Below are 71,299 nucleotides of genomic sequence, written 5' to 3' on the forward strand. Positions count from 1 at the left end.
AACCAATAGTGCCATTAACATACACATGTACTATCTCATGTTGTTTTTCTGCCTGGATACAGGTGGGTGGGACCTCCTGGCCACAGCAGTACTTTTTTGCACTGAGGTTGACTGAGTGGTAAAGAGAATAGGAGGTTGACAGAACTACCGGTATCTCCCTCCCTAAACTAACTTCAAATGGATTATGGAAAGATGCAGGAGGGAAAAAGAGCGTGGGTTTGAGATTTTGGAGGAAACTTTTAAAAAGACCGGCTTGACGTTTCACTGGGTAGGGCTAAGCCCTGCTTGTCCTGACCCAGCAAGTCACCGATGACTTTAATCAGGAAATAGGAGAAATGAGGAGCGGAAACCAAGCAAGAAACCAAAATACCAGAATTCAATAACGGCAATTAATTTCTAGTCGCGTTCCAAAGGCGAGTTAACGATGCACACTAATAACTTGGGATTTATCGTCAGTTAACGATGCACACTAATAACTTGGGATGGCATGCCCACAGCAGGACGGGATCCTAATTCTCAGCATACCTTTGAATCCACCATCAGTGCCCTAAATAAGAATCTCAAGCGTTTCTTGGGCAAACGAAGCCGCTGCCTCAAAGGGCAACTCCGGGCGCGGGTCAGCTAATATTCCAATGGCACCAAGGGATGCAGCCTACAACGTCCTCGCACGGCTTGTCCTGCCGATAAACCTGCAGGGAGATGCTGCTCCTGTATTGCAGACACGATGCATCCTCCCCAGGCACTTGCTCTATGCAGCGGGGAAAATGGCCGCTCAGCTTTTATTACACAACACGGTAGTTTGGGTGCACGCCCATTAAATCCGTAACTACTTTGGGTTATGGAAATGGGGATGACCGCACGCGTTATGCAGCCCGAGGCCTGACATTACTAATTCTTAATATCGATATGATGATGCCAATGCGCCGCGCATTTCAGGCGCTCCCTCGGAAGGCGCACGGTTTGCACCTTAACACCGCGCGCTTGCACGAGAGGAATCCCCCCCCACTGTCCACGGCGGGGTCTTGCTCCGCGGCGATGTGCGCGCTCTTCTGCACGCTTCCCTGCGAGCAAGCCCCGCGGAACTTAACGCGGGGAGCAGAGGAGCGCGCGCGCGCCCTCGACGGTGCGCGCAGTAGAGCGCACGGCGAATGCGCCCAGCCGCTTCCAGCCACTCCTCCTCCTCCTCCTCCCCGTCCGCTGCGCACCGCATTACGGCCACTCCGCCTCCACGTCCATTCGCAGCAGCCAATCGGGCTCCCGCGATCCGGATGCAGCGGCGACTCCGCTTCCAGCCACGTGGTGCGCCCGATCCCCTCCTCTCTCCCCTCCCCTCCGCGGCCAGTTCCGCGGCTCCTCCCGACGTTTCCCCTCCGACGCCGCGTCCCTGAAGCCGCTTTCCGGGGAGGGTCCGCGCGCGCTTGTGTGCTTGGATCGGCGTCTCTGCGCTGCCGTGCGCGCAGCCAGCAGCAGCAGCAGCAGCATCCCCTCGGCTCGGTGGCCCCCGCGGTGGACATGGTGGGCTTCGCCGTCCCCGCAGAAGTCAGCGTGCTCCTCCTGGACATCGAAGGCACGACAACACCCATCGCGTTTGTCAAGGTGAAGATTTTGGGTGGGTGGAGGCAGAGGGAGCAGAAAGGCCCCGCCGTCGGGTGCGCGTCTGGCACTGTGGGGTTTTTTTGGGGGGGGGGGTGTTGGATCGGGCCGTCGGAAGCCGCAGCCTGCGCTCCCCCAACTCCCTTGGCGCAGGTGAGGCCGCTTTCCCTTGCGAGTAAACAAACGCTCGTGCGCATTAGCGATCTGTGCGCCTCCCCACATTCGCTTTCCTTGGCTCGGGTATGTATGGCAGTTTCCTCTGTAATCCCATAACGTTTAGCATCTGCGTTTAGGGAACCCTGGAAGCATAGAGAAAGATATAATAAAGCAACCTTTTAAGGAAGTTGACAGTAGCAGAATGCTGAGTTTTGTTCTGTTGATCTGTGAAAAGCTACCGATAAGGTCTATAGATTTGTTGGCCTGGGGTGCATCCCAAACACACATGGTAAAAACAGGCACTCCCCACCCCCTTTCTGCAATTGTGCTGTTTTATCTTTAAGACAGTTTTTGGTCTAGGATGATGGGGAGCTTATCCAGTGCTATTTCTGGAAAAGATTTCACTACTTTGTGACTTAATCTTGAGGGAATGTGGAATTAAATGTAAGTACTTTTACCAGTGTGTACTTTAAAAAAAAATCCTTTCCATGTGTGCATCTCATGGTTATAATAAAGCAAATTTTGTAAATACCATTCTCAGCTCCATTGCCAGATCTGTTAGGGTAATAACCACCCAAAATTTAGTCAAGAAGACATGTTTAAATTGTAAGCCAGGGGGGGGTTTTGCCCTAAAAAATAGATTTAAGCAACTTTTTGCTTCACTCAGTTGCCGGAGATATAAACAGCACAATCCTTTGCATCTTCAGAAAGCCATTCTGATCAGTGGGGCCTGATCCCTGGTAGGTGCGTTCTAGGCTTCCTTCCTAAACTAGCTTACCTGGGAGCAAGCGCCCCTGCATTTAGCAGGGGTTGCTTCCAAGCAAACGTGCATGGGCAAGTCCTGCAAATTTGTAGTCCCTAGGTATCTGCTACCGTGTTTCTCATATTATAAGACATGTCTTATATTTATTTTTTCCTCAAAAAAACACACTATGGCTTATTTTCAAGGGATGTCTTATTTTTTTCCTCCTCCTCCTGCCGCAGCCGGCATTGCTGCTGCGCCTATCACTATGTCTTATTTTCGGGGTATGGCTTATATTCCTTGAATGCTTAAAAATCCTGCTATGGCTTATTTTATGGGTATGTCTTAAAATATGAGAAACAGGGTAGGTATTTAATATCTGCTAGGTATTTAAAATGCTTAAATAAAAGCACACATTCTACTCAAGTAAAAACACCAGGCAGGCCCCACAAATAACTCAGAGATGCATTTTAAATAAAAGGACACATTCTACTCATGTAAAAACACGCTGATTCCTGGACCGTCCGTGGGCTGGATTTAGAAGGCGATTGAGCCAAATCCGGTCCCCGGGCCTTAGTTTGCCTAACCATGATCAAGTCCAACTCCCCGCAATGCAGAAATATGCAGCTGTCCCATATGGGGATTGAACCTGCAACCTTGGCGTTATTAGCACCATGCTCTAACCAACTGAGTGGTCCGTGCCTGCCATAAGTGTACTGTGTTTTAGACCCACAGACCCTGTCCCCACTGAGCTCAAGCACATTGTAACTCAAATAATCACATATCCTTCCCGTTTCCATATGCTTCCATACCCCCCACCCCTCCCTCTGTTTTCTCTCCTGCGTCGTAGATTGTAAGCTCCTCAGGGCGGGGAATCTGTCTTCTCGTATTTTGTGCTCACATGCATATGATGGCATACACATAAATAGTATTGTTGCATGTGCTTTTGGAGCAGGGACCTTATTTAATTGCATCAAGCACTACTGCCTGTTGTCAGATATATAATACGCATACACATGTTCATAGACACATCCAGAGAGCTATTAAACAGAAGGGGCAAAAGGCCATGAAATGCAAGTACAGTATGTGAGCTTCCTGTGTTTCTTTGCATTTCTGGCCTCTGCAATTTGCATCATTTTTCTTTACCCATGTTTATAAATTTGCCAGCAGAGAATAACACACCTGCAGAGGGTTATATAAATCCACAAAAGGTGATTCTACATCTGTAAGATGACGCAGGATTCTCTTTCAGTATGGTGTTCACTATAATACTGCCGTTAAATGTCACGGTGGAAGACAGATACCTCAGTGGTAAAGCACCTGTTTTGCATGCATGCAGAAGGTCTCAAATGCAGTCCCTGGCTTCACCGAGTAATTTCCTCTGCCTGAAACTCTGGAAAGCCAACTACCCACCAGTGTGGACATTAAAGTGGTACCTTGGTTCTCAAACGCCTTGGTACTAAAACAACTTGGAACCCAAACACTGCAAACCCAGAAGTTAGTGTTCTGGTTTGCGAACTTTTTTCAGAAGCCGAACGTGCTCCGTTCTGAGTGTTACGCTTCCATTTTGAGTGCCACGCTTCCGTTTTGAGTGCCACACTTTCGTTTTGAGTGCCACGCTTCCGTCTTAAGCTGAGGTCTGTCTGTTTTTGCTATTTATTTTGCATTTTTGTTTTTGCGGCTCTTTTTGTTTTGTTTTTGTGACTGTGTGGAACCCAGTTCAGCTACTGACTGATTGTGTGTCTGCAAGTACATTGTTTATTGCTTTCATTTTATGGATCAATGGTTCTCGTTAGATAGTAAAAATCATGGTAAATTGCTGCTTTTAAAAGTCTGGAAAGGATTAATCCATTTTGCATTACTTTCTATGGGAAAGCGCGCCTTGGTTTTGGAACGCAGTTCCGGAACTGATTAAGTTTGAGAACCAAAGTACCACTGTACTGGACCGTGTGGACCAAGAAGGACACAGTAGAAGGCCTGTGTTTCCTAGGTGAAGACATTTGGGACACAGCTTCTATGTCATTAAAATTTTTAATAAATACCCAAAGGGACTGAAAGCCCTTTATACCCCTGCCTTTTTTTAAAGTAGAAGAAACACTTCATAATCTTAAGAGTTTAGGGCTGCTATTTCTTCTGCTCACACTCCTGCCATATAAACGCGAGTGAGCTGAGAGCTGTCATCTCAAATACTTAGGAAATTAGGTCAGTTACACAGTAGGCTTCCTACTGACACTGTACTGTGTTTTGCCTTAACACATACACACAGAGAGAAAGAGAGAACTATTATTTTTGTGCCAGAAATGATCTGATGCTTTCTGGTACCTCCTATTAACTTTGTTACCTCAAATGAGTCCCCAGCTTTGCTAATATAATGACTGCTATGTTTCCCGTTACTTCTGTCCTCTAGCGCTGGGTTTCTCACATTTGGGTCTCCATCCGTTGTTGGACTACAACTCCCATCATCCCTAGCTGACAGAGCCAGTGGTCAGGAATGATGGGAGTAGTAGTCCAACAATAGCTGGAGACCCAAGTTTGGGAAACCCTGCTCTAGCAAAAAAATGCCTACGTGAATAGGCATTAAGAGGAGCTTGTTGAGGGGGAAAGAGGCCCAGGAAAGCTTATTAAAGGAGGCGTTTATCCTTTTGAACCAAATTGGCCTTATTTATTCTCAAAGTAACGTTACAATTTTGAGGGACTAGGAGTCTCTTTTGAGAATACTTTTTTTTTCTCCACGTTGATTTTTGCAGCATGAGCAGCATGAACTTGATTTCAAGGCTGCATCATTTGTCAATTAGCAGGTCCATTGCCCCTGGACATGAACTGCAAATGTCAGACTTTTTGTTCTCTGTTTAATTGGCTGCGCCCAGTCTAGAGGTTCCTTAAACTGGCACTTTTTCTGATACTCAGCAATAGCAGCTATAACACCTTGTCTCCAGCTGTCCTATCGGAGCTTCCATCCCAACACTCCCAAGAAATATCCCGAAATGCAGGCATCTGTATTGATGCATTATTTAAACATGCATACAAGCATCCCAAGAGCAACAGTACATAACACAATACCCATTTGATTAGGAGCAGCATGTCTGCAATCCTGTGCAATGTTTCCCGGGAACAAACTCATAGAATCATAGAATCATAGAGTTGGAAGAGACCACAAGGTCATATTCTTGACATATGCCTGTCAAACCTCTGCTTAAAGACCTCCAAAGAAAGAGACTCCACCACACTCCTTGGTAGCAAGTTCCACTGCTGAACAGCTCTTACTGTCAGGAAGTTCTTCCTAATGTTTAGGTGGAATCTTCTTTCTTGTAGTTTGAATCCATTGCTCCGTGTCCGCTTCTCTGGAGCAGCGGAAAACAATCTTTCTCCCTCCTCCATATGACATCCTTTCATATATTTGAACATGGCTATCATATCACCCCTTAACCTTCTCTTCTCCAGGCTAAACATACCCAGCTCCCTAAGCCGTTCCTCATAAGGCATCGTTTCCAGGCCTTTGACCATTTTCGTTGCCCTCTTCTGGACACCTTCCAGCTTGTCAGTATCCTTCTTGAACTGTGGTGCCCAGAACTGGACACAGTACTCCAGGTGAGGTCTGACCAGAGCAGAATATAGTGGTACTATTACTTCCCTAGATCTAGATGCTATACTCCTATTGATGCAGCCCAGAATTGCATTGGCTTTTTTAGCTGCTGCATCACACTGCTGACTCATGTCAAGTTTGTGGTCTACCAAGACTCCTAGATCCTTTTCACATGTACCGCTCTCAAGCCAGGTGTCTCCCATCCTGTATTTGTGCCTTTCATTTTTTTTGCCCAAGTGTAGTACCTTACATTTCTCCTTGTTAAAATTCATCTTGTTTGCTTTGGCCCAGCTGTCCATTGAACTCGGTGGTTTTTGCTTCCGACTGCATAGCGTCAACTTGTGAAACATACTGAGTTTCACAAAAAAAAAAGTTCATCCAGCTGTGGCTTTAATTAGAAATGCAAGACAACCTTGCAAAGAAACGTTACTGCTTGTGTGAAGCCGTACCCCCATTAAATAAAAGGAAAGACGTATCTAGCCTCTGCTTATCCTTTTTAATTCTCTGTACTTATGCATCATAGGCAAACTTGAAAACCTCATTATTGCCTCATTCATTTGCCAGAGGAAGGAGGGCCCGCCAGTCAGCCAGGTGATCTGGCAGATGTTGCCATCGTTCCTATGAGTCACTGCTGCTTACAGAGAAGGAGAGGGTTTTTGGGAGGTGGGGAGGTCAGCATGGTGCAAATGCACTGCTAGCACCAATCCAGCGCTCCTGCCATTGCATTTTCACCGCGCCTGTCTTCCCACCACTTCACCCCTCTCCTTCCCAGGAAGCAGCAAGGCCTCTGCTGGTCAAGTGAGCACTGCCCCAGCACCCCGATCCGCTACTACTCTTGGTTAATTCTCCATCAAACGATGCATTTAACCAAAAGGCACACTTGAACAGTTGCAGTCTGAAGGCTTTGCACTCTCATGCCCTTCTGTAATACCAGGAATTGGAACTAACAGGGCGAGGAAGAGCACGGGAAGCATGTGTGCTTTGTCGTTTTTAAATGTTAAGAATATCAGTTAATTGCAGCGGCACATCGCCTGCTCATAACTTTTTACAGTGGTACCTCGGTTTAAGAACAGCCTGGTTTAAGAACTATTCAGTACTCCGCAAAACCTGAAATAGTGTTCTGATTAGCGAACTTTACCTCGGTCTACGAACGGAAGCTGAACAGTGGAAGGGCACCGGCGGCAGGAGGCCTCATTAGAACGGACTTCCGGAACGGATTAAGTTCGTAAACCAAGGTACCACTGTATTGCAAGAATGACGTTCAGGCCAGACCTAATCCCCATTTCCCCTTAGAATAGTGTTCTCCCACCCTTGGGGTCTTCAGCTGTCGTTGGACTACAACTCCCATCACCACAGGAGCCTGGAGTCCAGCCACAGATGGAGGGCACCATGTTGGCTACCGCTGCTCCGCGTGCCAATGCCCTATGTGAGCTAGCAACACGAGTAGGGCTGAGGTCACTCTAAAAATGGAAAGTTTCCCCCGGGCAAGGGGTGGGAATACAGTGGTGGAAACATTTCTGCCTCGTTGTTCAGGTAGGTAAGTCATTTCGCTTTTTGTCTTGCCAGGATACTCTGTTTTCCTACATCAAAGACAACATCCGAGAGTACCTTCGTGCACACTGGGAGGAAGAGGAGTGCCAAGAAGACGTTGGCCTTCTGAGAAAACAGGTAAAGTTGTTTGTCATCCCTTCCCTTCCTTTTCTTCTTCTAATAACAATGCTTTTTATTTTTTATATGCCGCCCATCTGACTGGGTTGCCCCAGCCACTCTGGGCGGCTCCCAACAAAATACTAGAAACGCAATAAAACATCAACCATTAAAACAAGGCTGCCTTCAGATGTCTCCTAAAAGTTATGTCGTCCTTGATCTCCTTGAGATCTGATGGGAAAGCGTTCCACAGGGCGGGCGCCACCACAGAGAAGGCCCTCTGCCTGGTTCCCTGTAGCTTCAGAAGGCCTTTGGAGGTGGACCTTAGTGTCTGGGCTGAGCAATGGGGGTGGAGATGCTCCTTCAGGTATTCTAGTCTTCTCTTGCTGCAGTCTGGACACCAGGTCTAGGAGAAAGTCACGAGTACCGATGTTAATCGCGGCACATCGGTAGCAGGAAAGCACCTCTGGCTGATACTGCAGCAAGCAGGAGATGGACCCTGAATCTGACCCAGCTGGGCTCTTTGAAGTAGGAGTCCCTACCACTGCTGATAACATTTTCTCACCGTTTCCCAAAGGCTGAAGAAGATGCTCACATGGATGGAGCAGTGCCCATCCCGCTGGAGACAAGGGATGGAGAGGAGGAGGTGGAGCGCATCATCCAGGCCGTCATAGACAACGTCCACTGGCAGATGTCTTTAGACAGGAAGACAACCGCCTTAAAGCAGCTCCAAGGCCACATATGGAGGGCAGCGTACGAAAACGGCCGCCTGAAGGGAGAGTGAGTATCTAGCGTTTATGACACAAGCGGCCAGTGTGCATTATTGCCCCATTGCTTCTCCCCCCCCCCCCCGCCCTCCAAACAAACATAAGCACACATTTAGAGGGGATCTGCACATGAAAGCAGAAAACATGGGGCTTTGGCCCTAGCAATGGGCAGACTTGCAGAATCAACTTCCTGTTTGTTTGGGTTCTTTCTGCTGAAGCCAGGTGCAAAATACAGACCCTTAGAATGAATGAATTCTGAGTTTAGGGGTATCATGACTGAGTGGAGTATCTCGAGTATCAAGACTGAATGGACACACACCTATTCCTGGTCCTTCCCCCACCCCTGATTTCTTCGTTTCAGCAGCATACTTTAGAATGGGATTATTCTTCTTGTTGCTGTTGCTGCTGCTGTTGTTATCATCCAGTGTTGGGATGGGTGTCTGTATACATCAGGCATCCCCAAACTGCGGCCCTCCAGATGTTTTGGCCTACAACTCCCATGATCCCTAGCTAACAGGACCAGTGGTCGGGGAAGATGGGGATTGTAGTCCAAAACATCTGGAGGGCCGAAGTTTGGGGATGCTTGGTATACATCTCTTCATAATTTAGAGACCCACATAGAACCATAGAATTGTCAAGTTGGAAAAGACCCCGAGGATTATCAGGTCCAACCTCCTGCAATGCAGGAATCTCAGCTAAAGCATCCCTGGCAGATGGCCATCCAGCCGCTGCTTAAAAACCTCCCTGGAAGAAGAGTCCACCACCTCCCGAGGGAGACCGTTTATTATCGGAACATTTTTGTTCCTTTAATTCTAAGGCGCATCAGGTGCTCTTGCGCATTTGTGGAATGTGACTGTCCAGCAAATTCTGCACACAAATAAGGCGAGCACTTCCGTTGTCTCTTCGAGATATGTCTCTAGGTTGCCGTCTCATGTATTGCCATTCCCCGTCCATCACAGGTTCTTTGATGATGTGGTTCCAGCAGTTAGGAAATGGAGAGAAGCAGGGATGAAAGTTTACATCTATTCCTCTGGGAGTGTTGAGGCGCAAAAGCTCTTTTTTGGGAACTCCACAGAAGGCGATATTTCCGAGGTAGGCACAACGCTTAAAGGTTTGTCTCCTTTCTTTGTCTTTCCAGCTTCTTCCGCCCTAAAACAGTCTCACTTCCGGCTTCTCTCAGGCGCAGCGTATCTGTTGGCATTCACAAGATGGAGGATAAGGCCATCAAGTAACCTTGATGGTTATGTTCTGCCTGCACTATTGGAGACAGCTTGCATTGCCGGGGGTTGGACTAAAGGGTACCTTTCCAATGCTGTGATTCTATGTCCTCGAGACAATAAGATGGGCAGTGAAGGAATTAAGCGGCAGACTGGAATGTTCCAATTCACACTGCAGATCAAGGAATCCCCACCTCTTCCATGCTCCTTTATTTAGTAAAAAAATTTGAAATATACTTGAAAGCGGAATACAAACACAATGGGGCTGAACTAGAATGCTTCTCTCTGCTGTGCGTTTTAATTTTGTTGCATTGAGAATTTTGGAAACGTCTGGGTGCCCTGCGATTTTACTGAAGAACACAAGGTTGACTTGCATTAAAAATCAGGGTGCTTGTAGAATTTGTACTGTTAAAACGGAAAGGGGTCGAACCATCGCAAGAGGTGTTGAAATTTTGGGAGGTTGGATAGTTACAATGGAATTGACTCGGTGGTGGGGTGCACATTTTTATTCTTATTTATTTATTTATGATTATTACTTTGTCAAAATAAAAGGAATAAAAATGAATGTATAAAATGTAAATAAACGTGATATATATATATATATATATATATATATATATATATATAAGCACAGTGCAGAAACCAAAATGCAAAATACTATTTAAAAAAATCCTGACACCTAAATCAGAGTTGTTGTTGTTGTTTTTTAAAAAAGGGTTCGTATCTTCTTGCAGCATGAAGTGGTACAGTCTGTTTTTACCCCCACATTCTGCTCCACATGTAGACAGAGCCTAGAGGGGTCTTCGCAATCTAACCAAGACTCGTAACTTCTGTTAAATTTTGCAAACTGGGGAAAGTAACCGGTTTTTCTGCAATCGAGCAGTGTATAATTTTTATGAAATAAGTAGAAGACGCATTAGAAACTATTCTATATAATCACAACATCAATGAATGCAAATGTCAGTCCATAAGACATAAAACAGAACAAATGAGCTGGCCTAATCTAACGTCTTAAACTAAACAACATTGGGTTAAAGAACACACCGAGCCGACAAGTGAGAAAAACGACAGTAATACAAAAATGAAAGAAGTGCATGAGAAACTTTAAGCCTCTCCTTTAAAAACAAAATGTCCTTCCTGAATCTTCCAGCTTTTTGATGGCCACTTTGACACCAAAATAGGCCCGAAAGTGGACAGCGAGAGTTACCAGAGGATTGCCGCAAGCATTGGGTGTTCCACAAGCAACATACTGTTCTTGACGGATGTCACTCGAGGTAAGAGAGCAAGTTTGGTTGTTGTGATCCTTATCTTCTCATAGGTCTGCCCAGAAGCTGTTCTCTGTGAACTGCATCCATTTCAAGCACGATTATACTGATTTTAACAGTCATGACAACCCCCAGAGAATCTTGGGGACTGTAGTTTATTGAGGGGTGCTGTAAGTTGCGAGGAGAGTCCCTGTTCCCCTAACGGAGCTGTGCTTGTCACAGCTATAGTTCCCAGAGTGTTTTATCCATCACTAGTATCGTGAAGCCTGTTAAATTAACGGGTGCTAGAACGGGAGGAGGAGGAGGAGCAGAGACGGAGGAGCAGCGCCGGTGGCAGCCCAGGAGAGTCCTGGCTTGGGTGAGCCCGTGCAGGGAAAGAGGCCCCTCTCAGGCTTTTCGGGGGGACGGGGACACTCAGACACTCAGCCTCACGATTGCACCGCCCGCTCCGCTCGCAACACCCTCCCCCCTCCTCCTCCGCCCCGCGCGCACTCTGCCTCTCTCTCCGCTTTTCCTTAAGCGTCACAGGCTGGGAGAAAAGGGGTGTAAAAGACAAACTCGCTCTCCTGTGGTGCCCCGCGGCTGAGCGCAGAGAGGGAGGGAAGGCCGCGGCCCCGCTGCTCTCACGGGCCAGGGAGGGTTGTCAGGAGGAGGAGGAGGCGGACCAAGATGGCGGCATCGGGCTGTGGGAGCCGGACTGGGCCCCTCGGCATCTTGCTGCTGGTCGCCGGAGGGGGGGGGAAGGGGGGAAAGCAGCCTCCTCCTCCTCCTCGCGCTTTAGCGCGAGCGCAGTGAGGCGCTTGTCCGGCTGGGAGCGGCGGTTGGTGGCCGCAGGGAAACGATGGGCGTGGGGGGGGAGCGCGCGCGTGTGTGTGTGCATCCAGTCCGTGTCCAGTCCCTGTGTCCGTGGGGCACATGCGCAGTAGTGCGGACACAGGGACTGGACGCAGAGACACGGGGACTTTATTATATAGGATTCCTTCTTCCCAGGGCACTCTGGGAATTGTAACCTGGCAATGGCTTGTTGTTTGCCACCATGGTCTCCTTTAAGAGGAAGGGTGAGATATAAATGTGATAAATAATCATAATAATATACAGTGGTACCTTGGTTTACAAACAGTCCCGTTTACAAACACCTCTGTTTACGAACGCCGTGGACCTGGAAGTGTTTACATCAGGTTCCGCGGCGTCGGATGCGCAGACGCGATCTGTGCAGCTCGTGCATGCGCAGAAGCGATCTGTGTGCGCAGAAGCGCTCTATCGGCGCTTCACGCACGTGCAGAAGCGTGCCTTCGGGGAGCGATTGCCTCCGTTTACGAACACCCCCGGTGGAACGGATCGCGTTCGTAAACCAAGGTTCCACTGTACTGCTTATTGCCACTTAGGCTCCTAATAATAAACCTGCTCAACAACCAATCAATGTTGACAATGCTAGTTTGGATGGCTCAATGGTCTGACTTAGTATAATGGGGTAACTGTGCCCCTGAAGGACCAGGTGCGCAGCCTGGGAGTCATTTTGGACTCACAGCTGTCCAAGGAGGCGCAGGTCAATTCTGTATTCAGGGCAGTTGTCTACCATCTGGTACGCAGGCTGAGTCCCTACCTGCCCGTGGACTGTCTTGCCAGAGTGGTGCATGCTCTAGTTATCTCTCGCTTGGACTACTGCAATGCGCTCTACGTGGGGCTACCTCTGAAGGTGACCCGGAAACTACAACTAATCCAGAATGCGGCAGCTAGACTGGTGACTGGGAGCGGCCGCCGAGACCACATAACACCAGTCTTGAAAGACCTACATTGGCTCCCAGTACGTTTCCGAGCACAATTCAAAGTGTTGGTGCTGACCTTTAAATCCCTAAACCAGGCACCCCCAAACTGCGGCCTTCCAGATGTTTTGGCCTACAACTCCCATGATCCCTCGCTAGCAGGACCAATGGTCAGGGAAGATGGGAATTGTAGTCCAAAACATCTGGAGGGCCAAGGTTTGGGGATGCCTGCCCTAAACGGCCCCGGTCCAGTATACCTGAAGGAGCGTCTCCACCCCCATCATTCTGCCCGGAAAGATGTTGCTGGCCAAAGCTTCCAGCACATGAGCAGTAATAAGATGTGTATCTGGATTCACCCCCTTCTGATAGATTATTCTTGCTCTTTTCCCCTCAGAGGCAGATGCCGCAGAAGAAGTCGACATGCACGTGGCGATAGTAGTCCGGCCGGGCAACGCGGGCCTGACGGATGACGAGAAATCTTATTATAGACTCATAACCTCTTTCAACGAACTCTTCTTGCCGTCCTCCACTTAAAGAAGCGAATTTCTGTGTTTCTGTTAAGAAAGGAAAGAAAGGATGATGTGGGAGCGACGCCTGACCAAAATCCTCCTTGTACTATAATACGGTAGTTTTTTGCTGGTGACATGAATTTTGGAATTGAGAGCATTGGGATCCTTGGCCTTCCAGTGACAGGAATTTGAACCCGGTGTGGTTGGGACATCTGCTGGTGTTGCAGGCACACCTTGGACCCAGCGGCTGCAAAGCCCTGGTTGTCAGCACAACCTTGCTTTGGAATTGCACGCGGAAGTCATGCAAACCACCAGGAGGATGTTGTCCATGGAAGGCCTTCTCGAGACGAAGGGGGCTGCCTAAGTTTTCCCGCAGCCACCGTTCATCTCCGGAGGCTCCTGTGTAGGAGATCCTCGCCGTGGGTTGTGGCCAGCATGTTTACCTCAGACACACATTCCCTTAGCTTCATTCTCTCCTGCAATTAATAAACAAGTCTTTTAAGTTTTTTTTAATGTTCTTCTGTTTTCGGTTTGCAAGCAGGGGTGGGGAACATCAGGCTCAGGGCCAAATGCAGGCCTTGGGATTCTCCTCAGGCCCCGCCCCTTCCTCTGGCCACACCCCTTTCTGGTTCTGCTCCTCTGGTGCGTTTTATCTAGCTGGAACGTGCCCCTATCTTGCTTGTCTTAGTGAAGGATGGAAAGATTCAGGGAGCAGACACACAACAGCCCCGTGTTTTGCATGCTGGAATGTAGCATGCTATGCAAAGGTCACATTGTTTGCTCTGCTTAAGAGTTAACTAATCCGCTGGGGAAATAAGGTACTGAGAGGTTTGCAAAGTGAACTGACCTGCAGACCAAAAGCTGTAAACACTTTTGAAGGCCTTCCCAGGTGAGGCTTTCTGTGCCAAGGTGGTGCAATATTTTGCCCACCCCCATCCCAGCGTGTTTTGGGAGATCTGTACAATGTTAGCATAGCCAATGTATAGATTGGTGGGGTAGGGAAGGATTGTATTTTCCTTTTACTTTTGATGCTGGGCAAATACAATCTCTCCCCTTCAGCTAGTTGAGTGTTTCGTGCATTGCCGCTGCAGTCAATTGGACAGTACCTGTGTCGTCGAGGCCACAAATCACACCAGTCATTTCTCCCTGTGACTGTTGAATTCCCAAAATTTCATCTCCCCCCCCCCCAGACGGTTCACCCCACTGACCTCTTTCAAAGTCTGCCATGTCTTTTTTGAGTCGCCAAGACAGGAGTGTGTATCGCCTCAAATTCAGTGCGCAGCTGTCTCCAGCCGAATAGATTGCTCCTTTCCGTTCTGCGTGGAAGAGATACAACTTCGTCCACACCGGACAGGGCGAATGCTGAGAGAAAGCAGTGTCATTTTCCACACAAGCAACCACTTCCTTGCTTGTAAGTAAATACTGTCACAAGGCACTGTAACCAGGGCATTGTATTAAAGGCATATTTTTGCAGCTGTCTTGGCCAGTATTGAGCAGCTCTGTGTCTGGCCAGGACCTGGGTGGCAGATGGCCTGGAACACCTATGTCTTAAGATGGACAGAATGCAGAATATAACAGACCGCAGCACCCTCATTGTAAATTTCAAACACTGTGATACAACCTTTAGTGGTCGTGGCTTCTCATCGCCACCCAAAACCATCAGAAGTAGAGTTTGTTAAGTTTTCAGGAGACCCCGTGTCACCTCGCAGAGTGACAATTCCCAGAGTTTCCTGGAAAGGGGGATTGATAGAACAATTCTGGGAACTGTAGCACCGTATGATTGTTAAAGCGGTATGATGCTGCTTTAATAGTACCGTGTAGATGTGGCCATAAGTATAGCAAGTTACATTCACATCATGTTGTAGGACCAGGGGGCGGGCAGGCTCTGTCCTAGGGAAAAGTCCTACCCTATGCAGAAGCCCAGAACAAGGCTTTGGCCTCTTCAGGTATTTGAAAAGGGCTGTTAGAAACAGTGCGCATGAATATGTGATTCACCCTGATGCGTAAGGATCCCAGTTCTCGCCACAACCATTGCATGTTGGGAAACAAAATATTTCCACTGAAAGCCACGTGCAACCATTTTAGCAATAAAGCTTCTTCCTCGAGTAGCGATGGGAAGCGTCCCTTTTGCTGCAGATCTATTTAATGTCCGTGTGATTGTTGCCTTGTAATGCATGTGTTGTCTTTAAACAAATCTGTGGCCGAAACGGAAGACCAGCAGCCATGGCCCCTCTGTCTGAACTAGCTTCACTTCCGCCCATGCACTTGTGGTAAATAAAGGTTTGTCTTTAGTGTTTGACAAGCACCTGTATAATGTTGGTAGTTGCAAATTTGACCTCTGGTAATCTTTCAAAGCACACAAATGAAGGGGGACACTCTCTAAACGAGGGATCAGGGAACCTGGTGCTCTCCAAATGTTGTTTGACTCCAGCTCTCATCAGCTCCAAGGAGCATGGCCACTAATCAGGGATGATGGGAGTTGTAGTCAGGTTCTTAAGGTAAAGGTAAAGGTACCCCTGACTGTTAGGTCCAGTCATGGATGACTCTGGGGTTGTGGCGCTCATCTCGCTCTATAGGCCGAGGGAGCTGGCGTTTGTCCGCAGACAGCTCCCGGGTCATGTGGCCAGCATGACTAAGCCGTTTCTGGTGAACCAGAGCAGCGCACAGAAACGTTTACCTTCCCGCCGGAGCGGTACCTATTTATCTACTTGCACTTTGACGTGCTTTTAAACTGCTAGGTGGGCAGGAGCTGGGACCGAGCAACGGGAGCTCACCCGGGGATTCAAACTGCTGACTTTCCTATCGGCAAGCCCAAGAGGCTCAGTGGTTTAGACCACAGCGCCACCTGCGTCCCACAGTCTTAATTTGCCCCAAATAGGCAAGAGGATGAACAGAACCTGAGAGGCTATTATTTTGTTTGGAAGCATTTTATTTTAAACTAGTGTCATTCAGCCCGTTAAGTAAACGGGCGCTAGCTGGGTGGGAACGGAGGGGAAGCCCTGGGACCGCGCAGGCGTCGCCTCCGTCGCCGCCTCCACTGGTGGGGATGTGCGTTGAGGGCCCCAGGCTCCCCCTGGGTGGTTTGCTGTGGCGGCGGGCGGGCAGTGTGTGTGTGTGTGTGCGAGAGAGAGAGAGAGAAGCGAGTGGGGCTTCTCTGGGAAGGATTGAAGGAAAGAAGGAGGGAAGGAAGGAAGGTAAGAGGGAGCAGGAGGGAGAGAGGAAGGAAAGAGGGGAGAGAAAGAAGAGTGGGAAAGAAGGAAGGGAATAAAGAAGGAAAGAAAAAGAAGAGGGAGAGAAGATAGAAAGGGAGAAAGAAGGAACGAAGTAGAGGGAAAGAAAGAATAAGAATGAGGGAGAGGAATAAAGATGGGTGGGAAGGAAGGAAGAGAGAGAAAGAAAGAAAGAAAGAAAGAAAGAAAGAAAGAAAGAAAGAAAGAAAGAAAGAAAGAAAAAGAAAAAGAGGGAGCCGGAAGAGCGAGGAAGAGGGGAGAGAAAGAAGAGTACGAAAGAAGGAGGAGGAGGAGCCGAGGCAGGAGGAAGAGGAGGAGGCTTGCCGGATCGGCGCCCGGCAGCGCCGCGTGGAGAGTCCCGAGCCTCTGGGACGCAGCAGTGCTCTGTAGCACTTTGGATCCTCCTCCTCCTGCCATGGTTCGGCGCCTGGAAACGGCTGCTGCTGCTGAAGCACCGACAAAGCACCCAGCAGCGCTGCGTGCAGCGCCCTGAGTCACGGCAAGAGGAGGAGGATTCAAAGTGCTACAGAGCACTGCTGCGTCCCAGAGGCTCGGGACTCTCTGCGCGGCGGTGCCGGACGCCGACCCGGCAAGCCTCCTCCTCTGCCTCTCCCCTTTCTCCCGCTCTCATGTTTGTTTTAAAAGGCCGGGGCGCCTCACCTCATGCCAGCCTCTTGCTGCGCTGCATTTCCCCTCAGCTCGCCGAGGCCCAGCCTCCCCCGCCCAAGCACCGGCCTCGAGTAGCGCGCTCCGCCCTGTTTCCTCTCAGCGCCCGCCGGCTCTACCATGATGTGACGGTTGGTCAGCCGCATGTGGCGATGCCCGCTTGCTGCTGCTCGCGGGGGGGGGGGGGGGCGTCCGCGTCCAATCCCTGTGTTCCTGGGGCACATGCGCATTAGCACGGAAAACGGGACACAGGGAATCTGGACGCAGAGAAACAGGGACTTTATTATATAGGATACATCAATCAAAGTCCAGCACATGCCAGTTTAGTTTATGAAAGATGTGAGCTTAGATATATCAAAGTGAAATCAACATGAAATGCATATTGGGGAATGAAAAATCTACAGGAAAGTGGCTGTTATATGCAAGATTAATCTTAATTGCAACTAAACTTTCCCTACCTAAAGTCCACCAGCCTCTTCATTTAAAGTTTACTACATAATTCCAGCTGTCCTAACTCCATGGCCTTTCACTTCAAGAAAAGACTATTCCAGGAAACGGGCTCCTGTGGTTTTTGATGCATATTGCTAGAGATTAAGTATGGTGTCCAGGATATAAAACCCACAAAAATCCAAACATAAAAATCAAAGAAAAATGTTTGACTTTGCTATTTTCTTTTTAATCTCACCTTGGAGCAGAATGATCTATAAAAGAGATTTTTCAAAGCTGTCTGTATAGGCTGAAGCTCTGGAAAAAACTAGTTCCATGTCATAATCTAAAGGAACAGTTCTGATAAAGGAAAAGTAAAATCTCCCCAAAACAAGTCACAAATATTAATCAGAGCTGTACAAAAGTTATGTGGAGAGCTTGGCACAGAAAAACCTAAACCAGCGTGAAACTATTGCAACCAGCTAAGTTTCATTCTCTGTGCTTGTTCCAGAGAAGTTACACAGAATAAAAAGTCATTGGAAGAAGTTGCTTGTGTGAAATAGAAATAAAGATAAGATGGAGGTCAGAGAAGAAATGGAAACTTCTCTCTATACAACACCCTCCAAAATGTGTTTTCGGCTCGGTGATTGGTTCTGTATTAGTGAATTACAAGTCATGGGCAGACACCCCAAACAGTTTACATGATCCTATCCTGTTTGGGGCCCAGTGCACAGAATGCATTTTTAATTTGGGCAAGAGACGCACATTTCATTTTTTGATAGGGAGATTTTGTTAGGGCTAATAAATTCAAGACGGGTGAAGAGATGTAGGGCCAAATAAGTCCCTCCAGGCCACACCCCTCCTACCCTCCTAAGTATTTTTTCTGGGTGTGAATGTGGCTGACGCAGCCCAGTCAGATAGGTAGGGTACAATTATTATTAAACTCCCATAATCTCTCTCTCTTGCCTAGATGGCTCTATACTGTGTCAGACTACTGAACCCTTTGTACTACAGGGGTGGGAAGCATCAGGTCCAGGGCCCAAATGTGGCCCTCCAGACCTTACAGTTTGGCCCCCAGAACTCTCTCTAGGTCACCCTCCTCCTTTGCTGCCACCCCACCCAACTTTTCCTGGGCTATACCCCTCAACCTCTCAGCTCAGCCCCTCGACCTCCTCAAGTGTGATGCCTCTTGCTCACCTGGATGAAGGCTAGAGAGGGGCTTGTGACACCGTGTCAATAGGATTTCTTTCCACTGCAGTACGTTTAGGATGATGGCTTTAGAAAGTAGATACTTGTACAATCATGTCCCTCTCCTTTGAAGTCTCAATAGAATCACTTCTTCACACGGTACATTGTTAAAGACTACGGAGCTCGCTACCACAAGCCGTCGTGGTGACCTTGGATGGTGTCAGAAGTGGATTAGACAGGCTACCACTGGCTGCTAGTCACAGAGCTTGTGTAGAACACGAGTAGGACGAATGCTGGATTAAATGGGACTTTGGTCGGGACTCTTCTCATGTTCTTAAATATTAAGACTTGTAAGCTCTTTTGAGCAGGGGACAGTTCTCTTCCACCATGTCAAGTATCCTGAATGTGGATGGCACATTTGTCGCTCATCCTTGAAGCTGCCTATATGCTACATGAAAAGGAAACATTAGCAATCACATCAATCTATTATAATCCCTCTATGGTTTTGCCTTTGGCCTTGCATATAGTCCCTAGGTGGTATCTCAGAAAGAAACACAGTCTTTGGTCTGAAAAAGTTCCCCACCTGAAGTAAAAATAAAATAAAATTAGCACCTCTGCATGCAGCTGCAAAACCTTCAACACTCTCTTCAGTGTGCATACATGTGTAATAAATACTCACGCTCTCCATAAAAGAAATTTATTTAGTGGTCATGTTTTAGTGTACAGGAATTAAGTCATTGCTCAGCTGTTTTGAAATGTGCCATAAGAAATTCTTTTAAGAAATGTACAATATATCACCCAAGAAGCTTGAATTTCAGCTCGAGTGGTTGCATATCAGGAAAAACAAAAATGAAAAACCTTTCACAAACGGATTTTTCATTCCAATAAAATTTCAAAATATAAAATGATACAACGTAAAACTTTTTTTTAAAAAAAAACCAACATCACGTAATATTTACAGTGAAACACATTTGAACAGAAGCCTATTTTAGCTATGTGTATTTGTGTGCATCTCAGTTGCTGTATGCGTCTTCCCCCAGCCGTGTATAAAACTCATTTGTGTGGGTTTCACCTCTTACAGGCCCTCCCCCAAACCTACCTTTCTACCTATTGAGGCATTTGTGTACTTTACATAGTGAAGTGGATTTAAAAAAATTTAAAAAGGCAAAATAGTCCATGTCCAATAGCAGACTTTGGCCCAATGCAATCATAGGATACTGTCCCATGTTTTGACCATGCATTCATTTCCAATCATTTAACTTGGAAGCCCTGAACCAAACCCCATGCCCGTCAGCAGCAGGAGAAAAGTACTAAGGAGTGTTGGCTGCATTTATTTAAAAACGTAGATAGTCCGTGGGTGAACTTCATTCCTCCTCCTCCTAGCCAGCAAAGTGTCACCTGCAGTATTTCAGCATGGTTCTGAAAACCACAAAAGCCCTAACATTTAGGGGAAAGGTGGTACCCCTAACCCCTGAGTTTCAGGAGAAGAGTGAGAGGTCCCCTCTCCCCCTCTCCCTGATGCGTTAGTTAGTAGGCGGCTGCTTCGAGGATTCCCAGCTTTCCCCCTTCCAGCAAGGCCCCTCCGCTTTTAAAAGGCGTGTGCCCATGCATTAAGGAGGGAGGAAATGCAATAGCAGGCTGCAGCTTGGGGGTAACCTCTTAAATCTGCATCTGAAGCAGGAGACCTAAGTAGCTGTGGCTCCTCATCTTCCTTCCACGCATGCATGCAGCTGATCCATGCCTGCATCTTCAGAGACCTGCTTGCTGCGATTGGCTGGGTAGGGGGTGGGGAAGGTGGAAGGAAGGAACGGAGGTAGACAGACACTAGAACAGGCATCCCCAACCTTTGGCCCTCCAGATGTTTTGGACTACAATTCCCATCACCTCTGACCACTGGTCCTGTTACCTAGGGGTCATGGGAGTTGTAGGCCAAAATATTTGGAGGGCCGCATGTTGGGGGCGCCTGCACTAGAAGCTGCAGCTTCCATGTTTCCCAATCGAGCAACAAATCTAGAAATGAAGGACCTCCCTAGATCGCAGGGACTGACACAGGCTGGGAGCAAATTCCCTGGTGCACTAGGGATGAGAGTGAGGGGAGGCAGCTACCTTTTCTGGGAGCCCTTCCTGCAGTTCAAAGTTTGCATTTAGGGGGGAGTTCAGGAAGCTGATGCACAGCCAGGCCTATTAGCAACAAAGGTGCCAATCTTGTTCTGTATTGCAGCTGCACCAAGGAATTTACAAGACCTTTCCTAGGCTCCCTTAGGGTGGGACTAGACCTCCTAAGGCGGCCCCACATCTCTTTGCTGCCTCTTGCAACCTCCATAACATGACACAGAATAGGCTGTGACTGCGTCTTCGCCCGCTTCTGCCGGCCAACGATGAGAGGTGCCTGGGGTAATGCACAGGCTGGTATTACGTTGCAAAATACATCATGAGGAAGTGGGGGAAAGAGGCACAGAGGGTGGTGGCAGTTCTGTGTCTCTTAAAATGCCTAGATCTGGGGGGGTTGGGGGTGAATACTTTTTGGCAACTTGTAGGCGTGGAAAACGAACAAGTATTAAAAAAAAGAAAAGGAGGAGGAATGGGACCAGGGGTTCAACCATGTGTCTACAGGAACCTAACGCCATGACAAAAGGAAAGAGAGAGTCCTCTGGGTTACACCTGATCTGTTTGGTACTCGGACGCTTCGGAGAGGCTTTCGGAAAAGCTGAGGAAGTTCTCCTGGTACTCGGAGCAGATGATCTCGAAGCGGTAGTGTCTGAACTCCACAGCAAAGGAGCCGAAGTAGCAGAGGAAGCACATCACCATTCCCCACTGTATCCGCGCAGCGTGCATGTGGAACTTCTGGGACATCAAGATGAAATCTGGAGAGGCGTCAAGGAAAAGTGCGCAGGAACAGAAAATGTGGACAAGGCTGCCTTACAAGCAGAGCTGTGTCAACGCTGCGCTAAAAAAAAAAAACATTCGGCACCCAGGCAACCCAAATTCTGCATCAAAAAAGTAGAATTCTGTGAGTTGTGTAACTCAAGTCTCTTATTTTGCATCATTTATTCTTCACAAGGTGCGATGGGAGGGTTGGCCCTTTTCATAACCCATTTGGGCTTTGGTATTCCTGGGGAATTCACTGCTGAAAGAAGCCAAGTAGGGGAGGGGGCCGAGTTTTTCTCCCCTTCCTATGCATCCCATTGGGCATTAAAACAGATACTCCCCGCCCCCTTTGCAGATACCCACCGGCACACTGATCCATCAAGAGTTCATCATACTTTCACAATGCTCATGTAAGGACATTTCAGGTGACGTGAGTTGTTGTTTTTTTACCAGACTCAACTTGCTGCTGTTGTTTTATTAGAACCTTACCTCTGTCTTCTGAGAACTGCATTAGCCGGAAGAAAAGAATGCAAAAGGGATAATAAGGCTGACAAGTTTCCAATGCTGTGTGTATGCACAACAATGAGATAATAGATGAGAAAGTAAAGCTAAATTTGCATGTGACAATGAGGGCGCGTTCATAAGAGAGGGATGCTGGACTCGATAAGATCTTATCCAGCAGCCTTCTTCTTACACTCTTAGGTTATGTTCTTAAAACAGAGCAGTTACTAAAGGGTCACAGAGTATTCGTATTATGCACCTTCCCTTGGTCGAAACACATTTTTCATGAGGTGACTAATTTGGGACTTGCTCAGTACAATCCTATACCGTACATACTCAGAATTATATGCATTTCTGCCCAGAAGTAAGCCCCACTGTATTCAGTAAGGCTTACTCTCAGGGACGTGGGTACAGGATCACAACTTAAGGCACAGAACTGCATTGAAAATCCAAGCTTACATGCTTGGCATACAAATCCCGCCTGCATCAAACATTAAATTTTAGCGGAATTTTTAGTTTCAGAAATGCATAATTCGAATGAGCTCTGGGGATCAGTGTTAAGATTGCATTTCACAGTACATGTGTCAATATTAATAACTGCAATGGCAAACTTTAGCCTCATGCAAACAGTTCGTCATCTGGAAACTCTAATTTATCAGATCGTGAATTTCCCGACCTTTGAGACGAGAAGTTTGTTCCTGGAGAAAATGTGCAGAATTAAAGGATACAAAGGACGACGCAGAGGGTTATCGCTGCCGACAAGACGACTCGTGGGATCCCAGCTTTCCTTCCTTCATTCTTCAAGTTTACTTTGAGCGTTAGGGCAGACTGAATCCAGCAGGCCAGGGTGCCGAAACCAAACGTCAGGGATGTGCCCACATTATGGATTTCTTCATCGTTCGAAAGCTACAAAGACAACAGAACTGGTGGCCTTCCTTGATGTGATCAATAGAAAAGACTCTTGCCCCCCAACCGCCAGATGATTCTGCTTTCCATGGTTCTGCTAAGGACCCAAAGCGAACCTGGTCATACGGTCACTGCTGAACTCAACATGCGTGAGAGAATACCTTGATGTGTGGATGACTTTACATTTCCCTCTCTCCTTCAGGGCTGATGGCTCATAGGCACGCCTAAGGTGGGCAGGTGCAAAAGGAGATGGAGCTCCTGCACATTTAATGGTTGAGCAGAGGAGGCATTTTCAGCAGACGTATCTTATCATACAAGTTACACCTTCCAAGCTTCTCTCTTTAAAAGGTTCGGGAGCCCTGTCGTCTTTTGCATCTGACCACCCGAGACATGCTTTGGAGTAAAGAAGGATGGAAGAGAGGAAGAGGAAGCGGAAACACTTCCACCCTTTCTGAAGCAGATCAGAAGAGACAACTAAGGCGTTTAAAGCACCCTCCCAAAGAATCCTGTGAACGGTAGTTCAGCCCTCACAGAGCTACAATTCTCAGCACCCTGAACAGCACCCAGGATTCTTTGGGGAACAGAGAATGTGCTGTTCCACATCCTCTCCCGTATCCGTTCTGGTTGGCACCAATAACAGGTTGCAGGGAGTGGCAAGCTTAACATGACCTATGGGCCTCCTGTTGCTACTAATCCACCAAAAAGAAGAATTCTACATGAAATGTATGTACTTTCTTTACAACAGTAGGTGGGTTTGGGATTTATAGGAATGGCAGGCTCTTACGCAAGTGCTAGTAAACCCTGCACACCTCAGCACAAATGCCCTGTTCTCTTACAAATGTGCAGTTTCCTTTTATGGATGTATCTTTCACTACCTCACATCTGCCAAATAAATCATCTCATCTGCCTGGAGCAGCCTGGGCCCTTCTATTAAGTGACTCCTAAGCCGGGCTTCTGCGGGCATCCGATTTTGGCCCACGAAAACACGGCTTACATTTATTCCGTGACCTGCAGGCACCTTGGACAGAATCCACGAGAACTGAGCCACTAGCTGTGTGGGCTTGATAGGTCTTGCCCTTCTCCCATCAAGCTGCGGAGCATGCAAAGATCCGACGACATTTTAAAGGCAGCTTGTAATGCGGTGTGCTTGAGGGCTGCTGATCTTGCTAGGCACACAAAAGACAGGATTCTCTCCTACTTGCAGCACGCCATCATTTCAGGGATATCAGGATGAAGGGCCTAGTCCTCCCTGAGAAGGGCTGAAGGTTGAATGATCTATGATTCTACGTTTCTATACGAGACAGGGAGGGAGTTGAGAAACATGAAATTCAAAAGGAGGATGGAGACAGCCTGAAAGGGAAGCAGCTGTTTGGGAATACTGAACTTACAGAAACTGCCATCTGGCGGCCAGATGAAGCTAGGCAGGAGATCCTTTTAAAGCAGGGAGGGATCCACTCTGCCCTTCATGCTGAAAGCACATGCAATGCACTCTTCTTTAGAGTGAAGAGCAGCATAAGATGGGCAAAGGTGCACTGAGATTTTGTCAGGTGCAAAATCTTGGGAATTATAGGGACAGAACTACCCGTGTTTCTCCTAAAATAAGACACGTCTTATATTTATTTTTCCTCCAAAAAAAACACACCACGGCTTATTTTCAGGGGATGTCTTATTTTTTTAAAATTAAGTATGGTACAGCGATCTACATTTATTCAATTATAATTGTGTGTTTGCTTATTCCCTAATTGGTAGCAGTCCTAAACATACCTTACTTACGGTACTTCAACTATGACTCACTAAGCTCACAGTAAACATTCATAGGATCCATCTCAATTCTTGTCACCAGAAGCATTTCCCCCTTCCCTCGGCCTTTTGATCGCAAGGAACGTGGACATGAAAGGTTTCGGAAGAGGGAGGGGGGTCCTGCTTCGGTGGAGATAAACTCTCTCACGCTTTCTGAATGTGGCAGGCGCGCAAAAACTAAAATAACAGGGGGGGACGGAGCGCGCGCGCGCGCTCAGCACCAAACTGCACGGAGAGGGACGGTGCAGCAACACAAACGGTGCGGTGCGGTGGGAGGGACACAACTAGAGCCAGTGGGATGGGAGAGCTGCTTCACTCCTCAGCCATACCCGGCTTGCAGAACAGAGCGGGTTTCTGGTCGAGCAAGCTGCCGGCACCCACCGGGCAGCCAACCACGTCCCTGTCTGCACACACACGCTCTCCGGAAGGCGGGCGGCAACTGCTATGCCACGGCCGCCACTTCCTCTTGCACTGTCTGCGCTTCAGCGTGCAGGACCCGATAGACGCTGCAGCGAGGAGAGGAGGCGGTGGCATCAAAGGGGGAAGAGGAGGAGGAGGCAATGGCCTCCTCCCTTTGCAAGGCTCCTCGGAAACCTGGGCATGAGGCAGAACCTCGGGCCCGGGAGCCGCCGGCCGGCACTCACCAAAGGGAAAGGACCCGCGTCCCCTCGGCGCGCCGGTAACGCGGCTTGTGTGCCTGTCAGCTGCACGGCTGCTGCCCCCATTGGTTGGATTCATTCACGCCGCCTCCGCCATGTTCCTGGGGCGCCGCACAAGGCCGGCCCGGCAGCGGGACTGGGGGCAGCACTGGGGGCTTCCGGTTCCCTCCGCCTTTGCAGCCTCCTGACAAGGGAGCGGAGGGCGCGGGCGGTGGCTCACTCACTGTCTCCGCCGCTACCACCATGCTGCGGACCCAGCTCGGAGGTTTTGGAAGAGGGAGCGGGGGCGGGAGGTCCCGCTTTGGTGGAGATAAAAACTCTCGTGCACTCTGAACGCAGCAGGCGCGCAAAAACTAAACTACCGGTAACTAAACAGAGGGACGAAGAGCTTGCGGGGTGGCAATGGTGGCGGGGGGCACCCTCAGGAGCTCTAGCCAGGGCCGTCTTAAGGGAGGTGCCGCGTCCAGCCTAGCCTCTTCCTTGGCGCCCTCCAAAACTGCGCCTATCAGTATGGCTTATTTTCGGGGTATGTCTTTTATTTTATTGCCTCGAGAAAATCGCGCCATGGCTTATTTTAGAGGCACGTCTTATTTTAGGAGAAACACGGTACCTAAAATGTATAGAAACGTATTCATGTATGCGACTATAGCGGCAAGAATGCTACTTGCCCAAAAATGGAAAGAAGAAGAAGTTCCAGCAAAGAAAGAATAGCTACAAAAACCTTATGGAGTACTGTATGCAGAAATGGTGAAACTTACCAGAAGAATAAGAAATCAAGATAACAAACTTTTTTACAAAAGAATGGAAATGGTTTATTGAATATCCATGGATAAATTGTAAACAGATAAAAACATTGGCAGGATTATTGTAATAATCTGCAGTTTCGTAACAGTATATATTTAAAGAAGATGAATAAACGAACAAATTAAGTTAATTTGGATATGCAGAATATGTTAAAAATAAATTTAAGGAAAGTGGGGGAAGGAAGTCAACTTTTGAAAAATGTAAAAATGATTGTAAAATCAGTGAAATGTATAAATTTGAAGTGTGTGTGTAAAGAAATTTTGCTAGGTGGGGAAGAGGAGTCATTTAAGAGTATGGTAAAAGAGAAGGAAGCCAGAGAAGAAGGGACATTATCGTCGTTTAGGGCACCGTTCTATAATCCCCGAGAACACGGCCCAGAAGCCATAGGATACAGGAGATCTCTCCCTTCACCCACAGAGAAGGAGGTCTGCAGGCGGTGAAGGAGTTCTGTCCTTGACCTGTCTTTAACTTCCGCCCCCCTTGCTGCCCTGCTGTTGGTGCTCCAACAGCCATAATGGCAAGGGGTGTGATGGGGCAGAAAAGGGGAGGTTTTCGGAGCCACTGAACCCAGAATGCTTGTTCCTCTGACACACAGACAGAGAGAGAGAAAAGGAGGGGAAAATATTCCAGCCCTATAGCTGGCATACTAATTTCCTCTGCAACTTTCTCCTCCCCACCCTCCATCCTGATCAGTATGAGGTCAGTAGGGTTTGGGGTTTAGAGGTTCTTCCAGCACAGATACTACTTTCCCTATCATAATAGAATAGCTCTGTTCTAGACATTTACTGTAGATTATTATTAACAGGCTATTGAACTAGAAACTAATGAGACAATGCCTTAATTCAGACAAACTAACAAAACATGGCTGTTTCACTGTTTAATAATTAACAAACGAACAGGCCATCGTTTGTGGTGTCACAAGAAAAAGCAACAGTGAGCCTTGTGATCGCATAGTGTGAAAGGGAAGATTATCTGATGGGGGACAGATTAAATCTGAAGGCACTCTTGTTATCTGGAAGCTTTTAACATGTGGTGTTCTGTCGTATTCTTGCATATTCTGTTGGCAGCCGCCCAGGGTGGTCCATGTGAACTTAACCAAGTTTCACATTTTGGATTCTGTTGCAGACCTGACATACGTTTTAATTTGTAAACTATTTGAATCGCCACATTTGTAAACTTCCTAATGGCTCGTGGCCGAAACAAATAACCGGATCCGGGCAAAGTATTCTGTATAGATGGGGAACTGGCAGGTTTCCAAGATGTTGTTAGAATCTTAACTCCCATCACTGAAAGCCAGCACAGCCAGGGATTATGGGGATGTAGTGTGTGTGGAGGAATTTGCTCGTACTTATCAACTGCAACATGCGATTGCATGTGCTTGGATTCCACTTGGAATGTGACAACAGAACAGTGGTCTAGAAACATTAAAAAGACGCCCGTATATGCAAGGCACAGATCTGTGGGGCAGAGCACACCTTTTGCATTCAGAATATACCAGGTTCGACCCCTGGCTTGTCTAGTTGAAAATGGCAGATGATGGGAAAGACCTCAACATGGGACCTGGAGAGTCACTCCCATTCAGGACAGACAAGAGGTAGGGAAGATTTTTCAGTCGAGGGCCACATTCCCTTCAGGGTGCCCTTCTGGAGGTGCAATAAGCAATGGTGCCAGACTACTAGCCATCTCATTCACAATGGAAGACTCCTCCGAACAAAAGATAGTGATCAACTTTTAGGAAACTGTTAATTTCTCTTTGTGTTTAGGAATTCACACATGGGAGGGGTAAGAGGAGGACTAGGAGAGGTGTCAAAGGTGCTCAGATTTCTACCTTGAACCCTCCCTTTTTGTGAGGTATTGATTACGTAGCTGTGATGTAGGAATGATGTATTTTGGGGGTGTTTCTTGGTGATGGAAAAACTGATAAAAGTGGAGGTTCTCTTTTGTTCCGGGTTCCTTCCTTGTTCTCCTGCGTGAGGGGAAGGACCCTGTTGCAACAGCAAAAATAAAGGCTTTGCTTCTCAAAATTCTCTGGTTGGCCTCTGTTATATTCTCCGACCGATGGAGAACCCCATAAGGGCAGATTTATGCTTATTACAGAGGCCAAATGTCAGTGGCGGGAGGAGACAGAAATAAAAGCAGCAGAGCAATGGGTGTAAAGGATGCCTTTGTAGCACAGGCTAGTTTGTACTCTCACACCTTTCTCTATCCTTCATCCAGGCAAGTAAGAGGCATTATCAAGAGACCACAGACACATTCCAGCCAAAAAATGCTCACGGAAGGTGCAAAGAGGTGCTGGGGAGGGGAGTGGCTTAGGGAGAGAGTCAGTTATTGGGGAAGATGAGAGAGAGAGAAAGAAAGAGAGAGAGAGAACACACACAATACCTGGAAATTGCCCAGTAAAGTCATTCCGAAGGAGGCCAAGCACAACGCCACCAGGCCAATCACATTGAGCCAGGGATTCAAAACTTTTGGTTTTAGCTGAATAAAGCGAAGGACAGCCACGACAAGTGCTGAAATGAGGAACAAGAATGTGACACTCATGCGCAATATTGACTCCAAATGTCAATATAATTCTAGCTCCAAACAGGTCTGCGAGACAGGTTTACAAATGCACCCGCCACAGCCAGCAACCATGGCTATGGAGCTTGAGAAGCCCCAAAGGATCCACCCTCTTTTAATTCTGGGGCAGCGGACTTGCAAGAGCCTCCCTCATAAGTTATTTCTTGGTCAGTCAAAAGCAACGCCACCCGGAACAATTAAGATCTGATAGGACCCTAGAAGCCTCTCTCCCATTAAACATCTCCACTGTGATTGAATCTTGCCTACAAAGGATGACCCAGAAGCAAAGGCAGCCAGGCCTTTGGTACTTTTAACAGTGGTGTAGGAAAAGGAATTTTGGTAGCTCTAGTTTACATACCTGCCAAACTCCCTTCTTCTACACATAGGTGCCCTGCACTCCTTTGGATCTGGTCACCCTATATTTGAAACAGCATACCATAAACTTTTGTCAGAACAGTCTCCCTTGTATATATATGTAGACCGGAGGCAGCCAACAATATTTTGGACCACAGCTCCCATCAGCCCTAACTGGCATAGCCAATGGACCAAAGGCCATTCTTACACATCCCAGGTAACCAGGTGAGCGCAGATTTATAAGCCTGCTATAGGGCTACTACAGCTCAGGTCCTAACCCTAGCAAAGAATTGCTGGCCATCAATCAAAAGAAGGGTTGCAAACATTATACAGTGGAACCTCAGTTTACGAACACCTCGGCTTACGAATTTTCGGTTTACGAACGCCGCGGACCCATATGGAACGGATTAATTCACTTTCCATTACTTTCAATGGGAAAGTTCGCTTCAGTTTATGAACAGACTTCCGGAACCAATTACACCCATGCTTCGGGTTAAGTACGCTTCAGGTTGAGTACTCCGCGGACCCGTCTGGAACGGATTAATCCACTTTCCATTACTTTCAATGGGAAAGTTCGCTTCAGTTTAAGTACTCTGTGGACCGTCTGGAACAGATTAATCCACTTTCCATTACTTTCAATGGGAAAGTTCGCTTCAGTTTATGAACGCTTCAGTTTATGAACAGACTTCCGGAACCAATTGTGTTCATAAACTGAGGTACCACTGTATAACAAATGGTACATTATCATCATTATTATATGCATAAATCACATTATCGCTGTGCTCACACACATGCAGGATTTAAAGCAGTAGAAACTGATATCAAGTGTCATGCAAATAAAAACAAATATTGCCTGAAAAATGAGATGATTAAAAACAAACAAGCAAAAATATACAGTGACTATAATGTTTCAATATCTGGGTATTTTACACAACCTTTGCATAAGTTATTTTATAGCAGGGGCGGATAACCTTTTTTGGGTTACGGGCCTCTGAGGGGTACATGTCGAAGTGAGCAATGGCTGAAGCGCAAAAGAAGTATGGGAAAACAAATGTTGTTATATTGTTGTTGTTACAAATTTTGGTGGTTCTTATGAGTGGGTCACAATTTTAAAAAACAGACTTTTTTTTTAATAAACAAATTTTGAGTGGCCTTGGGAGGCCACAAAAAATCTTTCAGCATTGCAGTATCACATATGAGAACCTATTGGAGCATTCTGTAAAAAAATGTTTTAAATATAAATGGAAATGTTTAGATGTGCTTTAATGCTACAAAAAAAATCATTTGGCATCATAGCATTACAAATTTAAAATGACAAACTTCATTTTGGGCAGGTCTCAAAAGCCACAAAACCTCTTGCGGGTCTGGATCTTGCCTGCGGGCCATGGGTGTTAACCCCTGTTTTACAGGCCTAGTTCTCAGAGGCAGTAAATATGTTGGAGCAGCTTTGAGGGGACATGGCTAAGTGATGTTGGGTTGGCCCCCAAGAACATTATCCTTCCCACAATGGGCACATTGATCCCTTCCCAGAAGGTTTACTGACAGTGGCAGATAGCAGTGCTGCAAACTGCCTGAAATTTTAATTAACAACGCAGTGTAGTGTCGCCCCAGGGCATTGTGGGAAATTTAAAATGGCAGCCAGCTCTGCTGCTAGGTAAACCCCACACCCAGGTAGGTGTCAGAGCTTGTGGGCCATGCCCAAAGATGTTAGATGCTGATGCCAAGCCTAAAACCTGCATCTGAGCTAAATACCTTGAGATTAGGTAGGGTTTACTATGATTGGTTGCTCCTCCATTAAAAAATACCCTGCATGCAGAAATCCAGCATGTCAGGAAGAAGGGACTCAGTCTAGTCTTCTACCTGACTTTCTGTGTTGAAAGATTTTAATTCTTTTTATGAAGGAGAAACCCCCCACATGACCTTCAGTCTCAATTTGTTCAGCCCAAACACCCCTCTGTGAGAACTAAGCCATAACAACTGCAGATTACTGGACCTCGCCTTGACAACATTGACTGAGCTGAACCTGGTGATTTCGCTGACACAAATTAGAAGAGACGAAAAATGAAATAAAAGAAGAAGCCGGACATTCTCCATGCAACGCCTACCTAGAAATGCTGCCATGTTCATGACTTGGCTAAACACACAGCTTGCAGGAGGGGCGTCACCTGCAATACTTCAAAAAATATAACGCGTATCATTGTAATTCAACTAAGCCTGCAACAGAGATGCATAAATCAGTAAAAAGGGTCCGCTGCTTTAAAATGGGTCTTATTGGGTGGGTGGGAGACATGGGGAGAGAAAAAAAGATGGAAAGTGACTTCATTACCTTATATAAGGAGGTTTTTGGGGACCTTCCTTCCTAAGGGACGAAAAAGGAAATGAATCAGACACAAGTCAAAACTGCAGGGCTGGTTACTGAATGTTACAGAATGTGATTTAGTTTAGAACAGGAATGGAGAACCTGTGTGGCTCTCCAACGGTTGGACTCCAATCCCACCATCACCAGCCGGTCAGGGATGACGGAAGTTATAGCCCAGGGGTTCCCAGACTACGGCCCCCAGGCCGAATGCGGCCCAATTAGCCTCCCAATCCGGCCCGCGATGACCGCCGCCGCCCGCTCTTACGGCGCGCGGCGCGGCGGCGATCTTCAAAATCGGCAAAAAATCGCCGAAAATCCTTTGTGCGCATGCGTATGGGCCTCTCCCGACCCAGAAGAGGTCATTTCCGATGCACTTCCGGGTCGGGGGAGGCCCATACGCATGCGCACAAGCGATTTTCGGCGATTTTTTTCCAACCGTGTGCGCATGTGCACGGGCGCGCACTCCCCCGCCCTCCGGCCCGCTGCGCGCGCACTCCCCTGCTCTCCGGCCCGCCGCGCAGTCGGCGCGGCAGGCACCGGCCCGAAGCCCGGTAAGTCTCGGGACCCCTGTTATAGCCCAACCACATTTGGAGGGGCTGATGGTTCCTGATCCCTGAATTAGACCTGCCTGCAGTGACAGATTCCCTCTACCTAATGGGTGTGTATGTGTGTGGGCAACACCAAACCATTTGCCAAATTTAAAAGGGCACCGGTGGTGGTGGGGCCACAATCTGAGTCAGTCCAATCTGCCAGCAGGAGTGACAGCCAGCAGCAGCAATGCTAGTGGCCTTCCATTTGATGCCTTGGTTGCTACTGGGCAATGCCAGGCAGGGCTGACCAATCCATGAGGCAAGGTGAGGCTACTGCCTCAGGCGGAAGAATCCACAGGGACAGCAGATCCCAATGTAGATCTTTATTCAGGGCCAGCCCAACCAAGAGGCAAGGTGAAGCAACTGCCTCAGGCGGCAGAATTCACAGGGGCAGCACATCCTAATGTCATTCTTTCCCCCCTTGTTCCTGGTGTAGATCTTCCCTCACCTCTTCTTCCCTGACATGAGAGGGGTCCACCTGAGGTGCCAAAATGTCTTGGGCCGGCCCTGACACCAGGCTGCTTCGGACAGTTGTCCCAGCTGCGACTGAAGCTGTAGAGGCAGGCAGGCAGCAGCAGCAGCACAAGGGACAGCCAGTAGGGAAGGGTGAGTAAGGCTGTTGTGGTCATGGATGGAATGGGGGTTTCCTTGCTGGCCTTCCCCTGCATGCTACCTAGGAAGGCAATGAGGCAAGGTTGTCTCCTGCTTCCCCCACCTGGGCAGGTGCTTCTGCTGTTCTGTTTTAAGCTGTCATTTTAATGGGAGGCACTCATTCAGGCCAATGCGGGGTTCATTGGGTGCAGTAGGTAACCAACACTGGCTCCATAGTCTGCACCACTGTTTTGCAACTGGCTGTAGCTGGTGGACTTCTGAGCTCTGGTTTTTTAAAAAGGCAAAAGGTGGCTCATTCGTGCCTGACCTACTCTTGCTTTTAAAAAAGAAAGTGTGCTAGTAGTACATTGCAAGAAAAGGAAGGTGCTATTAGCAGACTGCAAAATCAAGTAGAATAACTTTCAATTCATAAGGAACTCTGCACTGTTTCCATTCATTTCTTTTATTGCTTCTATTTACATTGCTGTTTGGGGGATAACACCCTAGGCCAATGATGGCCAAACTTGGCCCTCCAGCTGTTTTGGGACTACAATTCCCATCACCCCTGACCACTGGTCCTGTTAGCTAAGGATGATGGGAGTTGTAGTTCCAAAACAGCTGGAGGGCCAAGTTTGGCCATCACTGCCCTAGGCTATTAGCCGAGAGCATCGCTGTGTAAAGTCAACCAAAAGGATTACCATATATTCCGACGTATAAGACGACCACCAACTTTTCCAGTTAAAATCTAGAGTTTGGGATATACTCGCCGTATAAGAAATACGACCCGGCGTATAAGATGACCCCCGACTTTTGAGAATCATAGAATTGGAAGAGACCACAAGGGCCATCCAGTCCAACCCCCTGTCGAGCAGGAAACACCATCAAAGCATTCCTGACAGATGGCTGTCAAGCCTCTGCTTAAAGACCTCCAAAGAAGGAGACTCCACCACACTCCTTGGCAGCAAATTCCACTGTCGAACAGCTCTTACTGTCAGGAAGTTCTTCCTAATGTTTAGGTGGAATCTTCTTTCTTGTAGCTTGAATCCATTGCTCCGTGTCCGCTTCTCTGGAGCCGCAGAAAACAACCTTTCACCCTCTTCTATATGGCATCCTTTAATATATTTGAACATGGCTATCATATCACCCCTTAACCTTCTCTTCTCCAGGCTAAACATACCCAGATTTTCCTGGGTTAAAAAGTAGTCTTATACGCAGGAATATACAGTATAGGCTGCATTCCAGGGAAACTAATTCTGCTTCTCTGTAGGGGTCAGCAGAATAGGGCTCCCAACACTGCTTTGAGTTCATGTGCTGAAACTCACCCTGATGATTTGATACTGTGAAGCATAATGGACCGTGTCATTATATTTACCTGTCCAGCACATTTAGCGGAATAATGTTGTTGTCTTCTACTGCTATAAAATACCTGCCAAAATAGGAAGGAAGCCATTTAGACAATTCTAAATGAGGGGTGGGGTTCCTGGAAGAAGGCAGAACAATGTTCCTCCAGTGAAGAACTGTTCACCTGAAGCATGCTGAGACCCCTTGAATGTTGCTCCAAATAAAATTATTCCACCCAGAAACCATAAAAAGGTCCGCAAAGGTCACTTACACAATCCACAGTCCTGCTGAGGTAAACACTGTCAACACAAGAGGTAAGAACATCCATACACTGCATTTCTTCCCATCCATGCCTGAAAGGAACAAAGAGAACAGAAATGAAACATGGCTACACGGAGCTTAATCTGTTTTATGCCTGGACACACCTATTGCCGCACCTTCATGTGCCACCATAACTTCACAGTGTTCAAAAGGCTAGTTGTTATTTTACCTAGGTAAAGAGGAAGGTGGACAGTTGCTTTTCTGCCACCCATCCTTTAAAACAGGGACAACTCTTTCCAGTCTCTCCATAGCCTCCCAAAATGCCTGGTGAGATGTCACATGAGAAGCACATAAGCAGAGAAAAGAGTGAACTGAATTGTTGGGGGGGCGCACCCACATTCCCCCCTCCCCTTCTTCCTAGCCAAATTGTATACGAGGCTCATGAAATCCTGAGAGGCGGGCCTTATGACCTCAGGTTATGGTTCCTTGGAAGATGCACTAATGAAACTCATGTACAGTACTCAATGCACATTTCACACAAATTGCAATTGATTGCAAATTTGCATAATAAGCAGAAAGGTTTGTTTTTTGGGGCCTGATCTGCATCTAATTGCATTTTTCAGTCTCTAGTTACATTCCCTTCCCCTTAGTCATCATCTATTGCTTCCTTCTGTTCCCACACGGTTCCCTGCCCAAAATGTCAATATTCTGCAAAAATAATAACGAGAGAACACGCTAACAAAGGCTGTTTATTGCTACATTTTCTATAAGCACGTTTTTTGTTGATTGGCATGCTTTATGATGAGCACGGAGTTTTGAGCTCTCAGTGCGATTTTCACGCTTGGTGTCAAATAAGCAAGACGCAAGTCATCCTAGAAAACCGCTTTCCTCCAGTTCCCTCTAGACCCAATCCTCGAAGCCAATGAATTCATTAATAAAGTTAATGGAATCTGTCACTCGAGTACCAGGAGACATGTCAGCAGGGACAAAAGTCAATTTCTCCACGCTTCTAGCTTCCTTGCAAAGAAATCTCTGCCTAGGGTGGATTTTACTTCAGCGTCATGCAACAAGAGCTAAGTGCTATCCTTCAAGCCTGCAGCAATTTAGCCACCTCTTCCAAGCTTGCTGCTTTTGGGATATGTGCCACTTTCCATTGTGACCATTTTCAGCACATGCAAACACCCCCCCCCAAAAAAATACTCATCAACTTCTTAACTGGTTTCAAACATTCCTCGGCTATATCTAGATCTACTCAAGTAATATTCATAGCATCGTTTCACACCAGATACTACTGATGTTCATTTTCTTCCCAGGCGCACGAATAAAGAGGGAGTTAGACAGTGCTTTTTTTTCTTTTAAAAAATGTTTACTCTAAACAAATATTTACTCTAAAAAAATTTGACTCAAGAAAAGCACCATTTTATAGTTTAAATCGGGGGGGAAATAAATACAGTAAATGGACAAAAGTCCAAAGATTCACAAAATGTTTAGGGGTATTCGTACCCTTGCATACCCCCAGAAAAAAAAGCACTGGAGTTAGATATTAAGATTTCAGAAAACTGAGGCCAAGTTAACAAATGCAAAACCCAGTGCTTACTAACTGCTACATATTGGCCTGGTTCACAAGACACACTAAATCTTGGCTTAGCAAGAATGCATGATCACCTGTAGAGATGCTCGCAGCCAGTTTGTTACTCCCCAGTTACTTTAACTGATGTGCTGCGCTAAATCAAAGTTTGGCTTAGAATGCCATCTAAACTGTGATTTGTGGCTAAGCTCTCTTTTCATTAACAATAGAATAGAAGAATAGAATAGAATAGAATAGAATAGAATAGAATAGAATAGAATACTTTGTTGTCATTGTACGTAGTACAACGAAATTGCATGCCATCCCATAAAAAACAAAATAAAACACAATTACAGCTACACACACACCCATCACAACTCTCCAGGATCATATTATTTAGTTACATCATTTAAGATGGTTATAGCTCTTGGATAGAAACTGTTTTTTAATCTATTTGTTCTTGATTTAATTGTTCTGTATCTCTTGCCCGAAGGAAACAGTGCAAAAAGGCTATATCCAGGATGAGATGAATCCTGTAAAATATTATTGGCTTTTTTAAGGCAACGGGAGTTGTATAGCTATTCCAGAGCTGTAACCAAAAGAAGCAAAACACTTGTGAGCTCTTGCAAACCAGCTCACTGACCGCTTCAACCAGTCGAAATTCCCCTTTGTGTAGAGGTAAGAAAGACACAGCTACTTCCCTGGCACACATATAAGGTTGTTGCAACCCAAGACTTGCATGAAGACTTGGTTTTGTGCAAGCCTCTGCTTCACACACACACACACCCAAGGAGAAAATATGCCAAGATCTTGAATGCAAAATATTCCTCAACTCTGGGAGATTAAATGTGGTAATGCCCATAAGTAACTCCCAGAAGGCAGAAATGCAGCTTCATAACCTTTTGTTCTGTGTTCAATAATTCTCAAAAATTTCTGCCCTATGAGGGGCAACTTAAATAAACGTTATCACATTGAAGATGGTCCCAAGAAGAGCGCTTTGCCAGTAGACACAGCGAGACTGCATAAAGGCACAGAGTTCATTAGTACCAAAATGAAAAACTGCCTTCCCCGTTAGATTCACTTCCTCTGCCTGCTCCTTCTGCTCATGGCCTTTTTCAATGAGTTTCCCCCACATGTGTGGTTGTTCAAAGTTCGGCGTAAGCAAATGACCCTGAAACTTGCCTTCCTCAGTCTTTCTGGCAGACAAACCATGCTTAGCAACACTTGGCTTCCTTCTGCAAACCACGCTAAAAGGAGCCAAACATTTGCAAGCATATATATATATAGCAGTTCGAAAGCACGTCAAAATGCAAGTAGATAAATAGGAACCGCTACAGCGGGAAGGTAAACGGCGTTTCCATGTGCTGCTCTGGTTTGCCAGAAGCGGCTTTGTCATGCTGGCCACATGACCTGGAAGCTATACGCCGGCTCCCTCGGCCAATAATGCGAGATGAGCGCGCAACCCCAGAGTCGGTCACGACTGGACCTAATGGTCAGGGGTCCCTTTACCTTTATATATATATATATAACCTATTTCATCTTGCGAATGAACAGTGGGGTCTACCCAAAATGAAAATCTGATAGCACCATTTCAGTTCTAGACTGCATGCTGCAGCTGCCAGCAGAGCTGGGGGAACTGTGGGCCATCCAGAAGTTGCTGGACTCTGGCATCCCACAGCCAGCATGCCCAATGGTCGTTGATGATGGGAGCAACATGGAGCAAATCACAGGTCCTCCACATTCCTACATCGTCTCTGCTCGGCCTCAGCCAGACCTGTCTGATTTCCTCCTCCTTCCTACAAATCCTTTAAAATGTCCAGCGCCGAGGGCCTTCTGGCTGTTCCCTCGCTGCGAGAAGCCAAGTTACAGGGAACCAGGCAGAGGGCCTTCTCGGTAGTGGCACCCGCCCTGTGGAACGCCCTCCCACCAGATGTCAAAGAGAAAAACAACCACCAGACTTTTAGAGGACACCTGAAGGCAGCCCTGTTTAGGGAAGCTTTTAATGTTTAATAAATTATTGTATTTTAATATTTCTGTTGGAAGTATTATGAAGCCACCCAGAGTGGCTGGGGAAACCCAGCCAGATGGGCGGGGTATAATAAATAATAAAATTTATTATTATTATTATTATTATTATTATTATTATTATTATGTCGCAGCAGCGCTTTGGGATTGAGCCAGGGGGGAAAACACCTCCCACACTGCAATCTATTGTGACATTCTGGAATTTTGTTTCTTACAGCCAGTAGATTTTATTTATTTTTTGCTTTTTGGGTGTTTCGGGGGCAAAAAAAAATGAAGTGTCAGTACTCATATATTGATAAGAGTGCATTGGGTAGCAACACAAAATGGCTGCCACAGGCATCAAAAAAAGGGAGATGACTTACTCCAAACCTACGAGATTGCCTTATCTCACACGTGCCCATTCAAAACCACCTCGATTGGGGGTGTGTGTGTGAGAATTGGCACACATACGTAACAACCGTCCCACATTTGTTAGAATTTAAGTCGTTTAGTGTCGCAGCAGCTGCACTTTGGAACTCCCCGCTTATTGAGATCATGCTCATAGCCTACTCTTTTCGGCGCCTGTTAAAAACATTCCTACCCAGACACTTAGAACAGGGGTCAGCAACCTTTTTCAGCCGTGGGCCGGTCCACTGTCCCTCAGAACATGTGGTGGGCCGGACTATATTTTGGAATAAAAATAAAAATGAATGAATTCCTATGCCCCACAAACAACCCAGAGATGCATTTTAAACAAAAGCACACATTCTACTCATGTAAAAAAAACACGCTGATTCCGCGGGCCGGATTGAGAAGGCGATTAGGCCGCATCCGGGCCCCAGGCCTTAGGTTGCCTACCCCTGTCTTAGAAAGTGGAGGGCATTTTAACCTGCTTCAGTATTTTAACTTTTGCATGCTCTGGATTTTTCCTCGTTCTTATCGTTTTGTAACCCGCTTTGAGGGGTTTATGGCACTTTTCAACACAAGTTTTGTGTTGCAGTCCACGAAGTCCCTACAGGTCCCCTGGGATAGCGGCGACTGCGCAGTCACAGGGGGAACGACACCTGCGCCCGGAGGGTGGGGGGGTAGACCACCGTGCAACCTCAACCTTCGTTGTGGGGCAAGCTCACATGCAAGGATTTGGCCCTGCCATCCGCTCGACTGGAGCCTTGAGGGCCCCCCTCTCTCTCCTTCTCCTCTCTCTGCCATGTGCTCTGTGCGTTCAGGCTGGGGTGGGGCGCACAAAAGGCTAGAAATGGCACACCACCAGTTCTTTTTTTTTCTGGGCTATGCGGAGGCCAAGTTCAGCCTGAGGAGCCAGTTAATGGCTTGGGCCCCCTCAGGCCCGTCTCCCAGAGCACTGAGGCAGGGAGACAGGTGCGCATGGGTGTGTGGCGAAAGAGGGAAAACTGAGAAGGGTGTTTCAGCTCCCAAATCAGTAGGCCTCACAGACGGGGCAACATGGGAGGGCGTGCATGCGCGCGCACACAATTTCAATCGAGGAAGCTTTGACTTGGAGCTTCCTACGGGCCCAGAATGCATCTTTCAGACTACGGTGCCTGGTTGCGGTGCAATTCTCCGGCCATGTTAGTCGCCGCTGAAAAGCATCTCTTCTGCGGCATAGTCCCACGTTGCCTTGGCAACACGGTTGAGGTCTAATCACAAGAAATCGCCACAGGTCTCACAAGCGGCCAGGTTGCTCACGGTTTTTGAGCATATTACACCGACCCTGGCACAACTGCACTGGCCGCCGGTTAGTTTCCGAGCCCAGTTCAAAGTGCTGGTTTTGACCTATAAGGCCTTAAAACGGCTCAGGATGGCAATACGTCAAAGACCACCTCTCCCCATGTAAACCGACCCGGACCCTGAGATCATTATTTGAGGCCCCGTCTTCGTGTGCCTCATGCTCGAGAGGTCCGGAGGGTAGGGCCTTTTCAGTGGTGGCTCCTTGCTTGCAGAATGCTCTCCCTAGGGAAGCTCACCTGGCACCTTCATTACATATCTTCAGGTGCCAGTAAAAAAAAATTCTTGTTGTTCTAGGCCTTTGGCTAATTCAACAACCTATGACCTTTTAAATCTGCCTGCAGGAGTTATTGGTTTGTTTTGCTATCATTTTATTGTGTATTTTGTGTTTTCATTTTGTATTTTTATGTTGTGTTTGGATGAAGGGCGCTATACGAATTTAATAAATGAAACAACAAATTAAATGAATGAATAAGGTAGTCAAGCTGTGTCTGGACTACATTTTAGACTATGGGGGGGGGGGGAACGACACAACTGACTCCTTGTCCACAAAAACAATTCCCCGCACACAGAAATTTAGCATGTCAGGGAGGAGGCTAGACTAAAAACCCTGTCCCTGAAATCTAGCTTTCTGCGTGCAGGGATTTTTGCTGCTGTCTTTTAATGGAGGCGTTAACCCCAACCAGAAGTCTGAAGCGGTACAGAATTTTAATTTTACCTTCTGAAAATGTCAGGTAATGCTAAATAAATAAATAATATACAAGTGCTTGCACTTTAAATTATTTCTGTGCAATTTTACACAAATATTACTTGCCAGTCAAAACTAAATTATCTTAATTTAACTAAAATACCTATTGAATTCCCAAGTCATATGTTACAATTATTATTATTTCTAGCATTTTTGGAAAATTCAAGACGCCCTACTTACTCCAACATTAATTTGTTTTCATTCTTCATCTTTTAGCCAATAATGAGGCAAATGTTTCTCACAGATGAAAACGATCACTCTTGTGCACTTCTAACACACCTATGAATTGGAGCTAGGTCTATGTCTCGGCAGTGAAAAGTTGGGAAATCTAATTGAGGTGGTGGAAGCTGAATAGTAAACCCATAATACTGTACAACAAATATTCTGTGCGTTTTTACTTGAATGTAAATCCAACTCAGAGTTCTTCTTCTTTTTATTGACACAATATTAGTGTACTGGTGGTAGATTCATGGGTGCCAACTCCCCAGGGCCCTGGGCGCCCAAGTACACAGAAAACTCCCCATGAAGGGGCTGGGCACCCACAAATTTCGGTGCCAGGGTCATGCACACTGCATGGCACCCACGGCCACAGGCACCCACGGTCAAGGGGCCAAGCTGGCACTCCTGGGTGGATTCATTCTGCTTTAGTTTGTTCTGCTATGCAAAAATGCCACACTATTCCTGTCCAGATGATCTATAGCGCAACAAAAGCTGATGGGGGGGGGGGGATAAACCATTTGTGGTACAAGACGTTGAATGATTTGAGAGGACATTATGGGATAGGAAGCAGTGTGACAGCCCCAAATTTCTGGAGGTGCAAACAGTATTGAGAGCATCACCACCCTAGTATCATCAGGAGCAGAAATCATAATGATTGCACACACACAAAATATATATTGAGGGGAAATTTGCGAAAGGGACCTACTTTCCAAGGATGCATTACTAGGACTGGTCTAAAACATGCATTTTTTAACTGTGCACTTACAACCAATGAGCACCAGAGGGCACAAAAATACTGCTTGGAATCAAGATCAAAGACCGAGAATGTGTAGTTTTAGTATCAAATCCCAAACCAAGGGCTCATCCACAATTTTGCTTGACCCATAATTGACTGTATTGTGTGTACCAATTAATTCCATAGGGTCTGAGAGCTTTCTTCGTTGTTCTGCAGCTATGCCTTGTGAAAATCTGATCCTGCCCCCATAGAAAATTCAAAGAGATGATGTTCATCTAAGCTCCAATTCAGTAGGTAAAGGTTCGATTTTCTCAAGGCACAGCTGTGGAACAACAAGAAAGGGCTGTCACCCATCTTTTTGAGCATTTGGACTCGTTTGCAAACCAGAGAAACTGCCAGGGGGCCACACATACGGCAACATATTCTATTGACTACAATAGAATGCTTCTCTTAAATCAAATTTCAGTGGACAGGAGCCCGTCGATGCATGCCAAGGAAAATCTCTACAAGATGTAACATTGGTGGCCCTGCCCTTGTTTTCCCCTGCTCCGGAGGCTAGGACCCGAACCCATGGCTTCAAGTCACGAGAAAGGAGATTCCGACTAAACTTCAGGAAGAACTTTTTGACAGAAAGAGCAGTTCGATAGTGGAACAGACTCCCACGAGAGGTGCTAGACTCTCCTTCCTTGGGGTTTTTAAAGCAGAGGTTGAATGACTATCTGTCATGGATGCTTTGCAGGGGGTTGGACTAGATGACCCTTGGGTCCCTTCCAGCTCTACAGTTCTATGATTTGATTGCGCATAGAAAGTAGACGTTAGCACAAGTGAAGAGGCTAGCTTGCCTACCGTGTCCCCTCATAGAATCATAGAGTTGGAAGAGACCACAAGGGCCATCCAGTCCAACCCCCTGCCAAGCAGGAAACGCCATCAAAGCATTCTTGACATATGCCTGTCAAGCCTCTGCTTAAAGACCTCCAAAGAAGGAGACTCCACCACACTCCTCGGTAGCAAATTCCACTGCCGAACAGCTCTTACTGTCAGGAAGTTCTTCCTAATGTTTAGGTGGAATCTTCTTTCTTGAAGTTTGAAGAAAGCCATAACCCATTTTAGAAACGGTTGCTTATTTTCACACACAGCATGGTTATGCTGCAGCCCTGATACTTAGCAGCAGCGAGGCGAGCAGCCAGCAAGGAGCACTGTAGGCAAGGCACACCCACCGCTGCAGAGAAACAAGGCCGTGCAAAGTGTGGCAGGTTTGCGACGGAAAGAGCTCCTTCAGCTCCACCAGACCTGCCTGCCTATGTCTCATGTCAGATCAGCTGTCAAGAGAATCAGGCCAAGGCAACAGCCAGCTATTACGCCGGGATTACTACGGATTAGCGTCGATGGCAGAGCTCACTTGGCAGCCCCAAGCCACAGATCAAGCTTTCAGCTTAATTGTAAATATTCCAAAATATTCCGTTTGACAAACAAGCCCACACGGGTAGTATTAACCACTGAAGTGCTCTGAAGCAACAGTAGTCGTGCAGAGGGCTGGGCAATTTGCAGGCCATTGGCTGGATGAATGTGGGCCACAATGGCGCATCTGGGGTATGTCCGGGCTCTGGGTGCTTTGCTCTTGAAAGTGAGGAGCAGATCCTAGAACAGGTTTATTCTGCTCTGATGAAACTCTGGAGCAGATTGCAGAAGGCAGAAATGGTTCCCAAATCCTCTTGAAGAGCTCAGGTGTGGGCATATCTCTAGACCAGTGTTTCTCAACCAGTGTGCCTCCAGATGTTTTGGGACTACAACTCCCATCATCCCTAGCTAGCAAGACCAGTGGTCAGGAATGATGGGAGTTGTAGTCCCAAAACATCTGGAGGCACACTGGTTGAGAAACACTACTCTAGACTGCACTAAGTTCTTCAACGGGGTAGCTGGTGCCCATTGAGTATGGTAGGGCAGAAGGCAGGGAGCCCACCAGTAGATGGCGCCAGAGATAATAACAGGCAAAGCCAACTAATTCTAGTTTTGTCCCCATCCTCCTCCCTGTTCTGCAAGAGCAAACTGAATCCAAGGGGGGAAATGGATGCTGTGCCGTGCCACACCCTGAACCACTCTGAAAGGAAAGCAGATGAAGGGGGCAGGCTGAGAGCAAAGTGAGGTTGGTGGGGCAGTGCCCCATTTCTCCTAATGGGCCCACTGCAGTGGGTATACTTGCACTGCAGAGGGATGGATTAGATCAGGGGTTCAGCAAACTTTTTCAGCAGGGGGCCGGTCCACTGTCCCTCAGACCTTGTGGGGGGCCGGACTATATTTTGAAAAAAAAAATATGAATGAATTCTTATGCCCCACAAATAACCCAGATATGCATTTTTAATAAAAGAACACATTCTATTCGTGTAAAAACACCAGGCAAGCCCCACAAATAACCCAGAGATGCATTTTAAATAAAAGGACACAATCTACTAATGTAAAAACATGCTGATTTCCGGACCTTCCACGGGCCGGATTTAGAAGGTGATTGGGCCGCATCCGGCCCCTGGGCCTTAGTTTGGGGACCCCTGGATTAGATGCCACTCGGGGTCCTTTCCAACTCTACAATTCTGTGTGATTCTGTGCCTCAAACCCCTTCTCTGATTGGGACAGACTGGACTTACACAGAGATTACTCTACCCAGCCAAGAACCTGGCTTCCAGACTCAATTCAAGCTGGGCTGGATTTCACCTCCATCCCCTGCCCACTGCGTCCTAAGGGCTACCAGTGCATACTAGGCAGAAATGGAAAGTATACTGTACTTCCAAGTTAGGAAAAGGCACGTCTATCAGTCCTATGTCTCTCAGCTGCTCCTAGGTGTGAACCCAATTAGGCAGTTGACACAAGAGAGGTCCCGCCCCATTGACACAAGAGAGGTCCCAGCCTCAGCTTCTGTATCTCGCCCACCTGAGCTGCACACAAGCAGGCGAAGACTCCCCCTGCATGTAACCAATTTCTGCTTCTCCCTCTTACCTGGTCCTGGGAGACAGTGGAGCAGGAGGTGGGGGCAGAAGGAGGAAGAGGTTTGGGAGCCCTTCACTCTGCACCAACCTGACCCCTCTCTCTCCTCCTGCACCTCTAATTCACTCTCCGACAGCTTCTCCTGCCTCTGAATCTCGTCTCCTGGCTGTAACAGGCTCCCCCAGATCACCAGTCCCTAAGTCAGACTCCAACCCCCCTTCTTCCCGGTGCCCACTCTTCCGTCTCGCTCAGTGTCCAAGCCAATACCTGACAAGGAGTCTTGCATGACCAAAGTCAGCCTCTTGACCACGTAACCATGACAATAGACTACTCTTTTGCAGCCTGCAATTTAAAGGACCTGGGGTCTATGGCTGGGTGCTCTTTTTATCAGGCAAAACGCAGAAGTTCAAAGAAGTGCAGCGCTTACGCAACCTCATGGCCTCTCTAACCTTTCCTTTGAAGAATTTATCCATTATCGTATAAAGCTTTGAAAGGGAAATGCTGGCTCAAATTTCCCTGGAAATTTAAACTTCTCATCTAGAAGCGCTTTGCCCGAATCCCTGATGTGTCTGTTACTCATTGGTGTAGGAAATGCATTCTGCACCTGCTCAGGAGCACTTTTACTTCTTCTTTCATACATTCTAGGAAAGAACCCTGGCCCCGAAAGCAGATTAAATAGTAGTGTCACAGAAATTGTCCTCAATAAGTAAGTGTTTTAATGTTAGATTCTGCGGGGAAGTGATATTTCACTGCCTCTGCACTTGAACCATCTGAATAGCTGTGCTTTGCACATCTACAAACTGACTCAAGATTGGGGTGTCTGGTTCCACCAGGTAAGTTTGGAGATTCTTAGAGTCATAGAGTGGTTTAACTCCCTGTTAATCACCCATTGTCAGGAGTCCAGATTCCCTTCTTGATAACACAGTAGGCATAGGTAATTAAAAAAGAGGATTTATTGCAAAAACAAACAGATAGCTCCGGACGGCTCTGACAAAGCCTCCGGCATCATTACTCAAGATGACCCTTCTGAAGACTCCTTCCGGCCACAAAAGAAGATATTGAACTTATGGCTCTTACATCTCTTGTTTTGCTTCCTATCTAGCAGCCCTCCCATTTGCCGGCTCTTCGGACTTAGTGGATCGGCTCCAACCTCTTACTGGTCTGAGAGGCTGAGTCTATTCATGCCTATTTGTGCTTCCTGTGAGCTTTGGCTGTGTTCTAGCCTGCTCTCAGCTACTGCCTTATCAGCCGGCCCATCAAGGTCAGGAAGAGCCAAAGTCTGCAGCTGCCAGCTCTCCCCTGCCTGACTAACATCAAAGCCTCTCTATTCCTGGCTGCTCTCTGCAGTTGGCTGTAAACCTTCACTTGGAGCTGGCTCATTCCTGACTCCCATTTACACAGAGACAATCTGTTTGTAAGGGAGCCTTATTTTATTTTATTTTATTTTATTTTGCTTTGCTGTTACTTGGGCTGGATCTAGACACATCAAAGAAGTGTTTCAGTGAAACGTGTTGTAAACTTTGTATGAGAAATAGGGTTGGCAAAAATGGAACTCCACAGCGCCATCTGGTGCCACAGTGCTATAATGCATTTACAACGCATGTAAAGCACTTTTTCTTTGCTAATGTAGCTGAGTCCTTGGAGAACCAACATGGCACAGAATCCCATTCCTGCATGGACATCACCAAGAATAGCAACTGGAATCTGAGCATCACTTACTCAGATCAATGGTAATGATAAACCACTGATGGTCAATAATAAAAATTATAATAAATTATTATTTATACCCTGCCCATCTGGCTGCAAAAGTTTTTGATCCTGACACATTTTCATATTCATCCAACCAAATATGAATGGATAATCCAGTCTAGAAGCTGGTGCCATGACACTTATTTCTGCCCCCCAACCAGCCCCAAAAGGTGGGCAGAAGATGTTGCGGATGTCAACTCTGTTCATAGCTACAGCCAGGAGGTCTTCATCTCTCCATCAAAAGGGCCCAAACACTTTGCTGATAAAAACCACATTTTGAATTCTGCAAATCTGGCAGACCATCAACTTGTCCGGCATTAGTATGCTTTATTCCGACTGTAAAACATGCCTGTTTCAGAATCCATTGCAGTGTGGTAAAGCTTAAAAAACCATACATAGTACAATGAAAGAAACAGGCCTTCGGACCCAGCTCGTTTAAAGTGAGTCATTGCCAAGCCCCATTGAAAGCAGTGGGACTAAAAAGAGAATCACAACAAGCATGTTGCATAGGTTTAAACGTGTTTTGTTCAGGGTTAACTTTAGTTGGATTGGTGCCTATAGAGCCTGCAGATAGCAGGGCAGGGCAGTAAACATTTGGTCCTGTAGCAACTCAAAACCAAAGATCCATTCCATCAATCACATACATCGGGGAAAGGGGACCTGCAACCCTCTGCCTATTTTATTGATTGATTGATGAAAGTTTTCAAACCACTTAATATAAAGATATATATTTACTGGATCACATAAAAGCAATAAAGAAAATACACCCCATAAGGAACCCGTATTTGGAGGATAGGAATGGGAAGAAAGTAATGTTGGTTTGGGGGATTGTTAATTTCATTTTATTTTGAAAAATCGATAAATTATATTTTTTTAAAAAAGAAAGAAAGAAAAGAAAAGCAGTGACATTCAGAAAGCAGTAAAGACTATTTTTAAAAACACAACATTCAATAAAGATTCCTAAAAGCAAGATAAAAACAAAACACTAGAATATTGTAATAGTTTAAGCACATGGGCCACCAACTTAGTCTATTTTTTAAATTATATTTTATTAAGTTTCAACATTTTTAACACATGCAATCAAAACACAGTTTCCTCTTTTCTCTTATTTTTGTCAACTTCCCACCCCATTTTCCATGGAGTTGTTGTTTCTCCCTTTCTGCTGTACCCTATCTGTTAAATCATAACCACATTATAATCTAATTACTTCTGTTGCTCATTGCTCAAATCCTGCTCGCGAGTTCATCATATTATAATATTTCTTTAAGTAGTATGAAAAAGACATCCATTCTTCCATAAAACACTCATCATTAGATTCTCTTAAGGTCACCAGCTTTGTCTAAAAGCTCTGCCTGCTTCACAAAATTCACCTACTGATTATGACAACTTTGGGCTCTAATCCTGCCCAATTTGGTTCCGGACCCTGAGAGATTAACCCTGAGAAAATGGAGCCCTCAAGAGGAAAGAAGTTTCCCTGTGGTATATCCAAGGGCGTAGCCAGGATCAAAACTAGGGGGGGGGGCAAGCCATGATCATTCAGGGGCGGGGCCACAAAGTGGGAACGTGGGCGGGGCTACAGGGCCAGCTGGCCTGACGACATCGTGGTGGCGGCAGCGGCGGCAGCGGCCACCTTGTGCTTCTGGGGCTGGCAACGGCAGCGGCTACCCTGCTTGGCTGGAGAGGACGGGAGGGTCGGGCAGGCAAGAGGGGGTGACAGGGTGGGCGAGGGCAAGGCAAGGCACGGCCGCAGTCACGACGGCTCCGAGTCGTTGCTGCATATCAGCATAATATTTCAACCATGTTGTGGGTTCAAGCCCCACCTTAGGAAAAAATTCCTGCATTGCAGGGGGTTGGACTAGATGACCCTTGTGGTCCCTTCCGACTACAATTCTATGATTCTATTGATATATTGCCATAGCATATGCATCATTCTGCTTTCTTGAATTGTCCTACTCCTAGGCATAGCAGCCAACTCCTAGAGGCCTAGGTGCCTCCTCACCCCCAATTACTAGTAAATACCGTATTTGAAAGAGTCATTCCCCCCATGTTGATGGGCTTTCTATGTGGGGCTTATCTGCCCCCCCCCCCAGTATTTTATTAAGGATGGAAGAGGGAGGGAAGGAAGGAATAATAGAGAGAGGGATACCTCATATTTGTGGGTGCCTCTGGGTGATGCTGTGAAGCTGGAACTCTGCAGCAAGATGATGGGAGGGTTGGGCAGGGGAGAGGGGGTGGCAGGGCGGGCGAGGGCGAGGGAAGGCACGGCCGCAGTCACGACAGCTCCGAGGCGTTGCTGCATATCAGCATAATATTTCAACCATGTTGTGGGTTCAAGCCCCACCTTGGGGGAAAAATCCTGCATTGCAGGGGGTTGGACTAGATGACCCTTGTGGTCCCTTCCGACTACAATTCTATGATTCCATTGATATATTACCATAGCATATGCATCATTCTGCTTTCTTGAATTGTCCTACTCCTAGGCATAGCAGCCAAATCCTAGAGGCCTAGGTGCCTCCCCCCCCCCAAATTACTGGTAAATACCGTATTTGAAAGAGTCACCCCCCCATTTTGATGGGCTTTCTATGTGGGGCTTATCTGCCCCCCCCCCAGTATTTTATTAAGGATGGAAGAAGGAGGGAAGGAAGGAATAATAGAGAGAGGGATACCTCATATTTGTGGGTGCCTCTGGGTGATGCTGTGAAGCTGGAACTCTGCAGCAAGATGATGGGAGGGTTGGGCAGGGGAGAGGGGGTGGCAGGGCGGGCGAGGGCGAGGCAAGACAAGGCCGCAGTCTCGATGGCTCCGAGGCGTTGCTGCATATCAGCATTATATTTCAACCATGTTGTGGGTTCAAGCCCCACATTGGGGAAAAATTCCTGCATTGCAGGGGGTTGGACTAGATGACCCTTGTGGTCCCTTCCGACTACAATTCCATGATTCTATTGATATATTACCATAGCATATGCATGATTCTGCTTTCTTGAATTGTCCTAGGCATAGCAGCCAACTCCTAGAGGCCTAGGTGCCTCCCCCCCCCCAAAAGAAATTACTGGTAAATACTGTATTTTAAAGAGTCATTCCCCCCCCATGTTGATGGGCTTTCTATGTGGGGCTTATCTGCCCCCCCCCCCGTATTTTATTGAGGATGGAAGAGGGAGGAAAGGAAGGAATAGAGAGAGGGATAACTCACATTTATGGGTGCCTCTGGGTGACGCTGTTATGCTAGAACTCTGCAGCAAGAGGAAGATACCGGTACACCTGTACAGGAGCCTTGTAAGCAGCTTTCTCTCTGCTTGATTTACAGCAGGCACGTCCAACAGGTAGATTGTGATCTACCAGTAGATCACTGGATGTCTGTGGTAGATCACTGCTAGATCACTGGCACCCCTAAAAAAGCTCACCCAAAATTTTCCTCCTCCCTAAAAAAAGCTGAACTATGACCTGAAGCCCTAAACAAAAATGGGCCTCCCTCCCTCCTAAAAGAAGCTCAACAAGTTTGACCTAAACCCCCCAAAACAGGGCTTCCCTTCCTTAAAAAAACTCAACAGCTTTGACCTGAACCCCCCAAAAGGGGGTAGATCACTCCCAGTTTTTAACTCTGTGAGTAGATCAGAGTCTCTTGGGAGGTGGCCACCCCTGATTTACAGTATACAGATGCAGGAGGAGGGGCAGACTGGAACACCACTGCTTTTTATAAACATCACTGTGTCTATCAAAGCTACAGCCCCCCCTTCTTATTCACTTCCTTTTAGCCTTGCAGGGCCACCTTAGTCAAATTGAATCCTCTGCAACCTCATTAAATCGCCAATAGAACTGTTAATGCGATCCCTGAATGCCCATTAACAACTCCCACTGAATAACAATAGGGTGAATAGGGTGGACCTTGCCTGAAGGGATATTCTGCTCCATTGTCTTAACTGCTTAAGTACCGGTAGCCACTTTGCTTTATTTATTTGATGTGTTTTTGTTGCAGCTGTGTTCCCGCCCCCAGCAAGTGGAGAGCTGCTCTTGCTAAAGCAAAGCCCTTTCCACTTCAGTTTTTGGAGGGGCAAAGTATTGGTTATGGTCTGTAAAATACAATAATTTTTTGCTTCTGGGGGGGGGCAGCTGCCCCCTCCTGCCCCCCCTGTCTACACCCATGGGTATATCAATGGGTAAGTCTAGTGTATGCATTTGGACTGTAGCCATTCACACACAGGGTTGGAGAACCTGTAGTCTTTCAAACATTGTTGGACACCAACTCCCATAATCCTTCGCCAGCGTGGACAATTGACAGGGAGGATGGGAGTTGTAGTCCAAACGCCTGAAGGGCAACAGGTTCTCCACCCTTCTATCAACAAGTTCTAAGAAGTTCAACATTTAAGAACTAAACTTACCTTGAAGCATCCAAGTGCTGAAGCATATATGGTGTTCGACGGAGGGTCACACTTTAGTCCCCACCTGCTTAAAAGAGGACAACATATATTGGATATAATACCTTAGCATCATCATCATCACATTTGCTTTACGAAATACTAAAATTCAGTATTTAAAACAGTTACAACAAACTGCCGTCGCAGGATTCATGTGGGTCCTGAAAACACACATCTCAGGTATTGAAAGACCAGGCTAAAGAATCATAGAATCATAGAGTTGGAAGAGACCACAAGGGCCATCCAGTCCAACCCCCCTGCCAAGCAGGAAACACCATCAAAGCATTCTTGACAGATGGCTGTCAAGCCTCTGCTTAAAGACCTCCAAAGAAGGAGACTCCACCACACTCCTTGGCAGCAAATTCCACTGCCGAACAGCTCTTACTGTCAGGAAGTTCTTCCTAATGTTCAGGTGGAATCTTCTTTCTTGTAAAGAAGTATGTCTTCAACATTGCTGAAAATTGTATACAGTACTCAAGATGTCAGGTGCACTCCTGTGGGATGTACATAGCTTAGGGGCTATGTGCCAAAGGATGGCAGATCCAGAAGCATCAGTGTGCAGAAAATGCTGATGCATTGATGATCGTTTTCCAAAGCAACTACTCTATTCTGAACTTTAAAATGGAAAGCGTAATGCTAGTGGTCAACAAAAGAGGTTCAAAGACTCTCTCGAGGCAAATCTTTAAAAATGTAGTATAAACACTGACAATTGGGAAACACTGGCCTGCGGGCGTTCCAGTTGGAGAACAGCCTTTACCAAAGGCGTCATGGGCTTTGAAGACGCTCGAACTCAGGACGAAAGGGAGAAACGCGCTGAGAGGAAGGCACACTTGGCAAACCCTCACCGTCATCAACTCCTGCCCAGAAACCTGTGGAAGGACGTGTGGATCCACAATGCGGGTTCACCATCATGGTGAGCACAATTTGCAGTGGGGGCTTAACAAACCACTCCTGAGTCTAAAGGTGGGGGCATGAGTGGTCACTCCTCTGTTGCTGGGCAAATTCTGATGTTGCGATTTTGTGGGTCAGCCCCCTGGGTTTAAAAGCAAAGGAAAGAGGTTTCTCTTTCTCTTTGGCTGCGTTTCGGATCCCCCCCCTCCGCTGTTTTTTAGGCCTCTGTGTTGACATTGCTGTGCCTCTCAAGGGGTCGCCTGTATTCAGGGGCCTGGTAGGAATTTTCCCATTTGGCTGATTGGCTGGTGCCATCTGGTTTTTGCCTACTGCATAGCAAATAAGTCACAACTTGTAAGGTTGGCGGTTAGGCATTGGTTATTGGTTGTATTTGGGGTCTGTTGACTTCGTTGGCCCCTTGTGTTAAAGCCTGAGTTAGGGGAAATTCCGGTCAGGAATACAGGGGCTCTATGCAGTGTCCATATCCCCGGTAGGGGACCAGCAACACGCATGAGCCCCTGGGAGCCTGAGGGGAGAGGGGAGAGCCTATTGGACCCAACTCCCTGTCTCTCCCTGTAGGGTTTCCCCTTGTTGACAAGGCGAGTTTATTTCTGTCCTTAGGTGAAGACAGTAGGAGAACCAATGCCTACGCAACCACTCACTGGTTTGATTTGTATTCAATAAAACTTGTGGCCAAAATTCATGCCAAAAACCATTAAACAAAAATTCTGTCTATGGTGTGAGTTATTTGAGGGGTGGTTTTGGGGACCTCCACATGCAATTGGCCTCCACAGTCACTGACGGGCTCACTGTTAAAACCTGTGATCTGACTCAGCAAAAAGCAACTTCCAATATTCCTATGGAGGTAGTTCTGGACCTGGATGGGACCCTGGAAATCTACTACCAGTAGGCAAATGGTCTTTTTATAAGGCTCAGTTCCTCATAGTGCCTTGTTGTTCCCCATGATCAGCAAAGCAAGTTATGCTGAATTTGCAGGGAAAGGGCCATAGCTCATTGGCAGAGCATCTGTTTCGCATGCCAAAGGTCCTGCGTTAAATCCCCGGCATCTCCAGATAGAGCTGGGGGTGTCCTCTGCCCAAACCCCTGGAGAGCCACTGCCAGTCAGACAATGCTGAGCTACATGGGGCAATGGCCTGACACAGTATAAAGCTGCTGTCTATGCCAGGCACAGATGTTTGCCAATGTTTTTTTCTTTTCTTCTAAAAATGTGGCACCAAGAAGCAGGCCCAATGTATTCCCAATGTGGCCAAACTCTGCATTCTTAGATCTGGAAACATCTTCCCAGGGAAAAACAGCAATGGGAAAATTCTAGTCCCCCGGCACCAACTGCCACATCCAGGACTTCCATGTGCAAATTGGCTGTCATATATATATATATAACATCAGAGATGCAAATTTCATCTCAGCCCACACATCACATTTTTTTAATGGCGTTCACACATTCTGTTGCTAGTCCCCAACTGCACAAAGATTGACTATGTACAGGCATGAACCAGTCCCTGGAGACTGGAAGCCACATGCATGATGAACTTACTCCAGTTGAAAATCATTGCGTTTGAGGGGCTAATTAAAGTTTCCTGTGGGCTGTTGTGACTGAGAGGTCTCGTTCACACACGGAAAGTCGACACTGGAAATCGCAGCCATAAGCCGATTAACTTGCATGTGTGAAGCCTCAGTAAAAGCTGTTCCGTCCGTGACCTTGAGGGACAAGGAAGCTTTCTCATATTGTTTCAGAATACAACCCAGCCTGATCCATTTGGATAGGATGGGATATACTAAAACGGCAACTAATTCATAGGATTCCATTTGGGAAGCTAAGCCATTTCTTTAATAACAAGCATTTCCAAACCTACCATTTGTAAGCAGGTGATGAAGTCCTAAATATATGTAGTTGGCTGGGGGGCAATTTTTTGGGGGGGGGAATGGCCTCGATGTGGAGTGGGGTTAGGGTTGGGATGGGACACCTGTGGCGTTGGATTCTAGCTCCCATCGTACCTAAACATTAATCCTGCTGGCTGGGGCATATGGGAGTTTGGGAGTTGGAGCTGGACAATATTTAGAGGGCTACAGGTTCATGAAACCCTGGGCTAGGATGTTCAACTGCATAACATTATCATCACCATCATCATCATCAACAACAACAAACCTCTTTATATCTTTAAGGGAAAATAATATCGAAGCAATTTACATCACATAGTAAAACATCAAATAAAACAACCCACAACAAAAACATTAGTGAAGAAAGTCAAACAAAGTGTGCATTCAAAGTAACATAACTGAACAGGAAACTCTTATCTTACTGATTTCAAAAGAAAACATTTCAACGGAGAATAAGAGGGCAGCCAATACATGGCACAACATTTATTCCATGTGTTCCGATTGAAAAGAAACATAGTCATATTCAGGTAAGAAATAGGTGTGGAAGGGGGGGGGATCCTTGCCTGCATCAAATGTCTCGCAATTCGTTCATGACACAAGTGGACTGTAAGCCACATGACAAAAGGAAAGAACTGCTCCCTCCACTTTAATGTAAAGCTTTCAGCACAACACCCACCCTGTTCCCATATCCTATTGTAAGGAGGCCCAAGCATATGTTAACTACAGTAATCACATTTTCTCCCAGTTTTCACCTGCGCCCACTCCTTCTCCGTTGTCTCCCTTCTGCTGCTTTTCTACATTGTAAGCCCCCTGGGGCAAGGACCAGCTCTCCTATTCTTAAAGTGCCAATATATATATATGGGGTACATGGGCTGTTAGGGGAGGGGTAGTACCTCTGGTGGGGACACGCCATGCTCCTTCTAGGGTAGTTGGTCCACCTTTGGTCCCTACCCTGCACTCAGTTCTCACCCCAGGAAACAGCTTCAACTGGCCAGCTAAACCAGGTGAGGGTAGCCAATGGGTCTCAAAGCCTTGGTGAGTTAGGAACTTTCCCTGCATGCAAAGACAGGCACCAGTGGATCGGGTGGACAATAATGGATCCCATGATCAAGAAGGCGGTTTCTGCACATGCTGTAGAGGCAAGTGAGGGGCAGGTGGGGCTCATCAACCTGGGAAGGTAGCCCATTTAGGAGAAGAAAACTCTGATCCTAAACCTCTGCTTCCTTGTAGGACATCTTTGGAAGAAGAAAGAGCTAAGGCGTAAACCCCACACAAATCTGGAGTGGAGTTTCTAAGACAGTTGGATGGCATCTTGCACGCCGCCTCCTGGCAACTCCTGCAGCCAAGCTGGTGCCGAACGTGTTGCTTTGCGTTCCTTTGGACCGCATTGGTGAAGCCAAGAGGAGGGTCTTGTCATCTGGGCAGCCCAGGACCTCCATACACACTGGCCAGGCTTGCGCTCCGAGGAGGTCACTTCAGCGCTGCTAATGCAACAAAAACAACACGGAAGGCAGCAGCACTCACGAGTTAACGGTTTCTGCAGCCACAGCAGCTGCTGTGAACTCTCCAGCGGTTTGACTTCACCCCCAGAGGTGCTGCACTCTGTGGTCTCTCGAGACAGACAGATGCCAAGAACAACAAATATCAATATAGTTCCCAACATTCAATCACACAGATTAACCAGCGGGCAGTGTTCCAAGAGAATTTGTTGGGGTGGTGTCAATCTGGGACCCCTAAAAAATGTGCGAACCTGCCAGCTTCTGGAGTCGGCTCTATTCTTTGCAGATAGTAAGGCGCAGGGAAGGGCTCAGCAGTATGGCATCTGCTTTGCATGCAGGGTCAATCCCCAGCATCTCCTGCTATGGCTGGGAAACAGACCCTGGCTGAAACCCTAGAGAGCTGCTACCAAGCCGTGTTGACAATACTGAGTTAGATGGACCAAGAATCTGTCTTAAAAAGGTAAGGTACCCTTGACCCTAGTACAAGGCAAAATCCTATATTCCTAAGCCGAGGTCACAAGGGGCATGCAGTAAATTTAGCTTATGCTCCAGTGGCAACCCCCCCCCCCCAAAAAAGATGCATACCCTATGCTTTCTATGTTATAGGACAAATGGCTGCTATTCACTCCCATGTGCAAAAGTCACAATCCTGAACTTGGGGACGGTCTCCTGCAAGGGAAGGCAAAAATTGCCATTCTATTGGAGAAGAGCCTGACAACGCAAGGCCTCCCTCCGCAACACCCAAACCATCAGCTGTCATGGGGAACAGGCATTGCTAGCGGAAACAATAGGACCACATGGCTTTGTCTGCATCACCAGCCTGCCCACCCAGCCCCTTACAAAAACACAGCAGAAACCACATTATTTATTGTTATTATGGATCCCCTGTCGTGATCACCACCTAGGGCTGCTAGGTGCAAAATAAATAATAAAAAAAAAAAACAGGCGCCGCAGACTCTTCTGGTGCTTTGGGGAGTAAAAGGGACACAGACAGCCGACCTATGCACTATGAGGGCTGATACAGAGGAGCACGTCTGAAAAACAAGGAGAGCATCCCTTAAGAGGCATTCAGCAGCCCAGTTATCAAGCAAAGGGGATGGGAGCAGGTAACGGGAAATAGTGAATATGGCTGAATGGTGCTTTGTAAGCAGCATTGGTGCAGCCTGATAGAAAGATGTGGGAGTACAGAGGGAGAGGCTTGGAAGGCAGGGAAGAAGGCTTGGGAAGAGGCTACAGCGAGCCCCCTCCATACACATGCCAGCTTGCAAATTGCAGAGATGGAAACTGGACGGGCAATCGCTTGATTCAGGTGGCAGCAGGAAGGAGGAAGAATTAAAGGGAGTTTCCAAGAGCAGAAGCAGGGAGAGATAAGGCCGCCTCTCTCTCAGGTGGGCAGCCAGCAAAGAGCAACGATCCTCCCAATGAAAGCAATTAAGAAAGCATCAAACGGAGAGGCGCCCTTTCGATTGAGCATGGGGCAGCAATTCAGCAAGGCGGGAGGCGGGTGCGGGTCGCGAGCAGGAAATCCCCGGGACTTTCTCCAGCAATTGCAATTTGCAATACACACACGCACACCCATTATCACGGTTGCTGCAAAAGCGCGATGGTGATTATCAGGACCATTGATAAGGCTTATCTGGGCGGATTATGGAGGTGAGGAAGACGGGCGGAGATGGATGGAGATGGAGAGGGGAGGTAGGTGGGCTGTGCTGGAACGGGTGGGGGAGGAGATGCAGGGCTTTAAGGTGGGGGAGGCAGGCGCCGCAGGGAGGAAGAAATCCAAACCGAAAGAGACCCCAGATATACCCTCCTACCGAAAAGCTGGGAAGGAAGAGGAGCGCGGAGGCGTCTCGGCGGCGTCGGTCCCACCCGCGGGTCCCTGGTGCTGTCACACCTGCAAGAGGAGGCAGGCAGGCGGCGGGAGCGCGATCGGCGGCGGCAGGAGGACTGGGCAGGCCGGGAGGAGGGCTTCCCCTCGAGGAAGAGGTGGAGTCTGCGGCTGCCGTCCGCCTCTCGCAGCCGCCGGAGCTTCCCCGGCGCCAGAGACAAAGGGCTAGGGCGCGCCTGGCTGCCTGCTTCTCCCTCGCAGGGGGGATATGAGGAAGGGAGGGGGAGACACACACCCAAAAGGGGGCGTGGCGGGGGCGACATCCTCGCCATCCTCGGAGGCGGCGGCACCTTCCTTTGTGCCACTAGCCACCCCAGTTTTGCGCCCACACCCACCCACCCGGCCCACTTGTCATCTGGGCACGAGAGGCGCTGGGCCCCCTCGAACGGGGCATTCATTGCCCGGGGGGGGGGGAGACTTGGAGAGTGCCCGCTCGTGTGCGCGCGCCTGCCACACTTTCCCGATTGCGCTCTTGCGCTGACCTGCGGGCAGCCCTCTCTTTTGGTGATGACCTGAAAGCAACGAAGAGTCGTAAAGTAGTAAAGGGTTCCCCCGGGATCATCTAGTTTGACCCCCGCGCGATGCAGGAACCTAGGCTCGCAGCATGCGGAGCCTTGCGGCTGCAGAGCCTAAGCCTGAGTTACAGGTCGTAGAATTGTACAGTTGGAAGGGACCACGAGGGTCATCTATTCTAGCCCAACCGTTTGCAATGCAAGAATCTTTTGCCCAACATAGAGCTCGAACCCGCCACCCTGAAATCAACGGGGGCGATCTCAATGGTGGGTGGGATCGCCCAAGTCTGTTTTCCTGGGTCCCTGCCCCCTTAAAAACATTTGTGCTTTTTTGCCAAATGTGTAAAGTTGAATGTGCGCAAATTAAATGCGCGGAAGTTGCACGTTACCTGTATTATACAGAGGCACCATATGCCTCATTGGTGCAAAAGTAGCCAGGCCTTTCAGCACTGCCCATGGACTTATCGGAGAAGTGGGAAGAGTGCCACACCATTTTGAAAGTCAAAAGCAGATAAGGAAAGTGTTTCTTAAAACAAAACAGAAACAGAAAGAGGTTCCATTGGATAACCCAGTTCCTTTTTCTCCCTTTCACGAATCCCTCTCTTCTTGCATCACTTCTGTTACACTTTCAGCTTTGATAAGAATCATAGAAAGTTCAACACAGGTCACTCTGCTTCTTTTTCTCTTTCGTATTACAAGAACTGACTTGCAGGCTTGGACCAGAGTATCCTGGATCAGCCATACCTGAGATAGCTATCCCCTGTCATTTGCCTCTTGCATACGATAATTGTAATATTGTTATGTGTTTGTGGGTGCCTTGACTCCCCTAAATTCCTAGGTCAAGGAAGTTTAATCAATGCTTGGAGTTTAATCAATGCCTGGAGCATTGAAATAGGCTGCCAGATGCTGGATTTAACAAAGTGCTAAAATTCAGGCCGGACCAGTTTTTCCATGCTCAGGAAATTGCCTGGGAGAAGAACCACAACGCAGAACAAAGGAAGATGATGGGCGATTAGAAATGGGTGGAGCCCTGCCTTGAGCTCTGGGTAGTTAGCAGAAGACAAATGCCAGAGTTTTTTGTTAGGAGGAAGTTTAAGGATTTCAGTTGGCTGTGGCGTGATCGAGGAAAAGAAGTGTCAGTTTGTTAAATGCGGCTAGCTGGGGAGGGGCGCCAGAGCACAATGTGGGCTGCCTGTTTCGAATTGGAAGCTTCAGCAATGGGAGAAACAGGACCCACTTGGAGTATAACGCTTTGAAACCCTCCATCACAGGCTCAGGTTGTATATGTGTGTAAATAAACCATATACTGTTTCATAAAGGCACAGTCTCCACTGTGTCTCATTTCCAAAGGAAACACGAACATTGCTTAGAGACTGGGGTGGTACATAACAATATACTGCTTCTAGGTGATGAGGGCTCAATTTTTAGCCATCGGGTCTAATATCCACACAGTTCACTATGAAGTCATCTAGTTCTCATTTATAAAACCATCTAATCTGACTGGTTGCACCACTTTTGACCACAAATCCCACGAACGGGTGAAGTGTTCAATGGAACTCCCTGCCTATTGAGATCAAGCAGGTACCTTTACTTTATTCTTTTCTGCACCTGCTAAAAACATTCTTGTTCAGGCAAGGCTACTTACTGTAGATGCTTAGAAAGTTGAAGTGATTTTAATCCGCTTTAGTATTTTAACTCTTGTCTGTTTTAAAGTAGGGTTGTGAATTTTTCTTGATTCTGTTGTCTTTCCCCTTTTTTTGTAAACCGCTTTGAGGTTCTTTACAATCTGGCTTGTATAAACTTGTATTTAAAGGTAAAGGGACCCCTGACCATTAGGTCCAGTCGTGACCGACTCTGGGGTTGCACGCTCATCTCGCATTATTGGCCAAGGGAGCCGGCGTATACCTTCCAGTTCATGTGGCCAGCATGACAAAGCCGTTTCTGGCAAACCAGAGCAGCACATGGAAACGCCGTTTACCTTCCCGCTGTAGCGGTTCCTATTTATCTACTTGCATTTTGACGTGATTTCGAACTGCTAGGTTGGCAGGAGCTGGGACCAAGCAACGGGAGCTCACCCCGTCACAGGGATTCGAACCGCTGACCTTCTGATCAGCAAGCCCTAGGCTCAGTGGTTTAACCACAGCGCCACCTGGGTCCCTTGTATTTATGAAATACATAAATAGAGCTCGGAGCTCAGCCTACCCTACTTTCCGGGGTTCTTGTGAGGATGTAAAGTGGGGTGCTTTCATGTACAAGGATGTGAGCAGCTCGAGATGAGAGAGGCCCATAAGTATGACACACAAATAAATCTCCCCATAGAAAGCCAGCAAGCAAAAGTAAATATTTAGCAAACATCGCAAGAACTATTTCTCTGGCCTTATTTTTGATGGCAGGGTAAATGTAATCTAGTCCTTGAACTTTATCCTTTTGAAACATTCCATTTTAACGGAAAGGAGAAAAGCTCTTGGCTACAAGCCTTCAGGACGAGATGGGTTGTACACAGATAAACAAATGCTATGCTGTTCTGGATTTGTTTTCCCATCCAGTTCTGTCCTTTATTTCCCTTCTACAGCTTGCTACATGCCACCACCTATGCTATGTTGCTCTGTGGACCTCCTGTATCCCATGATGCATCGGTGCATTTGATGCCCCCAGGGACAGAGCAGTGTGCTTGGACTGACTGAGTTATTTTTGTGGGTAATGGGCTCCTTCAGATTGGTTCTCCCTGAGGCAGTACTGGCAGAATAGCAAAGGTTGGTCACAGACAAGGCACTTGGGAAGCTATTTAAGAGCGTTTCATGAGCTTTTATGCCCCAGGGAACCATTCATAGGACAGGAACCACAAGATTGAGGCTCGGTAGGTCAACTGAATCCATCTGTTGTCTCATTAAATATCTCTCTGAGATCTCTTCTTCTTCCTTTTTAAGCAAGGGGGAAATATAACGGCTTTAAGTTCTGTTATCACCATTTTCAATTGAACTTGCTGAAAGCGAGGGGGCAGGGAGAGTCTGAAGGGGAAGCGTGAAAACATGTTTGTAGCATTGCACGTTGACAAGTAGCTGTCAGTCCAAAATATTTCCAATCGCATGCATTTTTCGCATTGCAGCAAGCTGAAGTGAGGACGTTTGTTCCTCATCAGACTACTGCAGTTTTCACCAGTGACAAAACAACAGCAGAGAAATGCATTGTATCCCACCCTGTCCCCCAGGAAGCTCATGTCCACATGCAGAGTGAGGAATTGACTCCTTGCTATCAAAAGTACACTTGCAAGTTAGGAAAAAGCATGTCCATCCATCCTATATCCATCCACCCTATGTCCTAGGTATGTACCTGATGAGACAGTTGCAGCAACAGAGAGGCCCCAACCCTGACCCAAACTTATTTATCTTCCTCACCTGAACTGCAGGCAAGCAGGCAAAGACTACGCCTGTGTGTAACTTGCTTCTGCTCCTCCCACTTCAGTCCTCTTCTGGTCCCGAGATACAGTGCAGCAGGAGAGGTGTGGGAAGGAGGTGTGGAAGCCCTTGATTGTACACCAGCTGGACTCATCTCTCCCTCTTCCTGCACCCGTCCATCATTCTCCAATCCTGCAGCTTCTCTTGCCTCTGACTCTCATCTCCCAGCTGTTATAGACTCCCGTAGATCACCGATCCCTTCTTCCACGTCAGTCTCCAACCCCGCTTCTCCCAGTGCCATCTTTACCCGGGGGTGCAAAGGGTGCGGGGCACCCCAGGACTGAATTCTGGGGGGATGCCAGGCGGGCACCGCTGAAGCTGCCCATGGCGGGCATCCTGAGGTGCTGGCGTGAGGGGTGGCTGCTGACTTGATTTTGGGGGAGCCTCTGATTTGGCCACCAGGAGGAGGAGGGGGAGGCTCAGCCACCTTTATTTCCCGCTGGAATCTTGGAAGGAAAGGCGGCGGCGGCGAGGGCGCCAGAGCGAGAGGTGCTGAGGGCCGCCTCCCTGCCTGGACGTGCGCTGAGGCTCGGTTTGTGCACCTCCCCACCAAAGAGCAACACTTTGGCTGGGGATGGGTTGGCAGAGGGTACTGGCGACGGCAGCAGCGGGGAGCTCCCTGGAGCCCCGGCCTGCCCGCTGTTAGCCATGGCAAACGGCGGTGGCAGCAGTGGCTCCAATAGCTACTACTTGGGAGGAGGAGGCAGCAGCCCAGGTGATCAACGCGGTTAATTTGGGGGCTAAACTAAATTTGGGGGCGCTGGGCAGATCTTTGCACCTCGGCACCGCATATGCTCACTCATCAGTATCCTCAGTTGTGGGATGGAATACTGGGGCAGACAAGTCACAACAGTTCCCAGAGTGTCCACATGGGGGACCACATGGAGGAACACCTGACCAGGTCAGTTTCCTGTTCCTCCACACATGCAAATGAGATGGGAAAGGTGGCAGATAAATTCACTGGCCAGTAGCCATTTCCCTCTCTTGGACCACACACTTCAGAGAAGCAACATCTTAGCGTTAGAGTCTCTCTCGGATTCCTGCCAAGAGAGAGACCAAATGGAGCCTTACTTTACTAAGTAGTCTCCACATGTATATAAATGTAACTTTTCTAAGCAAGCCTGCCTTTCTGAGATTATGCTGTTAACTCAGGATGTCATGTGAGTAAACTCTATCTTATTTTAAGACTATTGTGTCGTATATTACTTTTAAGAGGGATAAAGGAGATTTGCCAGGAAGTATAATATTGTTGTAGAGGATTTAACAAACCTAAACGCTCACGTCTTGCTGCGCACAAAAGGGGAATGTCACTCTGCTGATATTGGAAGCTTGCTAACACAAGCTTGGATAGGATCTATCTAATATATCCTAATCCACACCCCTAACATTCCAACATCAGTCACCAACCAGTCCCTGGCACTGGGAATGCCATTCATACATGCATCACTGGGGGAGCTGGAGAAGGAGAAGTGCTGTAGCTCAATGGAAGAGCATCTAATTTGCATTCAGAAAGTCCCAAGTTCAATCTCTGGCTTCTGTACCTCCAATAAAGTTTAGAAAAGGGCCCTTGAGAAGCCACCCCGTACCCCTCCTTTGTAAGTCACTGCAGCCTTAATCCAACACTATAACCACTGCACCATGCTGTCCTTTTTAATAACATGAAAACTGGTTGAGAAGGAGTCCTGTTTCCCATAATATATGCATACATAACTTCTGCGCACTGTCAGTTCCACTTCCAAACAGCCTTCAACGGGGAATAAGTCTGGATAAGACAACCATCTCCTCCTCTGGGGTAGCAGCTTATGAGGTCAGGCTGCAAGCAGAAACAAACAAGTTTTTTTTTTTAAAAAAAAAGGGGGGGCTGCTTAAAAGACTTTATTTTTAATGTTCTCTTTTTTCTGAGAAGAAGCCATGAGGTCAGCGTCTTGCTCTTATTTTCAATGTTCATGTCATGCGCTATTTATGTTAGACAATGAGCTTTTATCCATGCTGTTGTCTGGGGTCCAGAAATCAGCTGGCTTTCGCGCCAACCCATCTTCCCTTCCCCCTCACCCCCCAAAAAGGACCCATCATCAGGACACCAACAAAAGTGTTGGCTAACTCTCAAAATAAGCCTGTAAAAGCAGGGGACAGAAGCAAGCATCTGCTGATCGGGGAATCTATCAGTGGACTTTTGGCATCTTCAAAAGCAGTAACACAACACTGCTGGCTAACACAGAAGCTAATCTTAGTGGCAAAAGAAAACACTTCTTCCTCCTATTTGACACCGTTCTACAGATTACTAGCAAAATCATCACCTGCCATATGCCCTTCTTTTTCAGGTTTTAAAATATTTTGAGATAGAGATGGAAAACTACCACCAACAGACACTTTATTCAGCCTCAGCTTCCAGGTTCTTTGTAGATCTGTAGGCAGATGTCATTATGTGTTGGACTGGTCATGTTGTGCGGATGCCTGATGCTCGTCTTCCAAAGCAACTACTCTATTCTGAACTTGATAATGGAAAGCGGAATGCTGGTTGTCAACAAAAGAGGTTCAAAGACTCTCTCAAGGCAAATCTAAAAAAATGTAGCATGAACGCCGACAACTGGGAAACACTGGCCTGCGAGTGCTCCAGTTGGTTGCCAAAGGTGTCATGGGTTTTGAAGATGCTCGAACTCAGGACGAATGGGAGAAATGTGCTAAGAGGAGGGCATGCTAAGAGGGGGTTCCGGTTTCCGCCTGCAGGAATGGCGGACCTGTTTTCCATCTCTCTGACCTTCGTAAGGAATTTGGCGGTTGCTAGGGGAGTAAATGGCAACCCCCTACCCTCTCCGGGGGTTACGGAGAGGGGCCGCTGGCCCGCGATGCCCCCAGACCCACTCCGACTGTTTTTGGAGTGGGGGGAGCTTGGGCTGAGCACTTACGAGGGCCAGGACTCCCGGACGCTAATCTGCATGGCGGGGATTTCCATGGTTAAAGAAGATAATTAGGCTTAAATCTATGGACATACTTCAGAAGGAGGGGAAGAAGCGCTGTTTACTGCTGAGAAATTTATGCTGCTGAGGGAGAGGAGTCAAAGATTGTACAGCATCTGGAAGAAGGATTGATGGGGACGGAGCGATAAGGGAAGTGAGTTTTTATTTTTTTTCTTCATATTGTTGCCTCGTACCTTCCCGGACGCGATGTCCTGGCTTGTTTGGAGTGAAAGAGAAGCAAAAGACTGGGTGAGTTGAACTTTATAACTGTTGTTACTGAGCATATTTTTTAAAGATGTGGAGTTGCCGATGAGAAAAGCCCCCCCCCTAGTCGGACGGAAGGAGTTCTGGACGCGTTCGGAGGATTTATGAGCTGTGACGCACTTTAAATTGGAGCAGCGACCTGAAGCTAAGTTCAGCTATAGGGCAAGGAGATCCATTAATTTACCAAGAGTTTATGGTTTGATGTTTTGGTCTCCTGCCTGGAAAAGCTGTAAATTCTATAATGATCGTAAATCTTCATGGTTATGAGAGAAAACGAAAGTGATTTGAGCTTTTTAAGATGGCGCTGCTTCGTGCTGCTTCGACGCAACAGGGAGCTCCATTAAGAAGATTTATGGGGAGGCTGGACTGATTAACTCACACAGGAGAAAGAACATCTGTGAAACTTTGTTTGATATTTATCTCAGCAGCTGGGAAACAATCGGATGAAAGTGGAAAACATCTATGTGACTGTAAGGGGAAGATCTGGATTATTATGAACTTGGAGGACGATTTGAACTTTAGAAAAAAGACGGCAGTGGACAGTTGCGAGGAATTCCCAATTTCTTGAAGCATGGGAACCCAAATAAAAAATTCTTTAGATGATTTGGCATAACATTCGGTTTGATTGATATATATATGTGTATAATTTGAAATATTGAATGTGATATAATTGGTTTTAATTGGAAAATTAATAAAAATATTTTTTTTTAAAAAAAAAAAAGAGGAGGGCATGCTTGGCAAACCCTCACCATGATCAACTCCAGCCCAGAAACCAATGTCCCCACTGTAGAAGGACGTGTGGATCCAGAATTGGCCTCCACAGTCACTTATGGACTCATTGTTTATGGAAGACAATCTTACTTGACTACAAGTGATTGCTGAAGAAGAGGAGGAGGAGAATCATCTGTGCTGCATGCAGAAGATCCCAGGTTCAACCCCTGGCATCTCCAGGTAAGCCTGTGTGAAATCCAGAAAATCTGCTGTCAGTCAGTGTAGACAATACTGAGGTGATACACATTTGTGGTGAGTAAGTCTACGAGCCACGATGCTTGTACAGTGGTACCTCTGGTTAAGAACTCAATTCGTTCTGGAGGTCCGTTCTTAACCTGAAACTGTTCCTGTTGGGGCTAATGGGGCTTCCTGCTGCCGCCAAGCTGCCACTGCGCGATTTCTGTTCTCATCCTGAAGCAAAGTTCTTAACCCGAGGTACTATTTCTGGGTTAGCGGAGTCTGTAACCTGAAGCGTCTGTAACCTGAAGTGTCTGTAAACCGAGGTACCACTGTATTCAGTCTCCACTGTGAGATGCTGCATGCCAGTTCCATAGCCTGGCTTAGGGAGGGAGACACAATGCTCACGCTTGCAGTGTCATGATGTTGTGAAGTCATGTGCACAACAGCAGTCCCCCCCCACCCCCACCACCAATTGCCCTCGCAAGCTGTCGCCTCTGGCCCTAACTGTTCATCTACGAGAAATTTCACCGCCTGCCGCTGATTCCAGTTTCCCTACAGCAGCATGGAAGGTTCACATCAGGTTGGGCAGAAAGTAAATATCTTTAGGAGGGAGAGATTTGTTTGTCCGACCTCACAGGACGCTGCTCACACAGTCTTCTTCTGTATGCTTTCAGGGCTGGTCAACATTGCCAGTATGTGTTCAATAGCATGCAGAAGTAACCGCCACCTTGCTGCTGCATGCAAAAGGACATAGAATCATAGAATCATAGAGTTGGAAGAGACCACAAGGGCCATCCAGTCCAACCCCCTGCCAAGCAGGAAACACCATCAAAACATTCTTGACATATGCCTGTCAAGCCTCTGCTTAAAGACCTCCAAAGAAGGAGACTCCACCACACTCCTTGGTAGCAAATTCCACTGCCGAACAGCTCTTACTGTCAGGAAGTTCTTCCTAATGTTTAGGTGGAATCTTCTTTCTTGAAGTTTGAATCCATTGCTCCGTGTCCGCTTCTCTGGAGCAGCAGAAAACAATCTTTCTCCCTCCTCCATATGACATCTTTCTATTCCTTTTCTACAAACTCAAAAAAAAAAAAGGACATAAGAGAATTCATCTGCTTATCCAAAGAGGAAAGGTCATTTCCTGCTTTGTGGATGAGTGTTTCTACATCAAAACTCAAAGCTTTCATCCCATGCTTGAGGGAACTGTGAATTATATGGCATTTACAATCCACTTGAGCTACTTTGATTTCTGATCCACTGCCCTGTGTTTCCCAGAGGCATTGCCAGTCGCATAAGGATGAACACTGCGAATGTTGGAGGCGAATGTTGCCTCACGTCTCATAACTCTCGTTGCAAAAATCAAGCAAGTAATAATGCTTAATTCCCTGTGGCACAAAAGTGACACATAATTACTTGGGAAATTTTTCCTGTGTCCCTTGTGGGAGGTGTCAGAGCCAACTGGTGCCAAAAATGTTTTCTGATTTGCTGGTTGCTTTTGGCAAACCACAAGGTATATTTTGTTGCAATCCCAGAATAACGCAATATTCCAGGAAAGCATTTTATTTCTGCAGTCTCGATTTGTATAACTTCCGTAGTGGGGAATACTGTGGTAAGCCTGCCATGAGTCACATTACAGGTTTGTGGGGCGGGGCCAGCCTGGGTGATACTCATGGATCCCTTCCAAATCTGTGATCATGTGTATGTAAAGTTAGAATCTTTTTAGAGGAAACCTGCAGAGCCAGTCAGATGAGTTTCTTCGTAAGATAATAGCCTGAGCTGGCCAGTTGTTGTTGTTTGGTCATTTAGTCGTGTCCGACTCTTCGTGACCCTATGGACCAGAGCACGCCAGGCACTCCTGTCTTCCACTTCCCCCCGCAGCTTGGTCAGACTCATGTTGGTAGCTTCAAGAACACTGTCCAACCATCTCATCCTCTGTCGTCCCCTTCTCCTTGTGCCCTCAATCTTTCCCAACATTAGGGTCTTTTCCAGGGAGTCTTCTCTTCTCATGAGGTGGCCAAAGTATTGGAGCCTCAACTTCACGATCTGTCCTTCCAGTGAGCACTCAGGGCTGATTTCCTTCAGAATGGATAGGTTTGATCTTCTTGCAGTCCATGGGACTCTCAAGAGTCTCCTCCAGCACCATAATTCAAAAGCATCAATTCTTCGGTACTGCTATTTGCATGTCCAAAGAGGTTGTCCTGTTGCCATAGAGACAACTCACCTCACCTGGATGGCCTTAGGAGATTCCTGGAAATTAAGGTCAATTTCTAGAGACTCATGGCCAAACATGGGGGGGGGGTTTTGGCAACCTTAAAGCTGCATGCACATTATACCAGGGGTCAGCAAACTTTTCCAGCAGGGGGCCAGTCCACTGTCCATCAGACCTTGTGGGTGGCCAGACTATATTTTGGAAGAAAAAAGAAGAATGAATTCCTATGCCCCACAAATAACCCAGAGATGCATTTTAAATAAAATGACACATTCTACTCATGTAAAAAAATAATAATGCTGATTCCCGGACCATCCGTGGGCTGGATTTAGAAGACGATTGGGCCAGATCCGGCCCCCGGGCCTTAGTTTGCCTACTCATGCATTATACCTTTAAATCACATTTGAATCACATTCTCTCAAACATTTCTGGGCACTGTAGTTTACCTCTCACAGAGTTGCAGTTCCCAGAAACATTTAACAAACTACAGTGCCCAGAATCCCTAGTGTGCTTCAGATGTGGTTTAAAGCAGGGGTCAGTAAACTTTTTCAGTAGGGGGCCGGTCCACTGTCCCTCAGACCTTGTGGGGGGGGCAGACTATATTTTGGGGGAAAATGTGAATGAATTCCTATGCCCCACAAATAACCCAGAGATGCATTTGAAATAAAAGCACACATTCTACTCATGTAAAAACATGCTGATTCCTGGACCGTCCACGGGCCGGATTTAGAAGGCGATTGGGCCACATCTGGCCCCCGGGCCTTAGTTTGGGGACCCCTGGTTTAAAGGTATAGTGTACAGCCTAACACATGCACACACACACACACACACACACAGATCAACGGGTCACTATTCCTCTGCAATCGCTCAGTTAGCAGTTCACTTTGTGAGTTTTGCAACAAGTGTGGGAATGTGGTGGGTGGGTACTACAGGGTCAGAGCTGATTGGGGAAGAAAGCCCTAGAGATTTGACTTGCAAAACTCTGTACAAATGTTCATTTTGAGCAGACTGCAGGACCACAGCCAGCTCCTTGGCAATATGAGCTCTTTGTATTCTTCTGCATTGCTTTCTTTCTCTCTCTCTCTCTTCTCCTCCTCCTCCTCCTTCTGGACAAATAAGATCTGGCTCACTGGAAATCCGAGACGGTCCAACCGGCTTGGCTTCGGCAGCAGAAATGATCCACCCTCAGCCTGCGAGTTCAGGAGTTTAGCACAAAACTCTGCGAACAGCTCAGCAAACTATATGAGGCAAATATTTGCTTTGTAGTTACAGGTAGGTAGCCGTGTTGGTCTGCCGTAGTTGAAAGAAAATAAAAAGAAATCCTTCCAGTAGCACCTTAGAGACCAACTAAGTTTGTCATTGGTATGAGCTTTCGTGTGAAGTGTGCATGCACATGAAAGCTCATACCAAGGACAAACTTACCATAGTTGGTCTCTAAAGTGCTACTGGAAGGAATTTTAAAAAATTTGCTTTGTAGGTGAGTGTGACTTTTCAAAGTGGTTTTAACCGGAGTCTGTGATAAGAGAATTTAAATAACTGCTGTGGTGCATATGCATAACTCTCCTGAACAACAAACAAATGAACAAAAACCAAAAAGCTGCAGGTTTGGCATAATATTGTCGTTTGTGCCCTACAAACATTGCGGTAAAGGTAAAGGGACCCCTGACCATTAGGTCCAGTCGTGACCGACTCTGGGGTTGCGCGCTCATCTCGCATTATTGGCCGAGGGAGCCGGCGTATAGCTTCCAGGTCATGTGGCCAGCATGACAAAGCCGCTTCTGGCAAACCAGAGCAGCACATGGAAACGCCGTTTACCTTCCCGCTATAGTGGTTCCTATTTATCTACTTGCATTTTGACGTGCTTTCGAACTGCTAGGTTGGCAGGAGCGGGGACCGAGCAATGGGAGCTCGCCCCGTCGCAGGGATTCGAACCGCCGACCTTCTGATCAGCAAGCCCTAGGCTCAGTGGTTTAACCCACAGCGCCACCTAAACATTGCATGGTTAGTGCCAATACAACTAGCCTCCAGAATGCCAGTATTTTGTGGGAGAATGTCAAGTGCACATCAGAAATTTGAGTTTGTGCAGTTTAAATTGAATAAGCTCCCTGTCCCTCTGGCACACAAAAGATATATTTTGTGCCTTTTAAAAAAAGATATTTTGTGATTAGGAAAATGACAGGGACATTATTGGAAGACTGAGAGCCCAATTACCAGTCAGAGCTCTTTGACAGAGAGAGAGAGAGATGCTTGTAGAGTAAGAAAATAAAGTACTGTATTTCTAGGAAATACATAACTTGGCTATAAAAAGTTTCTAGTTCTAACCTAACTAATCTAGAAACGCCAAAGGCAACTGTGTTTGCTCCCTCGTTCTCAGGGGAAAGATCCAAGGTGACCATTGTTGAAGATTGAGAGAGAAGTGTGAGGAGGAGGAGGAAGTTGCAAGCAGGATACAACCTAAGATGTATCAGTAAAAACATCAGTGAGATAGGGAAGTCAGCGAAGAAGTCAAAGGTACAGGGGCAGTCCAGGAATCTGGAGGTCCCTTGCTTTATCTGCTTTAACCCCATGCAAACTCCTCTTCTTCAAGCCGATTTGCACCCAAATGTCCAACAGAAATGCCCTGAAAAGTCTGGGATAAACAAATAGCGAATGGGAAGACCTACCAACACAGAACAACCGAACGAGGACGAATGTTCCTTCTTTAATAGCTTACGGTAAGCAAATCAGAAAGGATGGTCAAGGAAGTCTGGGCATTATTATCTCACTTGCACCTAAGCTTCATGCAAGCAAATCAGGATGAACATTCAATAAATAGGGTGTCTGGAGGAGCCCATAGATGTAAAGTACGCCGAAGCAGGGCAAGCTTTGCGAAGGAAAGGAGCAAGTGAGCATCCTAATCACCAATCCACTGTAATTTGAACTGGAATGTTTCATTGGCAATGAGACATTTGAGTCGTAAGAATTTTTTGTTGTCCTCAAATTTCCTTTGGCTTCTCACAAACAGATACAACATTATCCGTTTTAAAATGTGCGTGATCTGTGGTGATGGCCGGGTCTGTCCATTTCTCCCTGCTTCTTGGTTTTCCAAGCTTCATTCAGTTCTCCACATTTCTGCGGGAATTAGCTTTTTGTTGTTGTTTTCAAATCCTCATGAAAATTCATCAGCCGAGTTTCTTCTAATACACAGACACACACAGACACACACACACACAAAGTTACATGCCGTTTTATTATACGGCATGGCATTTTTTGCAAACAATTTCCCTAATATAATGCATTTTGTATGCCGTCTTTGCTAACATATGCATTATATTTACGAATTTTTGTATGCACAGGTTGAAGCACTGCTTCACAAAATTCAGAGATGTGAGAACTTTGAAGGGTAATTGCGCTTCATTTTGCATATTGGCTTGAGAAGTGGGAATCAGGGAGCTTCTCATAAAAATGCAAAGTCAACATTTCCCCCTGTCTCTAATGAGCTGTGATTAAACTGTTTACAGCTTGATGCAGTGCTTACATATCCCATAAACCTCCATCCCTACTGGGTACCACCATGAATGTTGTATGAGGTGTTAACGTCTTAGATTACAATTTACGGGAAGATTCAATACATGCTTGAAAAATATTCCCAGACACCTTGCCTTTTGAAAATGAGTGTATTGTTTAGAGTTTTAAAAAACCCACCTCAAAACCATAACTCTGTATAAAAAAAAACCCAACAATCTTCCTGCCCAGAATGTTAAGAAAGGAAACAGGCTGTAATCTAAGCACACTTACTTGGGAGTAAATCCCTTTAAGTCCATTACACCCAACAAACCAGAAATAGAACTGGTAGAATTAGAATCATTTGGGTATTTATAATCAATCTTGCCAACCTATTTTGTGCTGCTGTCTTTTTAAGGTCAAGTTCTATGGGAACAGTTGTCAAGGAAACCTGTGATACCTGACTTTTCTAACAAGCAGCTCATTCTCTCAGTTTCCCCCATATGGGCAGCTTAGCTTTTCATAGATTCTCATCCCCTCCCTCTCTATTTATTAAATCAGGGACCTCTTGCAAAAGAGGAACGCACATTTTCTGAAGTGACAACTGCATCCTCACAGGCATTTCATTCCCCAAGGAAATATTTGCAAAGTAGTATGCTGCACTGTAGGGACGCGGGTGGCGCTGTGGGTTAAACCACTGAGCCTCTAGGGCTTGCCGATCAGAAGGTCGGTGGTTCGAATCCCCATGACGGGGTGAGCTCCCGTTGCTCGGTGCCTGCTCCTGCCAATTTC

At 47.0% G+C, this 71,299-nt stretch overlaps 2 protein-coding genes across 2 annotated transcripts; one reads left to right on the forward strand and one right to left on the reverse strand.

Annotated features, from left to right (window-relative positions):
• Nucleotides 1-1,315: 1,315 nt before the first annotated feature.
• Nucleotides 1,316-15,547, forward strand: ENOPH1 (enolase-phosphatase 1). The gene is made up of 6 exons (XM_035111756.2): nucleotides 1,316-1,596; nucleotides 7,641-7,742; nucleotides 8,299-8,501; nucleotides 9,448-9,580; nucleotides 10,856-10,979; nucleotides 13,128-15,547. Exons 1-6 carry the CDS (start codon nucleotides 1,513-1,515, stop codon nucleotides 13,265-13,267), a joined length of 786 nt encoding a protein of 261 aa, XP_034967647.2. The 5' UTR covers nucleotides 1,316-1,512; the 3' UTR covers nucleotides 13,268-15,547.
• A 4,320-nt stretch (nucleotides 15,548-19,867) lies between these two features.
• TMEM150C (transmembrane protein 150C) lies at nucleotides 19,868-56,733 on the reverse strand. Its single transcript, XM_035111757.2, has 9 exons — nucleotides 56,603-56,733; nucleotides 50,464-50,527; nucleotides 34,356-34,437; nucleotides 34,116-34,169; nucleotides 31,530-31,562; nucleotides 31,309-31,376; nucleotides 28,673-28,800; nucleotides 22,850-23,027; nucleotides 19,868-21,616 (listed from the first exon to the last, which is right to left on the reverse strand). The coding sequence occupies exons 2-9, from the start codon at nucleotides 50,471-50,473 to the stop codon at nucleotides 21,408-21,410; spliced, it is 762 nt and encodes a 253-aa protein (XP_034967648.1). The 5' UTR covers nucleotides 50,474-50,527; nucleotides 56,603-56,733; the 3' UTR covers nucleotides 19,868-21,407.
• Nucleotides 56,734-71,299: the final 14,566 nt, after the last annotated feature.

The sequence above is a fragment of the Zootoca vivipara genome, chromosome 9, assembly GCF_963506605.1.
Source record: "Zootoca vivipara chromosome 9, rZooViv1.1, whole genome shotgun sequence".
NCBI classification, from domain to species: Eukaryota; Metazoa; Chordata; class Lepidosauria; order Squamata; family Lacertidae; genus Zootoca; species Zootoca vivipara.

What these genes read in the sequence shown, in the direction of transcription:
- ENOPH1 (XM_035111756.2), top strand. Translation starts at nt 1,513, where the DNA reads ATGGTGGGCTTCGCCGTCCCCGCAGAAGTCAGCGTGCTCCTCCTGGAC. An exon ending in CAGAAGGCGATATTTCCGAG is followed by an intron (nt 9,581 to 10,855) that starts GTAGGCACAACG and finishes TGAATCTTCCAG; the next exon opens with CTTTTTGATGGCCACTTTGA. An exon ending in CTTGACGGATGTCACTCGAG is followed by an intron (nt 10,980 to 13,127) that starts GTAAGAGAGCAA and finishes TTTTCCCCTCAG; the next exon opens with AGGCAGATGCCGCAGAAGAA.
- TMEM150C (XM_035111757.2), bottom strand. An exon ending in CCGCTAAATGTGCTGGACAG is followed by an intron (nt 31,563 to 34,115) that starts GTAAATATAATG and finishes TTCGTCCCTTAG; the next exon opens with GAAGGAAGGTCCCCAAAAAC. An exon ending in CAAAAACCTCCTTATATAAG is followed by an intron (nt 31,377 to 31,529) that starts GTAATGAAGTCA and finishes TATTTTTTGAAG; the next exon opens with TATTGCAGGTGACGCCCCTC.